The sequence below is a fragment of the Typopeltis vanoorti genome, chromosome 18 (genome assembly GCF_054136105.1).
Source record: "Typopeltis vanoorti isolate ZY-2024b chromosome 18, IOZ_Tvanoo_1.0, whole genome shotgun sequence".
Classification (NCBI taxonomy): Eukaryota; Metazoa; Arthropoda; class Arachnida; order Uropygi; family Thelyphonidae; genus Typopeltis; species Typopeltis vanoorti.
Genome location: NC_143566.1, coordinates 80,815,458 through 80,887,546, shown reverse-complemented (window position 1 = coordinate 80,887,546; position 72,089 = coordinate 80,815,458). Strand labels below are relative to the sequence as shown.

The following is a 72,089-nucleotide window of genomic DNA, read 5'->3' as shown; positions in this document are numbered from 1 at the left end:
CAATCATATTTTGCTACTTTTTATAATAGTTTCAATCGATTACTGTCATAAAAGTAGTGTTCTTCAATATTCCTAGTTATATTAATTGAATAAGCGTGAAGGAATTTTATTTCAGACTGCTAATAGCGTTCAATTGGTAATAGTAGCTTCCTGTACAATTTTCTTGGTGTCGTCACATGTTCATCAGCTGATGTTCTTTACAGAGCCTCCGTAGCTATGTTGGTTAGACGAAGCCCTTTGGTCAGAAAGCCCCTGGCTTCGATTCCATATTGTGAGAATTTTTATATGGTCTCTTTCGACTAAAGGTGAGTTAGCCACTCTCGTACCGAAGTAAAGGGTTTTTCACCCGGAAACTCGGGATTTTCGTCCCTCATAAACGGACAAACCAGCCCGTAAACATACACATATCTATAGCCATGAATACTTACGACAATATAGGGAAGAAATAGGGTCCTTACCACGCGTCGTGTTGACCGGAGTTTATCATAAGTCGCATCATGGTATTCAACTTCCTAGATAGAAGATGGCACTTGAATAGGATGGGGTGTTCTTTACACTCGATTTAGAATAATTCGATCTTTCGCCAATGCAACAATTTCGGATAATGTAATGTCTCCAGCATCCTGTATCATGAGGGAAGAGAACCTCTTTTAATTCACAATTCACATGCGACATTACAAGTACATCGTGAGAGAATTTAAGGAAACTTATGTGATAAAACATAGCCAGTACAAAGTTGCTTTGGGTGGAAGTTTAACTTCAGGTGGTCATGAAGGATAACTATTTCCTCCCCTTCAACACTTATTGAAACACTGTATATTATTCAAAGAAGGAAAGGGGAAGCGCAGGTTAATAAGTAAGAAAGTATAATGCAGAAAGTAGGGTTTGAAAGCCGACAGCTAAAAAAAAATTACTGTAAATCTCACACTATTTTTGGCATAATATATACGTGTTATGATATTAACCACTAGATGGCAGCATTTATCACCTTTCTGGCTATCACTAAAAGCTGAAGTGTATTGACTAGCAGTCCAATGATAATACTAAACTAGCCTGCTATTAATAACGGCTGATAATAATCTTTTGTTTAATAATCGCATTTTATCTATGAATAGGCTGACCATATTTCCTTGAGAGAAAAATGGGACATTGGGATGGCAAAAACGGGACGGGGGTTAAGTAATATTCTGTATTCATGAAAACGTAGGACGGTAAAAAAGTTTTATTGCATAAACATATTGAGCTTACCATTATTCTTTGGTGATAGGACTCATACAAAAATGTAGGTGGATGTGGAGGTGGACTGTATTTCAGGTAAGGAAATAAAGTCCATAATTTTGTCTTGAACACCACAATTTGGCAAAAAAGTGCCGCAAAACTATTAGAAAAAGTTTGCTGTCTTTCTTGTTTGATGCATCTAAACTGACTGTAATGCTTTTTATTTTATTCAAATCCTCTGTTACTTTGCTCCATATGTATGGTTATAAAACGTTGGTAACTATTGCTTCTGATTCGGTATGTTCTGAAGAAAATTTTGGGTCATAAATTTTATTTATCAATGTCGACAAGCAGTCATTTGAGCGAAAACATTGGTCGTGACGCACAGTATGATAAGCAACAAGAACTTCACTTTCTGCAATTTTATCGCTTTTACTATCACCATCACGTCCATCATAAACGAGCTGATGTTTTTAACTGAAGTCTTTTCAGCATCCTTATATTTCTGGCTACATAGATGTTGGTTGATGTCGCTTCTGTCTCTATGAGGAACGAAAAATTAGACATTAAATGTTGGCATACGACTTTTGTTCCATCACTACACACACCCACAGATTGTCCCGTTTAATAAATTTGAATTCTTTGTGGAGATCATCATTAAAACAGCAATTTTACCTCTTTGACATTGCAATGATAGACTTAAAGCTTTAAAAAATATGAAATTTAAACAACCGGCATTGTATAACAAAGCCACCGGTTAGCATACAGGCAAAACAAAAAACTAAAGCGTAGCAAAACAGACGTGGCGTTTGAGACGCGTAAGTGTTGTCAACATGCATTTCCCCCCCTTTTTTATCTCTGAATAAATCACTGCAGATATCGATATTTAGTATCGAACAATGCCACTCCATGGTTGTACAAATTACTGCTTTCCATGATATTGATATACGATTATAGATTATGAATAATAATTTAAGATTGACCAATATTAAAGTATATTTATAGTTTTTTATTAAAAACGGGACAAAACTGACATTTTTATGAAAACGATGGGACGGACGAGAAATACGAAAAAAATAGATACTGTCCCGTTCAAAACGGTACGTATAGTCAGCTTATCTATGAAGTAATTAATTATTCGCAACATTCGCAGAAAGATTTAATTAAGTAAACTATGGTTGGCTTTATGTGTAGCCAAAGATATCCTATAGTATTAATAAGTTATTTTATGAAATATTAAACAGTCACTAGTATTTCTGTAAAATAAGGTACAAAACTAGAATTTTAAATTATTTATTTAAAATTCTTTATTTCTTAAATAATTTTTGCTATTTGATAATTGGAGATAATGGGAGAGATATTCAAACATTTTCGAAAACAAATGTTAGATGAACAACCATGTTTGTGCTGCCATCTATGCCAGAAGAACAATATTGATGACATTTATATGTTAACTATTCCTGCTATTTGGAGTCTACCCTAAACTTTTATCTTTAATTTTGACTCTAGGATTGGTATCCAAGAGATGGAAAGAGAAATACACAAAGACCAAAGAGACTGTGGGAGGTGTCATGTGTGTTCACTTCCTCGTGAACACACATCACAGTCATTACAGTAATGTGTGTTCACGAATTAGTCATGAATATGTTCCCATTATATGCCGGTCAGTTTCTGCTATTTTTGTAGAAAATATATGGAATGGACTTGATCATCATGTTATACAGGCGTTGATTTAAAGTAGGTTTAAGCAGGAAGATGGCTTGATTAAGGTTTAAGTATAATGATTTCCTACATTCGTCATGTTGACAGATTGGTGTTGCTAAATGTTGCGAAGACATAGTCAACCAAAAAATAGGAAAAACAGACTGGGAACACCTGGCATCAGATTCGGTAGATATCTTATACAACAACATTAAACTCACGCTGGAGGAAATATATAAGAAAGCTACAAAAAATGTCAGAATTCGTTAAACACCAACACAAAATCCTTTGATAACACAAAATTTAATTCTAGAAATACACAGAAAGGACGCTGTATGGAAAGAATTAAAGTCTCTGCACAAGTGGTTTACAAACTACTTTCAAAATAGAAAGCATATCACACGTATTGGGTCAAACCGAAGCAGAGAGCTACCAGTAACTTGTGGAGTACCACAGGGAGTTGTACTCTCCCCAACTCTATTCAACATTTACACGCACGATATTAATCTGCTACCACTCAAAAGTAAGATATTCCAATACGCAGACGATATAGCAATAATATCCATCCTCAATAACGCAAGCATAGCCCAAACAAATATGCAACATGATATAAATCTGATCATAGATTGGCTCACGAAAAACTCCATACACCTAAACTCAGAAAAGACAAAACTAATGATATTCAGAAATCCACTGACTCGACCAGTTGATAACAAATATATAACCATCCAACATCCACTCTCCAACATAAAAAACACACAGAACAGCAAAACCATTACAATTACACAGGTTGAAACAATACGATACCTTGGAATTTACTTCGATGCAGATATGAACTGGAATAGCCACATAAACCATGTACACAACAAACTCCGAACAATAAGTGGCAAACTCTACAGGTTAAAAGGCATAGTTCCCATACGCCGAAAAACACTAATATACAAAGCAATATGCTAAAATATAGTAAGATACGCTATAACAACGCATGCTTTCTGTGCACCCTACAAATTAAATAGATTAATGTCGGTACAGTACAAAATGATAAAACTGATCTTTTATAAACAAAGAGAAAATAACGACCTTATATACATTGCAATGTCAGAACACAAAATACTGACAGCAAAACATTTATGTCACTATGCAGCTTTGAAAAAAAAATATTTCGATGCCAAATACTAACCATACAAACTACAAAAGCCTGAAAAGAGCTCTAAGGACATATTATGAACAAGAAACACGCACCCAAAATACCATATAAACTTAATGAAACACAATATATTCGTTCAGGCTTTCAGTTCAGCGACGCATCAATACATTCCAAATTAGTGTGTGTGCGTGCGTGTGTGCGTGTGTGCGTGCGTGCGCGTGTGCGTGCGTGCGCGCGCGCGCGAATTTCTCAATCATAGATTTCGTAGTTTCCCAACACAATGAAAAAACCAATAAATAATAAGCTACTGGTGTAATTCTCAGATAAGCTTACATATAAGCTTTGAGGATGAAAGCAGAGAATTTAGTTCTCATCCAAGATGTATCATATGTAACCAACTGCATGTAATGTACGTATCACATGTAAACCAATGTATGTAATGTATGTATTATATGTAAACAAATGTATGAACTGTAAGTATCATATGTAAACAAATGTAAGTGATGAATCATATGTAATCAAATATATGTAATGTATGTAATAACTGTAACAAAAGTATGCAATATAGAGTGATTATATCCATTGATATCGTATATATAGAGTGTAAAATTGCAAAGAAACATCTGTAAAAATTATCATTATGAATATTATAATAATATACGTTGTAAACAGTTATGTTAGTATTATTATTTAAAAACCTGTATGTACGAGAAAATATTTGCTATGCATAATTGTGTTCATATAATGTATGTAATTTATCTGAGAAATAATAAAATTTTTAAAATAAAAAAAATTATTATTATTAAGGGTGTTTAAATCTTTAATTAGAACACAACTAGTTTCGTCGGAATGTCGAAGTAACTGTACATACTCCCACCAAAAACTGGAAAAGTAGCAACATAAAAAATGAACTTCTCATATTAACAAGTTAGGAACAACAACGGTCAAGTTTGAACTGGCGTCCGCCTGGCAGGTAACGTGAGGCGTTAGTGAGTGTGAACTATCTCGAGAACGCCAAAACTAAATTACTGCGCTGTGTGAATCAGGTAAGCTATACTTTAAAATACTGTTCATGTGTGAAGGGTCGAGAACTATTTATTTTGATTCTAAGATACTTCTTTCTAGTTCATCACGGTATTTATGAATATTTGTTGAAAGATTCCAGTCTATCTGGTGTTGACGCTTTTCTAAATTACAGTTGGCAGAGAAAAGGACATGACTGGAGAGGGCGCTTACACGTTGTAAGAGATATCACATTGATGTTCTTCGAGTCGTAGTGAGATAGACTTATCGGTTTGCCTATATACGACTTCCCGCAACTACAGATGGTTTTATATACTCCTGGGCACTGGAGTTGGTGATGTTTTGGCTTGGGTTGACTCAGGGAAGAACGAAGTTTTTGTAGGGTAGTGAACTAAGTTCTAATATTAAACGTCTTCATAATTTTAGCCAATTTCAGCGATAGAGAACTTATGTAGGGTTATTGAATGTGTGGAATTAGAGTTCCAGTTATGTTGGAGACGTGGTTATATATATATATATATATATATATATATATCCCGAGATCCCTACTTCAGTGTAAATCGTTCTGTATATTCGTAGCTTGTTTTTCATGCCTAGCTGACTGTGTTATCTTTATTTATTTATTTATTATTTGCTTTTGAGCAGTAGTAATCAGAGTACGACGTTTAGCGCTATCGTTAAGTATTTGACGATACTTAACTAGGTGCAGGTGACTGGAGTGTCAAATGTGATGATCTTGCCTTCTTGATGTGCTCGTTTTCTCTTAAAGAGAACATCCACACTCTTCTCTGCGTTGACTTCGATGTGGCATCTCCTGAACCACTACTATAATTCTGAGATAGCTGTCTGCACCCTTTCGTTTACTAATCTCGGTCTTGGTGATCGGTTCAGCCTTGCGGTGTCATACGCGTAGAGCGTCCCTGTTTTTGGTGTCCATGCGGGAAAATATCAATGATATGGATGGCGAAAAGTAAAGATAAACGTAAGGAGCCCTCGAGAACTCCTGTATTCTTATCTTGAGTTCGGATAATCTAATTCCTTATAGTTTCACACAAAGCTTCCAATCCAATGCTGGTCAGGCCTAACAGGAGTAGTTGGCTCTATTGAGGGATTATCGTTCTTCCGGGACCATTGGCCTCTAATAACGGCGTCTGGCTCTGTTCATCTTACGGAGGAGATTCTTGATTTCCTCTGGAAGGCAGTCAGTATTTAAGCATGTCATTGAGCAGAAGCTTGGAATGTTGTTGTTTATCAATTTTTCGAGGTTGTGAATCGAAGTGCTAATCCTCCCTTTAAATTATACAGTTGGGAATACGCCGATGAATTCGAGAAGTGTATTAGGTAGCCTTCTTCCCCAGTCGATTATTGATAGATGGTCAAGAGTATTTTCTTGTCCTAGGCCTAATTGAAGTATTGCTGAGTTGTGGCCGGAACTTAGGTCATTCTCCTCATTCAGCCTGTATTGGCAAGCGGCGTTTTGGAATATGGCGATGCCTAAAACGGTGAGACGTCCTGTCTTATAATGTGTGGGTTCTAGAGTTTCCACTACTGCGATATTCCTTGTAGCGACGAAATCTTTGAGGATTTTATCTTTTCAAATAGGAATTGTGGAACTGCTGTTCCAGGCTCAGTGCTGGAGTTTCAGGTCTCCAGATACCAGAACTGTTTCGTAGGTATCTAATATCTCCATCAAGTCGCTTTGAAGTAGCTGTTGGATGTCAATTTTAACGGTTGAAGGTTTATAGAATTCTCAGTGCTCAATTTTGCTTTCATAAAGATACCCGTGTCACCTCCCCTACCGTTGAGTCTGTCGCCATAATATAAACGTAGCTTCTGAAACTTGGTTTGTCAGCTTGGCGGAGATGTGTCTCAATTAACAGGATTAGGTCGACGTCATTTTTTTTTTAAGTTCATCCATTTGTTTCCTAGGCTGCAGGCATTTCAGAAAACGATCTGAATGGAATAAAAGGTGTTCTACATTCGTAAATATCATTGATTACTGTGAGAGTTGCTTAGCGTTGTCCTACAAACAAGTTTGCGATAATGAGTTGCTGAGGATTTGGTTTTATTGATTTCTAGACATTATCCTTTCTACCTTTGTGGCGTGTGCCTCTGCAGGTTTTGGTATCTTCGACGTTTCTAAGGATGGATGTCATAAGTTTATGATCTGTCGTCGTCAGGACTTTTGGGATAGTTTCTTGGAGATATGATATTCTCTTCATCCTTTGTATGTGGCAGTTCAACCTAATTGGCACATTTTTGCCTGTTCCGTTCTCGATATTGCATGTAGTTGTTGCATAATTTGCCCATGACTTGAAATGAAACGTAACCTTACAGCGGCGCTATGAATAGGAGAAAATTTTGGCAGCATTAGCATTGGACAGTAGATGCTCTTTGGCATAGAGATTCTGGTTTGATAATCTGGTAGTAGGCAGTCGTGAGTCCAAGATCTCGCACTGCTGTTTACTAGTTTTATCAACACGATCGGATTATCCGTTTGTCTGCTCTCAGCGTGCTGCTTATTCTGATGGACTGCAGTCCGCGATTCTGAAGATTGACCGCCACTTCTTTGGTTGTTACTGATTGAGCGATACCAATACCACCTTCAGGTTTTCTTGACTTTTCAAGTCGAATGTTTGGTATGGGACTCTTGTTTGGTCTATGAGATTTGTGACTGCGCTGTAGTTGGTGACTGTCTTTGTTCGAATGCGGACGCCTTGTTCTTTCTTATCTATTGTTAACTATGATAAATTTTGCTATAGATCAAATACTGGCTACAAATGATGGTAGCACTGATGATAAAAAATATGATTTTGTTTTCAGTTTTATATGATATTTTACAAGGTAATTAAAATTATTTATCCCTTTTATTAAACAATTATTTTATCAATGAACAAATCTTATCAATCACATTATTCGTCCAGTTATGAAGACGAAAACTGCTAGAAAATATCACTGAAGAACCAGAGGAGAGATATTAGTGGAGAGTGCACGGCAAGGTGACCAATTAGTTTTACGCCTGTTATGAAGTAGGTAGTCACAAATTATCACTTCCAAAAGAATTAAGAATTATCTACACATGAAAAATATTTTTAATATATTTTGGCAAATATTTCAGTTTGCAAATAACGAACTATCATCAGTGGCTTGACAGGAAACAGTTTTTTACAAGGTAGAATATAAACAATTGATCATTCAAAATTAGAACGAGCCGAGTGATGAAATTACATCGCTAATCACGATATAATTTCACTGAATACAAGTAAACATAAGAGTGTAGAAATAAATTACAGCATACATTTTCAACGTCATATAAAAAACAATTTATAAAATCATATCAAAGATATCATTAGACAGATGTAGTATCTAAAAGATCTTAATTTAAAAAAAATAATGTGTTATTCGGAACAAATTTTCCCATATTTTTTACAAGGACATACAGTTATTATGATTGAAGTTAGGGCGTTTAAAATAAAGCCTCAGCACTCTCCTTGAATACTCGTTCGAATTAATTAGAAACATCTCTGTAGAAGGCAAGTTTTGGATCAGAGAATGTTGTGGTTTGTCTCCATTCCGCGCTGCCCAAACCCAAATTTATCGGATCTGTTATGAAGAATATAAGATTGATTGTTTTGTATTTTTTTTTCTGTAGAGCGTCCGGTTTGTCTGGTAATATGCCTAACGTGTTGATAATTCTCTAGATCCTAACTTGTAAACGTTTAGAAGATTTTTTTCACTATGTTTTTCACTTCTTAGTGATAATGTACAGGGTACGTGAAACTAAATACCAACCATATGAAAAAGCTGGAAAATTTTGAAAATTCGATAATACAGCTTATGAGAATAAAATCCTATGCATTGCAGTACATTAGCTTCACTACGTAAAAGACAAGATTGCACTAGCGTCCGTAGATTTGAATTTTATTATTGCTTTTGATAAAGGTTTCATCAACCTGATATCTCTTCGAACTGGTTGGTTTCTCTTCAGGACCAAGGCAAGAAATTTGAGAGAACAAAATTTAGTACCTTAATCAGTACTAAAGTAATCCAGTAATCCAGAGAGCTGAATATGTCAAGTGAAATATAGGTCGTTGCGTAAGAGTTATTATCAAAGACAGAGCTATGCAGCTTCATTTCAGCATTATAAAATAAATACCCCTTATCCCCTAATATCTCATAATTATATTTATTCTACATTGCCGAAATGAAAGGTAAAATCGAAGTTTAATTTCAATGTCTTCAAACACTATGTGCTCTTTTTCACTCCTAAAAAATACATTTTCCATGTCAGCAAAGGAGATGTCAGTCTTCCTACCATTTGAAATTATACTTTTTACTATTTTATATTTATTTATTTATCAAATGAAATTTTGGATTGATATGTTATTATTACTTATTAGGAAAATCCGTTTAGGCGAAACACAACGTCACATGTACCTTTGCATTGTTTAAAATGGAAAAACGAAGCACGATGAGTGGAATCGGAAAGAATTGAATAATACTTCTTGTCTGAATCGTGGTTAAATATATCCGGATCTAGTGAAATTCCCTTTCATAAAAGTGAAACTAATTTTCCAGAAAGCAGACTCGCGAAAAGATGTTTACAACCATCCATAGTTGAACACCGTGGTTCATTCTGCCAATTAAAAACCATTGAACATGCATCACTTTTCTCACTGATCGAACTATTTGTTTCTGTAAGAGCCAATTTTCTGACAATCCCTTTCAGCAAAAGTATTCTTTCATATTTTCCCATTACATTGTCTTATATCAAAATCTTTCAGGATTAAAATAAATATTATAAAGAATACAGGTACATTACACCTCTCAATTAATTACTTTAGGCAATTTGCTTTTCTTTTTTATATTCTTGTCGATTTTCTAGACTGTGATCGGTACTTATCATGTATTACTCATCAATTGTTGTTTCGTCATCTATTTTATCGACACATCAGTTTCTAATTGTGCATTTCCTGCTTAGTCATACAAATTACTCATTCCACTCGCACTCAATTTACTCTTTGAACTGTGAAAATATAATTAACGTTGCATTTTCAAATCGTCTGGAATTGTATAAAAATTGAAGCTGGTTATTTGTATATCAATAAACCCTACAAACTCAAATAAAATTCTTATAAACAACAACATGAAATAATATGTATACTTATAAGAAGACCAGTTTCATTAATTACATTTTTATGCAGTGATGTCATTCCTTATCACAGCAAAGCAATTTCGAACAATTAGCTCTAAATTTAAGATTAATTATTATATATAATATATAGTAATTAATCTTGTAAAGTTTGTTTACTCCATACTCTGGGGTAAACAAACATGCTAGATCCATACAAGATTGACTGACAAAATTTATATTAAAAAGCCCTTTTAATATTTCCGTGTATGATACGAAGAACGTCTCATACACGGAATTCGAGCTTTTGTGTTTCTAGGCAAAGGTCATCCTCAATATTAACTAAACTGTTCTAGTAATGCTTGCACGGAGAAGAGAATCTTCATACCAGCAATCCGTCAATATTTAATCAGTTCAGATTGTCGCCGTGAGTGCTGAGTGATTCTGTCTATGACAGCTCAGTAAATTGCCTTTCTTAGTCTCCGTTCCACTCCTGATGAATTTGATGTTATACACGTTTAAAAGCTCTGGAAATCTCATGAGCGAATAGCACATGTTTCTTTGAACCTTTCTTAGACATGAGTCTAGTGGTGGGTGATGTGGTTAACAAGTCAGCCAAGGATCTCGATTGGCCGAATCCATGATAACATTACATCTTTATTTTTGAGAAAATGGAGATGAATGGTTGATTGTTAGATGGTAAACTCTTATCTTCCATTTAGGGAATAGACTGAATGCATGCTTGCTTCCACGCATTGCGATTGATACCAATTGTCGAAGATTACAGAGGAAGTAAAAGATAGGAGTTTTCTTTAGAACACATCCTCAGAGTACATTTGGAGAGATGCATTATAATCTCAAGACGTTTTTGTGTTCAAGTTGTTTAGTCTTCTTCTGGTATTTTGGGGAAATAAAGAGCAACACAGATACCAGACTTATTGGCAGGGATTACACGACAGGAATGAGTGATTCCAGCAATTAGCTTCGTTTTAGCTGCTCTAACAGTAGCCAGATCTGTACAGTTGTCTTAGCAAAGGAACAGGAGTTTTCTACTGTTGGTCGTAATGAAATCAGATTTCGATTTGCTGATGGCTGTTTTGAGTGCTGACCGTGTTACAGTAAGCTGCATGAGTTAAACTGAGGTTCTTTTTTTTAACTGTTTAGGTATATTTTCTATTGATCTAACACTTCAAAAGTGGACGACAAATTCTGGTAGAATAAGCGACGACAGCATTCGTGCTGTTAAGAATAATTTCAGTGTTGATCTTAGAGAAGGCGTCAGAAGAACTGAATTAATAATCAGACCTCGGAAAGGAAGACTTCCTACTTGCTAACTTTGTAGTGTTAATGAACAAGACGATGAGAGTGGTTATAGGAATGGTGTTCTGCGAGAGAGGAGACGCACAAAATTGTCATCTGAATTACTAAGAAGAGAAGTAACTCCTATCATGCATATAAAAGGAGAATTGGTGAAAAAGTGATGTACTGAAGAGAGTTATCAGGAACTCGGGTAGCGACATGTGCTTATTTGCTTTTAGTCATTGTTTACACCAAAAGCTGGCGCTTATCGTATAACTTGGTCAGTAGTGTTAGAAAAGTGGTGCCTATTGGGAATTTGGGCGTGAATGACATATTGAAAAATAACATCAATTGTTTGATAGTTGGAATTCAGTTTACTAGTTTATAGGCAGTAAATACAACAAGTTAATGATACTAAATGGGGCTAGTAAACATCGAGCAAGAGGAGATCAAAAGGAGATTAGGATCTCACAAAAGCACTCTTGTCACGGGTGTGGCAAAAGGAATCGTGAAAAATGCAATTTGGACATTGACGATAGACGGAAAATGATGCATTTGCAATTTGGATTTCTGTTAAATACTCTGCTCCGGTTGACTGTATCCGATCATGTAATTCGTTTATGTTGATAAACTCAATGCGAATGAGAGTGTGTGTGTGTGTGTGTGTGTGTGTGTGTGTGTGTGTGTGTGTGTGTGTGTGTGTGTGTGTGTGTGTGTGTGTGTGAGAGAGAGAGAGAGAGAGAGAGAGAGATGGTGAGAGAGAGAGAGAGAGAGAGAGAGAGAGAGACAGCAATTAATCTAAAAAATTGGTCTGTTTTTTAGGTGAGATTAGATATTGAGGGGGATATGTGTAGTCGCATTGTCTTCTTCCGTCTAACCAAAGTTTATGGTTAGACGGCAGGAGAGATTGGGGCATGCAGTGAGGCAATAGACTCTTCAACATGACACCCATACAGGAAGAGAGAGAGAGAGACCAGTATCCATGCTTTCAGGTGGCCTTGACAGCGCCTCCCCGTACTCGTGACCTCTCACCAGGCATTATCTGATAGAAAATACGACTGTGAATGAACTGACCGCAAAAATTGCTGTCTCGTTACTGACGAGTCCGAGCACTTGTGCTACCCGGCGGCCGCACTGCGGAACCACCATTTCGACAGATATACCTTTTACATGGAGGTTTTAGGGCGTTAAGTATGTTTGACTTGCCGCTGAATACATTATTCGCATTACTTGGCGAAGAGAGGAGGCAGAGTAACTACAACCATTTATCTGTAGACCAAATATGGACTTTGCATTTCAGGCCTCCAATAAGCAGGGTTATAGTATTTGGCAGGTCGATGATGATCACCTTCCATACAGTGGGGCTATCTGGCGTTTTCTCCAAGTAGAAGGATGTCTATTTTGTAGCGGATATGCTCGATGGGCACCACGGGGTGGTGGAGTGAACTTCACAGTGTTTGAAATATTATCTTGATGGTTAAGTCATCTCTACTGTTCTACAGATGTTACTACGTTTTCGCTTATCTTTTTTTTTTGTTTTTCTTTTTGTTCACAGCTTCTGGTAACTAAAAGTGGGTGCAACAATGCCTGGACATTCCTGCTAATTATTAATTTCGGAATCATCATCTAATCTCATCCACTTGATAATGGGTTGAGTCCACTAAAAAGAAAGGTTCTCCACTTATCGCTACCTTTAGCCATCTCAATCATGACTCTATAGCTGGGTAGATGTAAATGTTCTTTCAGCAACTTTATCCAAGTACTTCTTGGTCTGCCTCTAGATCTTTTCCTTCCTATGTATCCATTCAGAGCTAAATATGGGAGTCAATGAGGGGCCATTCTCTGAATATGACCAAACCATCTCAGTTGATGCTTAATGATTGTGTCTATTATATTATCTGGGAAGTTTAAATCTGTTCTGACTTGATCATTAGTCTTGTGTTCCATCCAGTGGGTGTTATTAATTTTTCTGAGGCATTTCATTTCAAATGCTTGAAGTTTCTTGATTGATTGTTGAGTTAATATCCAAGCTTCTAAAGCATAAGTAGCCGTTGGGATAATAATTGTTTTATATAATTTTAATTTTAGACTCGTTGGGATTTTTTTATTTTTCCATATTTTGTTTAGTTTATTTATGTTGGTCCAACCTAGGTTTAGCCTGTGTTTTACTGTTTCCATATTATTGAGATTACTAGATATAAGACTGCCAAGATAAACATATTTATTAAATTGTTCCAGCAGGTGATTTTCAAGATTTATAGAAATATTTTCTTCTTCTCTACCTATCGTCATTATTTTTGTTTTATGAAGATTTATTTTCATACCATAAGTTTTACAAGAGTCATTTAAAATATTAATAGTTGTTTCTAGCTGTGGTTTAGAATCTTCTAAAATAATGATATCATCCGCATATTTTATGTCATTAATGTTTGTACCATTGATTTTTACACCTGGTTCATCAGCTATGGTTTTACAGACTTCTTCTAGGAATATGATAAAGAGTTGAGGTGATAGAGGGCATCCCTGCATTACACCTTTCTCGACTCTGAAATCCTCGGTTTTAATGTTGTTCATTTTAAGAAAAGCTTTGGTGTCTCCATAATAATTTGTAATAAATGTTAAAATATCTGAATCCATTTTTATGTTTTTTAGGACAGTGGTCAATTTCTTTCTATTAGCTGAATCAAAGGCTTGCTTAAAATCTATAAAACAACAGTATATGGGTAGGTTGTATTCACAATATTTTTCTGCTATATTATTAATGGTAAAGATACAGTCTATGGTGGATCTATGTGGCCTGAATCCTGCTTGGTTTTCTTCTATGATTTTTTCTGTAAGCACCTGTGTTCTCTTTTGTATAATTCGAATGAACAGTTTATAACTATGCCTTAAGAGTGTTATGGGTCTATAATTTTCATATATTCTTTTGTCTCCTTTTTTGTGAATTGGTATAATAATTCCTGTTTTCCAGGCAGTCGGGATTACTCCAGTATAAAGAATTTGATTAAATAAATTCGTTAAGAAATTAATAGCTTCTTTGCCACCATATTTCCATAGTTCTATAGATATTTCATCGTTACCCGTAGCATTTGATTTCATTTGGTTTATTGCATTTATAATTTCTGCCGGAGGTATGGGTGGTGCCTTTTCATATATCATCTTTTCTGTTATACTTTCCTCCTTCTGTTCTTTTTGAAATAAAGTTTGATAGTAGTCCTTCCAAATTATTTTAATATTTTGTATTGACCCAGTTTCTAGATTGTTTTTATCTTTCATTGTTAATGGTTTATCTTTAATAGATCTTAGTTAATTCTTTGATAATTTTGTATACTGTTTTATTATCATTGCTTTTATTAGCTCCTTCGCACAGTTTTGCTTTTTCCTCCAACCAGTTATTTTTGGCAGTGTACACATTTTATTAATTTTGTTTTTAAGATTCTAATAATGTTGTTAATTTCTTCTGTATTTTTTATATTTAATATATGCTTTGCTGTTCTTTTTTGTTCTAAAGTATTTAGAATTTCAGGGGTTATCCATTCATGATTTGGCCTTGATGTTGTACCGAGTATGTTTCTTGCAGTACTTTTAACACTATTTGTACCATGATTCCATGTATTTTCTATATTGTCATAGGAAAATTTCGGAATATGTTCTGATTAAAAGTTCATTCTAGAATGATAGAATAACAGAATACTGTTTGTCCATGATGATGGTCAAGTTTCTTGACCATCATCATTTTCCGCAACAGTGAAATGATTTTTGTCGGAAATCAGATCCAAACTTTAAATATCATATATTTTATTAAAAACCAAAAGTTACATCTGCAAAGCATTACAATTGCCTCAGTTTTCTTTAAGAATTTACAAATGTTTCGATTTAAATTAGAACAACGATCTCCATGCAGTAATCCTTCGGGAGCTTTCTTTAAACCAGTGGTTCCCAAAGTAGGCGGTACCCTCTGGGGGCGCTGAAATGATCCAGGAGGACGGTAGTGGCCTCATGAGCAAAAGGTAGCGTTGAATTTAAATAATTTAAGAAAGCATAAAGGACAAAAATTGTTGCTGAAAAAATTTATCGTCAAGAATTTGTACGCTACTACTTTTGTATAACGTAACGTTTGCTTTATTTTCCAAGAAAACGTGTAATGCAAGTTAGAGCTGATCGGCGTTGAAGTCCGATGACAGGTCTTAATAAGCAAAGAGTTGGTGGGCAGACACTTTCAAGTAATCGGGATTTTACATGTCCAGTACATATCACCGGGAACATGTGCATGTTATGACTTGTTCACTGTATAATACCATAAATACATGAGACGTATGAAATCAGGCTTGGATTTTTTCTGAATTGTGTGACAAGCAGTTAGCAATTTTATGTAAGGCATACACATTTTAGTGTATAATCCATACTTAAGTGAAACATCAGGTTTCACGTGAGTATTTTTATACATTTTCAAGTAAAAATAATTTGGTTTAGGTACATGATAAATTGCATTCTAGCAGTTTTGCAAATTTAATATTTTTTACAGATAATATCATGGCTGAACCCAAGAAGAAATGTAGACAATATCGTATCGAATATATGAAATACGGCTTTATTCAGTCACCTACAAACAAAACATTACCAATGTGTCCGATTTGCCAAAAGGTATTTTTTAAATGAATCAATGAAGCCCTCAAGACAAGAAGAATATTTGAGAAAAGTTCACGCTGATAAAAAAACAGAAGAATTTATCGTATGTTTAAGCACTTAAGAAACATTTTTGAAACAACCACCATTGGCAGGTATATTTTCAGCAGCATCCAAACTAGATGATGATGGGCTGCGCGCCTCTTTCAGCATTTCCTTACTGATTGCTAAATTGGGAAATCCGCATGAAGAACTAATCCTACCAGCTGTAAGTGAAGTCAGACGGACTTCACTGCACAAGGTAGCCTCTGATATGATCAAGAAAATTCCTTTGAACAATAATACAGTGCAACGAATGGATGAAATGGCCCAGGATGTTGCAGTCTCATTAGGAGAGTATTTATAAACGACCAAACTCTCTTTATATACAACTTGATGAGTCCACTTCAGCAGGAAATGAAGCCTTACTTTTAGCATATATACGATACATAAAAGAAGAAAAAATTTCCAAGAATTATTATTTCCTAAAAATTTGCTAACTAAAGGAGAATCGATATTGTATGCATTGTAAGAGTTTTTTAAAGAAAAAGAAATCCCTGTGAATAATATCTTGTCAGTTGCTACCGATGGAGCTCCAGAAATGGCAGTGCCCTATCGCGGGTTTATGGCATATTACAAAGAGACGGTGCAAAATGTATTCTACACTGTGTGATTCATTGTCAATATTTAGTTGTCAAATACCTGATCATCCAGGCATTTAGCAACACAGGTCATTACATTATGTAATTACAGCAGCCAACAAAATCAGAAGTCATTCATTGAATGACAGATCGTTTTGAACAAATTTGTACTGAAAACGATGAAGAATTCAATCCATTGCTGCTCCATACAGAATTCCGTTGGTTATTCAAGATTGCCTGTTTGAATAGATCTTATAAACTATTTGACTCTGCGCTACAGTTTTTAGAAAACAGAGATGAGTCTTTACAAGCCAACTTGATTAATTTCAAAAGTGACATAGCTTATTTGACCGACTTGTTTAACAAATTTACTGAAACAAATCTACCACTCCAAAGAGATGAGCTAAATTGAATAAAAACAAAAGTTCTTATTTCTGTGTTTGTGTTAAAACTTGTCCTCTACAAACGAAACTTAGGACGAGAAGAATTCAGCCAGTTTCCAAATATGTGAACAGTGGAAAAATTTAATGAAAAAGTGCTCAGCTATTGTCAGCAATTGGAGGCTCTCCATTGTGATTTCAACCAACTATTTAAAGCTATTCTTGAAAGGAAAATACCCGATTGTACAAAATACCCGAAGTACAAACCCTGAAGAATATTTACAATTATAAGAACTCATAAAAGTAGCAACAAATTAGGAATTGAAATTAAAATTCAAAACCGGGCATCAACAGTTCTGGTTGCAATAGCGGATGCCCGCACTTCATCCTGTATTGTGGGCTGCAGTAAAAAGTATTTAATCGCATTTCCATCATCATATTTAGTGGAATGTGGGTACAGTGCGGTTATAAATCTTTTAACTAAAAAAACAAACAAAGCGACTGCACATAGTTGATCGGGGTGATTTAAGAATGCTGCTGACAAATATAGAGCCAAATATTAATAAACTGGTAGCAGGCACACGAGGCTCATCCTTCTCATTAGGATTGTTTTTAATATTACTAATAGTTATTTACTATTTTATGTCCGAGTTTTACATATGCGCAATTTATGTTTGATTTCTTAATTTTAATAGTGTTATGAAATTTTTAGCTTCCACTTGTCCTATGTTTACGTGCAATTTATGTTTCTTTTCTTGATTTCAATAAATAGTTCTTATTAATCTTAATACAAGGTATCTTATTTCCATTTCCAAACTTCAAAAATCTCTACTAGATGCATAATAAAACGCAAATTAGTTTCTGTATCTATCTGTTTGTTTACTTAAAACTCGAGAACTGCTGATCCGATTTTTAAATGATTTTCTTTTATATATATCAGATATAGGGGAGGGTAAGCCAAATAAGTTTGGAAACTGCTTGTACCACACGTTATTAAAAATGGACTGCTAATTGCTAGAAGTTGTTTTAAATATCAACGGTGTTTGTTTACTGATAAATTTCATAACAGTGCATTTTGAATGTGCCTATTTTTTTTTTTTACTTACTTTTATTTACACATTCTCACTACATGTATTATAAGATTATCCAGTGAATACACAGCCATCTGAGAATGAGTCAGCTAATTGTAAAACTCCGACGAAAGGAGCCCTCTAGTGGAGTACGCCATTTGTGAATGATGCTTTACGTAATCATATGCAATGTCATTAAAATTAAATAGCGAGTTTTTATCCAGTTTTGTGTTAAGCTTTTGTGTTAAAATGCACGAAAACCCATGAGATGATACCAGCACATTTATGGTTATGATTGCATATTGTATGCTCGTGTATTTGAGTGGCAATCAGAAGCAGTTCATATATTAGAATTAAATGAGGTTTGAAAAACTATAACCAATGGGAGAAGTTCTTACTACTGATTCTTTGGATGATGCAGAGAATACGATGTGTGCAGCCACTGTACAAAAAGAAGACATTGATTTTTTCTTGCATGACAATCCTCCATGAGGGTAATCGTTATCATCAGAGATTGTTTTAGTCACAAAAAATTCTATATACTGTCTCATCCATGTAAGATCCATTTAAAACTTTTTATTTTGTTTCCTAACTCAAGGTACCACTGAAACGTTGCTAGTTTGTTGAGGTCAAAAATGTTCAAAGACCTGTTATCAAAACTTCGAACACTTTGAGAAGAAATGTAAAATAACAATGATTTCTTTAATAAAATTGAATGCATTTATTTGAGGTAGATACGTGTGCAAAATAAGATATAGGAACAAAAATTGTTATAAATGCCTAAGATTAATGAAGACTGCATTCTCAATTCTCGTATTTGACGTTAATAATTAGTTTAGTTCGTTAAACATCATTCTGCACTGAAAGGTGCAATGAGATAACGAAAACGTATTTAAAAGGTATTTAATTTTTACACGAAGCAAAAATAATCAACAAAAACTGAACTGCCTTTTTTTCAGTGCTCAGGAGCAAACACATGAAACTTGTCATTATATTCATATAAATATTCCGAATAAAGATTGTCAAACTACAGAGGTACTACGTTTATTCTTTTGCAGTATTATCAATCTGAAAATATATTGGAGCCATCTCGTGTGTAATAAAATTTCGGTACAATGGTACATCCATCAAGAAACACGGGTTTGACTAATATCGAATACTCCTCCAAATGGAACTTTTTAGTAAGTTTAAACAAGACATACTTCATATATTTCTGAAAAGGCAAGCAACTTCTTAAGCTGAACATTATGATGATGTTATGAGGTATTAGAGTTGACGAGGTCTGCTTCTTACATAACGGATAGAGTTACACCAATATTGTGACACCTTTGTGGTATTAATTCTTGATGCATTTTAACAACATACAACGTGTACCTATTTTCTACTTATATGAAATAAGAAAGAATTTAAACATTGAGGAGAAATTAGCGATTCTGATGGGGCATAGCCATTAAAGCTATTGTTAGCAGCTTCGGTTTATTTTATTTATTATTTATTGTTGATCGAACACAAATGTTTACAAGACCTGTAACACAGCAGCGTCATGTATAGGTAAGTGATTACTGAGAAAGAAATAATCTACTAATATGTTTGATAAAGATTTGAAGGATGAAACACGGTGGGAAAAACATAATGGAGATTGTTCTTAAGAAGAGAGGTGGATGGAATGAAATTTGGAGTTGGACCGTGTATGCATATTGATTAATGGTTGGTCGAGTTTTCATATAATAAGAAGAAATTGGAATAATAGCAGTGGCCAGTTCGGCGCAGCAATACCCATTTAAATTCCTATAGTTCCTCGTAGATTGGAAACGGCAGGCCTATATTAATTTTTTTTCCATCTTTAGAAACGTAATTGTAAACTAAAATGAAATTTCAGTTTAATTTGATTTTTCTAACTTTGATATCTCCAATGATGATTTTTAAAGAGTATGATTACTAAATGTATAGGAAAAATTTCAAGAACAACCTGAGGTAAATTGATAAATATTTAAAGAATTTCTGATGTGAAAATTCTTTTCCAACGCCTCTCCCTCCGTAATATTCGATAGGGAGGAAACTTGTATATGTATGTCAGAAAATCTGGTGAAGGAAGCATTAGGTCATCGCCATAAGTGGGTTGCGACAACGAGTACCGGTCTTCGCTGTTTCATCATACAGTGACTACCTACGTTACGTAGTGATTTTCGTTCGTCATTTTCAGTGAAAAAAATATAAGATTTTAAAATTCTGAAGGACAAAAATAAAATAAAATAAAGCATAATTTTAGATTACCATGGGGAAAAGGAAAAAAACAGACAATATTGCATGTATTACGTTTTTTTACATAAAGGTTATTAATGTGTGTGCGTGCGCGCGCGCGCGCGCGAGTGTGTGTGTGTGTGTGTGTGTGTGTGTGTGTGTGTGTGTGTGTGTGTGTGTGTGTGTGTGTGTGTGTGTGTGTGCGCGTGTGCATGCGCTCAGGTAATGTGTCATTTTCCCCATTCCCCGCTAATAGCATGGTTAGTTCTAGAAAGATAGAAAGTGTGAGAGTATGTTTAGTTAGAGTCTGCTTTGGATTGTTAGTACAAACTTCATAGTGGTTGATCGTACTACAAGTGTTTTTATAGCTGATTTTGAATATTTTTATGACTTATTCGTATTCTTATTATATATTATATACTTATTCTCTTTCTTAGCCAACTGACACACTCTCTATTTCCTGTTAATCGGGTATGCGTCTTCACCAGCGAACTGCTTTTTTATGCCATCTGCAGTGATTCTACTCTCACTAAAAATTGTTGCGATGTTTTGCTGACATGTGTTGAATTTCTGGAGATTTGATAGTAAATAAAGTTTGGCAGGGTGTTTTGCTGGATTGTCTAAAGAGAGAAATTGCAGTTTGAAACTTTTGTAATAGAATATTTGTGATACATTATGAAAGAACAACGGCAGTTTGCTTTTTTTGGTTTATCTTTATATGCTTTATAGAATATTAGTGTATACGCTAATATTCTTCGTTGCATTCAGAGTGTCCTTCATAAATGTGTTCTCAACTGGGCGAGTTTACTTACTGTAGGGAAGCAGAAGTCTGCATAGGTTTGGACTGATGTTGTCATTTCCGTCGTATCTTACGGAAGTACCTGGCGTGTGGGTGGGTGTGACCATCTTGTAGTAGTGGTGTAGGATAAGCGTTTCTTGTTTTTATTTGTACTTTGTATTTGAATAATTGAACGATTCTAGAATTCTGGCGTTAGTTGTTTTAGTCTGGTTCTGCTTTGGAGCGTTAATAATACGATACCATCTGCCTATTAGTATATTTGATTTTGTGAAGTCATTCTTGTTGATGTAATTTATGTATATGTCGAACAGTGTTGGCGCTAGTGTTGCACCCTTCGGAAATCCGTGTGTTATCTCTTTATCCTGGATATGATTATAGCTGTTTTGTTCTGTCTGACAGATAATTACCAAATCCGGTATGTAGTATTTCTCTTGTTACAGATGAGTATAATTTACCCAGCAGCAGTACTTTATGTGTAAGTTGGTTGGAAGTCTTAAATCAAGAAATATAAGGATAGTGATTTCCTTTTGTTGTCAAAGATTTTGATTATTGTGTTTATAATATCATGTGCTACCATGGGTAAACCATTCTTGTATTTTGCAAGCCGCACTGCTTTCAGAGAGGAGAAACGTTGACTTTCTGTAAGTATTCGTGTGTATTTATTTTATTTCTTTTTTTTTTTCAAGAAAATCCCATAGCTAGGCCTACACTTCTGAATTTTTGAATTCGTTTTAATAGGTATACAGGACAATATGTTTAGCTGTTCGAAGATATGTAATATTTTTATGAGTTTTTTGGAAGGTAATCAAAATATTAAGGAATAAAAAGAGAATAGATAATAGGCAATTATATATCAGATTTATATTAATAAGTGATTGCCTTGGAAGAAATCGATGACTACATGTCTATGATTCTCTCCCAAACTAAACTGTTTCTTAAAAAAAAAAAACCGCTACATCAAATTCGCCGTTTAACTTCCGATGATCGAAAGAACACATGATTGCAATTTCCATCTGTTGTCAGAAAACTTTTATTTTAATCTGGCACGAGCAGAGCTGACATGGCCTTGAAAAGATTTTCTTAGTACATGAACAGTACACAAATCTCCTCTGCCTTATGTTCTCCTCACGGTCGACTTCAACCAATTCTGGACAGTAGCAGTGTTAGTACAATAAAATCTTCTACTAGCAAGTTATTTTTGTTTTGGATTGATGGCCAAAGCAATAGCCATCAGGCTATTGTATTATGTCTATTAATTGCTCGTTTTTAAGACCTGTTTGTATGTTTTTCGGAATAAAAACCTACGTTTCGTGGAGGAAAACTGCTAATTGTAAAGAATGAATTGCACCTTACGAGTAGAACTGAATGAGATCAGAGTCATATGGTGATTATCTATAATCAGTCACTATCAAATTACCTTAAATATGGAAAATAAAACAGCATTTACTCCTTTTTAAACAAAGGCAAGCATGCTCATCTTATTCTTCATGCTCATTCTCAACGCCTTTGAATCACTTCAACAAGCGTTTACTCACAATCTTTCACTGAAAACTTCCAGTTCGTCAAAAAATCTCCATTGTTTTTTGTAAAAACAACAACTACAACAACAGATATCTGTGTATTCCATTCCAAAATTAATTTTTCAGAAATGTTGAGGAAATGAACTAGAATTGTCCTCTGATTTATAGTTATAAGTCTTAGAAATCAGACGAAATCGAACTGTTTGTTTGCATTCTGTACATACATACATTTGCGATGTATGTATGAACCAGCAGCCTGTTGCTTAAAGTGGGAATACCTTAAACACTTGGACAATCAAGTTTACACTGTAATACCTACATTAGGCATATTCGTATGATGTTTTTCCAGCGTACTGTGATTCCAATTTATATAATTATCATGTCATAGAAACTTTCAGGTGAAAATAATAACCTATAAAGTCTGGAAAAATCATAATGCATTTAAAATCATGTGGTGATTTTCAACTGTTTCGTATGTTCCATGTGAAAACACGTTCCATATATATCCAATCATAACTGAATGCATTGAAAATATTCAATCTAATGCAACTGAAAGCGATAACAGCTCAGATACAAACCCTTTTTCGCCGAGTCACTGAACACATACAAAGAAATCCTTTCGGCTGTTAACTTAGTCCTACGTCTTCCGATTGAGAGGTGAATCAAATATCGATGTGGCCCAGAACTAAATTCGATTTATGTCATAAATTTAAGCACATAATTTAAACTTACAGTGCTGTTGCTCGTCTATTGGCAAGAGAAGATGATGTAGATAATCATGTGACACCATCAGAACATTCAACTGTGAATCACTCAGTGGCCAAGGCGTCCGTTGGGTGAAAATATCCGAAACACAATACATGTTTGGGAAGTTCTAACATGCATGATAGATGTGATGAATTTTCTTATCCTACAGGAAACATTTATCCTGAACTGACAACACTTACATAGCCGGATATAACTATCACGAAACAAGAATTTTCTGTGCCCTACTTCCTGCCATTAGCAAATTTAAACAGCCTTCTGACAGATAACAACCGATTGTTGAAATTTTTCAGATAATTAGATTTTATTCACTTCATAATCTAAAACTCACTGTTACTTTTGAGGTAAGGACTTTTTTGTAATTAATTATGGAATATCATTGCTATGTTGCAGGTGATTTCATTTTATATTGCATTAATAATTTAGCATTGTACGCTAATACAGATACGACTTACATAAAGAATAGCTAGTTTACTTACTCTACTGGAAACTATGGGTCACGAAAGCTAAATGCCGGGTCGCTTAAAACACTCGAAAACCTAGGTGTTTGGATTTTGGGTTTTCTTTTTTTCCGAAACTCTAAAATACAAGTAAATAGCGTTTAATCGGAACTAATTAATAAATAGTTTAATTAATACAGACCAAAAACGCACTCCATCCGCGTCCGCGTCGCCATTTCACTGTCTCTTTGTTCGCGGTAAAGTAGCCTAATTAATGGCGAGGCTGAGCGGCGGCAACCGCGCCACAATCCGAATCATTTGGCGGTCTGGCGTTTGTTTTACTCGCCCGCCATGTACTCACTGCGCTTGTTCAGTTTGAGTTAAGCATCGAGAGAGAGCGTATTTTTTTGTATTTACTGATTGCGTGTACTTTGCCCAGTGGGTTCGGCTGAATAACCGTAATTATTATAATTGTTTCTAAATAATTTATTTCATTCTCTCTTCATCTCGCTTGCCATTACCCATTTAACGATGGATAAATGGGTAATAAAACAACAAACAAACAATGTGCCGGTTGCAACCTTTCGATTAGCACTAATGAACAATCGAGTGACGTACAGCCGGGCACGAGTTCTGAGAACAGCGTTAACAAATGGCCGCAAGATGTGTTGTCTACTACTCTTACAAAAAAAAGAAGATATACTGGACCCCACAGTATTCTGAGGGTTACGAACGATTCGGTTTCATCAAGGGGTGCTGATGACAAACCATTATGTGTTATTTGTTGTGTGGCACTTTCAAATGAATCCATGAGACCTTCAAAGTTGAAGCGACATTTAGAATTGAAACATCCCAACTACAGTAATAAGCCAATAGATTTCTTTATAAGTAAAAAAGAGAGAACTAACTAATAGCTACCAACAAGATTAGGTCTTCGAATTTTTCTCAGGGAGCTCAGTCTGAAAACCTTGTAATGGCTTCTTATGAAATATGAAAATTAATTGCTATAACTGGTTGCCGAGAAATTAATAGTTCCAGCAATGAAAATGTTAGCATGTCGACTATGTGATAAAAAACAGAAGAGCCAAGTAAATATGCTGACGCCATCAAAAAACACAGTGAAGCATATAATCATGGAGATGGCAGATAATATCGAAGAAACTGTCATAGGTCACTTAAAAGAGTGTAATCTTATTTCCTTGCAAGTCGATGAAAGTACAGACATATCGGACAATGCCAATTTAATGTGTTTTGTGAGATACGATTGTGACAATACAACTCACACAGAATTTCTTTTTTGTAAACCTCTGACAACAAGAACAGCAGCTGAAGAAATTATTAATTTTATTGCAAATTACATCAATGAAAAGTGCATTGAATGGAAGAAATGTGTGGAACTGAGTAGTGATGGAGCCTAAGAAGTCGCAGGCGCACGTACTGGACTTTTTCCGAAGATCAAAGCCGTAGCACCAGACTGTGTATGGGTGCATTGTAGCATTCACAGAGAAGCATTGGCCATCAAAAAATACCATTGCTTTTAAATACAACTATGCAAGAGTGTACAATTTATAAACTTTATAAAATCTCGTTTATTGAATTCAAGAATTCAATGAATGAAATTCTCTGCGTTATGCAAAGAAATGGGGAGCAAACATGAACATCTTCTTTTACACTGCGAGGCGCGATGGCTATCAAGAAGGAATGTTTTAAGAAGACTTATTGAAATGAAGGATGAAGGTTTAATGTTCTTAGACCAACATCCCCTAACGGCTGGGGATGTAATATTTGAATTCAAAGACAGTTTTGATGATGTCAATTGGTTAATCAAGGTTGTCTACCTTGTGACATTTTTGACTTTTTGAATAATTTAAATCTGACATTACAAGGTAGTAATGTAACTGTATTTAAAGTGCAAGAGAAGGTGGAAGCCGCATCAACAACAAAAAAAAAACTCAATTTGTGGTTACATCGTGTGGAAGCAGGGAATTACAAATCTTTTACAAAGCCAACAGAATTACAAAAAGAGTGTAATATGAGTTCCATGTCTTATGAGATTTCAGCTATTATTAAGGAACGTATGGACTGCAGACAAGTCTGAAGGAATGTTTTTCCCCAATCATCAGCAACAAAGCATGGATAAGTAACTTGAGATAGAATTGCCTGATTCAGATATTGAATCTATAATTGAACTGTCATGTGATTCGGCACTAAAAGACATTTTCAACACAATACCACTGATGGATTTTTGGTTGTCTTGTCGTCAGGAATACCCAGTTTTAGCAGAAAAAGCGATAAAATTTCTAATGCTTTTGTCACAACCTATAAGTATGAAACAAGCTTTTCAATACTGGTTTTCTAAAAAAAAATAAATATAGAAACTGATTGGAAGTCGAACCCGATTTAAGAATAAAGTTATCATCTTTTCCTCCAAACCCAAAGTTTCTAGTTAACAAACAACTGCAGCGCACTACTCATTAAATTACTTGACTTTAGTTTAATTTCTTTATATTTTTGTAAGAGTAAATACTTCTTTAATATAATAATAATAAATGAAAACTTTATGAACATTCAAATCTGTTTCATTTTACCTATTGCCCATAAAAAGTTTAGTGGATCAAGAAGATGAGTACGAAAATAATCGGGCCATGGAAAAAAAGTTTGGAAAACCTTGAACTATATTATTGCATATTTTCCGTAATCATATGAAATATGAAGACTTGGTAGATAGGTGGTAGTCTTGTTATCCGTCTCTAGTACGTTATTGAATTTGTTTTCCCTTATTTTAATAGTTTTTAGTTTTTAGGGCGGTTTTTAGCCTGTTGGGTATATGGGCAGTTTTAAACACTGCATTTAATAATTTTAGTACTATTAGGCCAACGGTAACTGCGTGTTGTTAATATCCTTTTATCTAATGCCGCCATAGATTTGGTGCTTTTGCATGTTTTAATTTGATTACCACAAGAGAAGAGTGTCATCGACTTATGACTGGAAACCACAAGGTTGAATTTACATGTGGCCAAGGGGGGGGGGATCACGGTTTGTGAATGGGAGGATTTAACCGTTTTCATAAGGCCGTCTTTTATCATTTCGAAGGCAGTGGCATTAGGAGTTAAATCAAGCATTTCGTTAAACAGACCACGTTTGTTTTACACCGATTTGTTCTTAATTTTCTCTACAGTAGTTTATTTTACATTCTTATCTAAGTTATAATGTTAGCTTAGCTTCATTTCCTTTTCTATTCAGCTTCTTAAATTTCGTTAATTGGTTGTCGTTTTAATTGTTTCCGTTTATCATTCCTTCCTTGTACTTATAAAATTGTTTTGTGTTATCCAAGGATTTCGTTCGGCTTGTTTTTCGCTTATTTTGTTCCTCGAAGCATTCTTATATATTTCTCCAGTATGATTGAATATAAGGTATCTATTAGAATCCAGTAACAATTTGTTCCCAGTTATTTATTTTATTTCTTGATTAACTACTTTTTATAATTTTTCCTACTGTTTTTTTATATCTAGAATATCTGCAATGACTGTATTGCGTTGTGTAGCTTTATAGCTGTGAAATAATGATCCGTGAGTTTCCATTTTATAATTTCTTTAATCCACAAAACACAATGAAATAAATAAATAAATAAACCTCAGGGTAAAATGTTCTCTCAAAGTGCATTTTATGATTGCTTGTGTGTAGCTTCTTGGTGGTCGTATTGATGTGGTCTATAGAAGAGGCCGTGATAGCGATGATTCCTTGAATTCCTCGGATGTGTCTCGTAATAGTAATCATATATTTCTTCTCTGGTATATGTCAGGTGCCTTTGATGAACTGCATGCATTATTCTAATGCAAATATTTACTACATGTTTAAATTGGTTCTATGAAAATTCGTCGAAAACTGTTTATCGAAAAACAGTTTACCGTTTGACAACAATTCATGGAACGACAACTCATCGAAAAAGCAATTCATCGAATAAATACTTAATCGAACAACAATTTAACGAATGGCAATTCATCGAAAAAGAAATTTATCGAATAAACAATAAGTCGAACGACAGCTAATCGCACGATAATTCGTCATAAATGCAACTGATCGAAAACATTCACCGATAATGTTTCGATGAATTCTTTCATAATCCATCGAAAGTTGAATTTTGATGAAAACTATTGTTTTTAGGTGTCGGCAAGAATAGCTATCGCCGTACGAAATGTGGACAACATAAGCAGGTGGTCATTCAGATCTTATAATTATTTTGTTGTTTTTCACAACATTATTTTGTAAGTGCACCTGCTACTTCATTGTGTGATAATGATTTACCTCCAGACAAAAAAAAAAAAAAAACGTTCGTCCGACCAAATTTTTCACGACACCAAAGATCAGATTGAAATGAAAAAATAATGTATGAATTACATAAAAAATATGTGGTGAGACCACATATTTTTTATGTAATTTTATCACACTTAGTTTAACTCGAGTGTTCAATGGGTTTGGAACTGGAGGATAAGAAACAAGAAATTTATTAACGTGTTCAAATATTAATAATTGTTTACGTTAATTAGGCTTCACTATACAAAATTATACTACCAAAAAAAAAAGAGAAAACAATTTCAGCTGTAACAGGGTCGAATTTTCAGGAACTGTTACAAATATAAAATGAAACTTTGTCTTTCATTATAAAGAAAAAAAACAAAACAAAACATGCACTTAAAACACGAATGAAATCTCCAACGACAGCATTGTTTGTTGTGACGGTTTAAATGTTTGCAGAATGAAAATCCGAGCTGTTTGCCACCTCCCTATGAGCAAAATTATAACGAAATGAATTTTCTTGCAAAATTGACAAAATAAAAAGACAGACAGGAAAGAAAAAGTCTACAGTAATAATCTTTCTTTTAAAAAAGCTAAAATTTATTTCGCATGGTCAAACAAAGTAATATCCAAGCAACCTTCTTTTGCTTCCTGCATATAAACTATTTTCGGGATAGCATCTTTAGATTGTTTCTGCTTTTTGTTTCTTTTAAATGTCTGGTTTCATTCTTCCAGTGTGAAGCATCTTCTAATATTTTTCCTTCCCATATATGCAGTTCTATTTGCTGAATTAAAAGCAAGATTGTAATCTTGATAGAAAAAAAAAAGATTTACCTGCATGAAAGGAAAATTAAGAAAGATTGTAATCCAGCGACAAAAATGTATTATGCAATTACAGGATTTGAACCAATAACGGAGTGTTTTTCAAAAATAGGAACAGAGAAATTATTAGGATGATTCTTGGACCTCTTTTCACTTTTAAGTGAGTATACATCTAAGTTTTTCCCAAGAGTTTCAAACCTGTTCTGATAAACATCACTAACAGATATTAAACAAGATTCACTATAAACAAATGTATCGCTTTCGTTTGACTCAAAAAAAAAAAAATAAAGTCACCCAGTTATGTGTAGTTGGCGCATTTCGCAGTTGACATCACTTAGAGTCACTCACTAGCAAAGCCAGGGAGACCTTAACGAAAAATCATATGCTCCGTCAACTAAAAATAGCGTGGGCAAAGCTGAGTTTATTGTATTACCGTCAATATTATAATTTAGAATAAAACTATTGCACTGAATTAAATAAACATTTATAGACCTCTATGGAAAGATATTTTTTCATTTAATAATTTTTGAATGATACCTATGAAACATCACTAAACAACATGAAACTTTGTAACGCTGAAAGTAAATATTTATTCAATTTTGGATGAAGTTAAAATTTTGAAGCATTACTAAGTGTTCTCTTTTCCAGTTCGTACTTTAGCAGGCCATAAGCGACTAACCGTACCTCATTTACCTCCGAGTAAATCGAACTTTCAAATGAACCACTTAATGCTATTCTCAAATCATTTCTCGCTAAGGAGATGAGTTGAGAATAGCATTAAGTGATTCATTCGCATTGGATATTGAGAAAACAAGCATATTAATAGTTCAATGCATGTCTTTTAGATAACAATAACCTCGGGAAGACGTCATGTCGATGAGGCATCTGCGATAAAATGCCATAATTGAGATGTGAGTTTCTACACCTTGCGTAATCATACATAATCTCATAGCTGCAAAGAAATCAGTAAAAATTTAATTAGTATACACTGCTTGGAAAGAAATCAGCGGACATCCTATCATAGATGAAGCATCTTACATATTTCACTGTCCTCTTTAAAAGAGGTTGAGCTCTTCTAAATAACAATAATCTTGATATAATTGCTTGAATTTGCACCGTGAAAAAGCACAACTTTTACCACTGATCAGAAAATCGTACGTGTTTGATATCCGTTTTGGCAATCATCTACAGATTATGGTGTGCAAGATAGATTGTATTTGATTAGGCACCCATTTTAAGAAAGGTCTATATTTTAAGTATACGGGAGAGTTTGTTGAACAATTTTTGTCATAGATACAGAAAACTTTAAGCTAATTCTTGAATTTATAATTACTTCTTCTTCTGCAGCTTCTCCCACTTAAGTGGGGTCACTGTTGATGATGAGTCTCCTCCATATCCTCCTTCTTGGGCTGTCTCCACATCCACGTTCTTCGTCCTCAAGTCCTCTCCTACCAGCTCCCTTGGGAATTGATGTTTTTCTTTCATGAAAAACCAGAATCAGAGGAAAAACCCCATATAAAGGCAGATTTTGGCTTTTCACATCATCTGTGAAATACCTTTGGAAGTAGGGTTTATTAAATGAGAATGCTAATAATATTAATATAATATAATAGAACTTAATATATTGATCCACATGATGTTATCTGCAGGTAGCCTGATTGGTGGATTGCATCATTTGGTCAATATATTACGTTATATTATACCTAGATTGTTTAGTACTATGAGTTCTCTGATTGACAGCGTTTTAAGAAATCCACAAACTCCATTCGCAAATACGCGTCACCTAGTTATTACTACATAGTAGTTCTATTTCTTTATAGAAAAATAGAGAATTTCTTCTTCTACTATAATGCATGAAACTGAACATCAACCTCAAAAGACATTTAAGCTTGATGTAGCGCAGTTGGCCAGAGGTATTCGAAAGAAGTGTTCCTAAACATTTTCGACTTTGTGCAAACGTACAGACAAGATATTTTAATTTAAATATCAGCAAAATTAATGTTTAAGCGAGTGTAAATTTCTTTCACATCATCCATAATATCGTTTTGAGGGGAATCTGCTTAATTAGACTTTTCTTTCATAGTGTTTACAGTTATTCCGTATAGTGTTTTGCAAGTCCGTAATCTCACGGGATATGAAAATATGAAAGCCTATTTAGAGTAATACTCATGGTAATTAGAAATGGCACTCCAATCCACTCTAATGAGGTAATTCATTTATTTGTTTCCAAAGAGTAGAGATAGATAGATATAGATAGATAGATAGATAGAGAGAGAGAGAGAGAGAGAGAGAGTGAGAGAGAGAGAAAGAGTTTTATTTGACCGGAGGAAAGCAAAATAATTATGTGGATCAAAAATAAATGAAGAGAAAGGCAAATAATACATTTAGTGTAATGCATATCAAGTATATGGAAGGACATCACGCCATACATGAAGCAATTTATTAATAGGATGGAAACACTTCAACCATCTATATATTGACGATGTGCTGTAGTTGTCATTTTTTCAGACGAAGCTTCGATCTCATGGAATCTGGCAGGAAACGTTAGCTGCTCCTGTTGCAACAACACGCCCAAAACATGAGGGTAAGTCGTTTTTAACTATGAACGAAACACAGAATTGAAAATTGTGTATATTTATTTGTATGGGAAAAATTCCTTCACTATTTAAATAACGTTAAGGCCTTCCATTGTAAATTACGACAGTTTACTGCTGATTAGCTAATACCAGGAAGTGAAACAGAATCAGCTCTTGATGCATCTGTGGATACATAAAACGTTTTTCTATGCGAATAACTCTGAACTTTATTAATATAAGCACAATGCGATGAGTTATTTATTACATACATCTATTGCTCATTACTACCGTGGAGGGCCAACCTATTTTTTATTTATTTATTTTTTAATTAATTTTATAATTTTATTATATAATATACGAACGCTACATTGCAACTGTGGAATTTCTTCAAGCCTCTCATAAGCAAGAAAATGTTCTCACTCTTGGCAATGAAATCCATTTCCTGCCTGCAGATAATCACACAGCCTTTACGTTGGAGAATGAATAATCTAACCACGCTACCAAGCAGACCGATAAGTTCGTATTTACAATTGCTAAACAAACTAAAAGCGAAACTAACAGTGAAATCTAATAATATTTTGCAAAGAAATGATGGAGGAATGGTAGAAAAGGAAACCGCTAAACTCCATAATTCTTTGAATAATTCTAGACTCAAAATTAAAGTTGAAAGAGAAGAAAATAGAAAGAACAAAATTCACTCTATATAGAATAGCTGCTCAACTGAGTTTCGATTTTTCCCCCATCTTTCCTTCGTAAAACGCATGTCCCTGTGATCCATCCTGTACATTAGAACAGTTTTTTCCATTTGTAGCATATTTAAAACACAAAATGGATATTTTGTGTTTTGAATATCCTGTTTTTTTGTAAACTTCTAACATTTTTGTGTACTATTTGACTCATTGCATATGCTCCACTTTCTCACACCAAGAGGCAATTGCGCATGCGTCTTTGTTTTGCTTTTATGTGGTGGAAAATTTCATCGCCCGTTTTAAAACCACCGCCTGCTTATTAGAGGACTTCGGTGAATAAAAAACTTTCCATGTTCGAGCTGTAGAGGAGAGTTTGCATTTGCTAACCCTTATTTCTTTTACATTAAAAATGTACTATATGTTTGCAATCTTTCATGATTGGGGTTCACATAAAAATTACTTCATAACACTTGCACTTTCAATTTTCAATTATCAGAGTTGGCAAAATTGTTTTCACATGACGAAGTGGGCACAAAAAAATCTACTGCAGAAAAAAAAGGAAAATAAGTTCAGAAAAATAAATAGATGCTCTCGTCGAAATTAGGGGTTTTAATACTCCCTAAACTGGCTAACTCACTTTTACCCGAAAAGCCCTGATAAAAGTTCTTCGCTTCCTAGCCGAGTTTCGAAATCAAGCATGTTTCTAGTAAAGGGCTTCGTCTAAACCCACTGAGGTACTCTAAATCCACATATTTTTCTGAATTTATTTTCCTTTTTTTTGTAGTTTAAAATCTGTCATACGCACAGGTAAGAAAGTTTTTTTGAAACAAAATATCTAATTCATGCTGGATATAGAGAATACGAGTGGAATCGTGAAATGATAGGCTTTGAAATCTGTGAAATCAGGTCAAATTTTGCATTTTTTGAAAAAACGTTATATCTCAAAAACATAACAAAATTGTTCGTTTCACTCAATTTATGACTAATAGTAGTAGGAATAGGCAAATATTTACATAAAACACATTAAAATATGACGTTAATTTTTTGCAATCTGTAGTAGATTTTTTGTGCCCTGATTTTTTGAGGACAGACAAAACAATTCATTTAATGGTTTGTGCTTTTATTGTTATTTTCATGTATCTCTGTATGGATATTTGTACAAAAAATAAGTTAAATATAATATTTGCCGTTTCCATTTTAATTTTTGAAACAAGAAATATAATTCTTGTTTCAAAGAATTATGTTATGTTTCTTGTTTATAATCTCTTACTTTTGTACAAAAGGTTTCATACAAGCATTCGTGCATCAATACATAAGAGTGCATCTATGTATTGAGGTTTTTAGTACTTTTATTGACAAATATAACATTTTGTGCAAGAAATTACTATTTTTTATCATATATTTATCGCCGTGTTACTAAATTGAAAATCAGAATAAAGTATTGTTACGAGTAATGGATTATTTAAATTTTTATTATGCTGTGAATCTCGCCTCCAAAGTTCGTATGTGTAAGCTATGGATCAGAGAATTCCATAAAAATATTCACAAATAACATAAACTGTTGGTTGGCGAACAGGTTACGCTAAATACTATGTCAATCTGGCTAACTAAATTACATTAGTCGTGAAGATTCTTCGTGAAGAGTTACTTAATTCATTATAAAGGATTAAACCTGTTACCAGTACAATAGAAGTTTCACTCGGATTTACAAGTATTTTATTTCACTTCATACGAGGTAGTTTACTCCTCTGTTATTCTACTAATGCAACAGACATTTCAGCTTTTTAAACAAACTATTTTATGATAATAAATAACATTGTATTAAATTGTCTGTTAAACTTAAAACCCGTATGTTTACTGTTTCAGATAATCTACAGCATAATCTAGTGTTTTTGATGCCATGGGTTACAGGAAAGAGTATGCTAGTGATTTGCTGAAAACATCGATAGTTACCGGGGTGTCTGAGCTTATATCGACCAAGAATATCATACGTAAAGTATTTAAATTGATTGTTTTGTTAGTGTGCGTGGTTGGATTTGTATACCAAACAAGCGATTTTCTATCTATATATTTGCAGTATCCCTGTTATGAGGATAGAAGGAAAGTAATTGTTAATGAGATCGAAGTTCCAGCCATTACAATTTGCAATTCAAACCAGTGAGTAAAAATATCCCAGTACATAAATTTATATTTATATTTGAATAAATGCATGCGTTATTAATGCATTTATTACATTTATGTTAAAATGCTAGTATTTTCCTAAAGATCTTTAATGTACACCTCATATAAGCCTGTGAGAGAAAGACACGCATTGCAGTGAACTGGATTACTGCTATTAAAAATAAACTTTAACAAAAAAGATACCCCCTCCTAGGTCTATATCGCAAAGAACTATTAGGTTATTAATATAGCAATATTAGAATACTAGCGCTTCCAGGAAAGAAATTTTATTTGAAATTGTTCTGCCGTTTTTTTTCTAAACGATGTGATTATATTATTTAGGATCTTACAAAATACTCCAACCCGTGTTTTTCTCCTTACCTGGATTGTAGAATGTTTATGAAAACCATGTTGTTAGTTGTAGACCGAAGCATTTAAATAACAGAAGACAGAGGAGATTTAATTGTAACTTATGAGTTTGTTCAAGATATATAAGAAGTAAATTTGCATAAGTTTCCTCAGCAAATTTCGTTGCAATTAGCTGAACCAAGTCCTACCAGAAGACATAATAAATATAGAGTGAAGAAGAGTTATAAACTGATTTCTACAAATTAAGAAACAGAAAGAAAAGGTAAGCAAACTCAAAAATTGTATGATGAATTTGTTATAGAGTTCAGTGAAAAACGATATCAAATGAAATGTGAAAGAAATACCACAAAAGGTGTAAATAAACAGTTTCATTGAGAGTGTCAAAGTGTCTCAGTAAGGAATGTGGTAACACCTCAGAGCACTACAGCGCTTATAATAATGTTTTTTTTTTTTTTTTTTTTTGTAGGAGCCCAGTTGATAATAACAACCATTACTGCAAAGCATTCCTAAGTCCCTGAAGATTTGGGCAAATGGGGAGAGTTGGGAGATACGTCTACCTAGAGCATCCCAGATATGCTCAACAGGATTAAGTTCAAGAGACCTAGCAGGCAAATTAGTACAGATGATATTCTTCTTGAAGATATTGGTAGAAGGCTTTGCTCGATGAGAACGAGCATTATCGTCTTGTAAAATAAATGACTTTCTAGTCATACTCGCTTACAGACCGACCGACGTAGGTGTCCAGAAACACGTCTCTGTAAGTTGCAGTATTCATGGTTCCCTCTAGAAAGCACACACACACACAGTAATTTCCTTTGCACTGGTTTGCATCTCATTTGGTGCGTCCACCAAATGAGATGCCTCCCCAAACCGTCATACTACATCCGCCATAAATGTTCACTTTCACGGATATTAGAGGAATGATAATGTTGAGAGAATGTCCCTGGTTCTCTTCAGATCATAGCACGCCTGATATTGCTTTGTAGATCAAATAATACCTTGTATGTAAACAACTGATTCTCATTAGTCTTAGTACCAGTTGATATGGGACCTGGTCCATTTTAATTTTTCTCTACTGTGTCTAAGTGATGATACTGGTATGCAGAGTATCTTCGTGAAGCGTTCTACACAGAGTGGAAGCAGATACTGATGTGTCTGCAGTTGACATGAGGTCAGGTCATAGCTAATTCAGGGTGACACTTCTATTTCAACTAGATTATACTCAGAGATATCGGTCACCTACAGAGGTTGTCTCCCTTGTCTTTCCTCCACTGTATCTCCGGGATGGTGTTTGTTACTGTACTGTGTTTGTATTGGAATTGTTCCACAGTCTGTGACCCTCGGAATGACTCATATGCAAATATCTGGCTCTCCTCAAAGAATCCATCGGTTAAATGTCTTGCAGCCATGACCAAGGATTTTGCTATTAGGAAATGTCTTGTTCACATTCCGGACATGAAATAAAAATCAATCCCAAAACGCCCGATTTTATGCCGACTCATTTCTGTATCTCGCCAACAGCGCCACTCATTTGAATTCCATATTACTCAGGGTCACTTTTTTGCAACAACGTTCCTGACTTTCATATGTTTTCCTCTTTTTCTTCCGGATTATTCTCTTTGTTCCTTATTTATGGAAACCTTATTCTACACTGTTAGCGTAAAAATAATGTGGAACAGTGGGTTGTAGAACTAGTGAATGTATCTAATTTTAGATGTAATGACATAGTTTTCCTGTAAATTGGGTTAATTAAATATCTATATAATGATTACCTAAAATGCTAATGTTGAACAATCACTGGTGTTACCTATCGGGTGGTTTAAATATGTATAGGAAAATCAGTAAATACATTAAAAATAAATTACAGACAAATATGAAAAACATTTTACAATCTAACATTCATTAGCTAGATGACAGATGAATACAATACTTAGATAATATTTTAAATAAATATTAAAGTAGTACATGCACTGCTTACTTGAAATGGGGAAAGCATGAAATACTCAAGATTTGTTTCCTCTATAAAATAATTCCATGAATTTCAAACAACTTTGATGATGATCATTAGTTTCCTTTCATCCATACGGATGGTTTCCCCGTTGCCTTCCTTGCCGTACTATATCCGATGGCTGTATCCTATATGTTCACGGGTCCGGTTTGCCTGTTTGTGGGATGAAAAACCCCAGGATAAACTGAAAAAAACCCTGCTGTCCACGCCCAAGACCGACTAACTTGACAATGGCTGAGGAAGATCCTTACGCTCCTCACGGGAATCGAAACTAGGACACTCCTTCCCCAGGCAGATGGTTGCAAAGCGCACAGCCACTAGGCTAACCGCGCAGACAAAACAATTTTACATTAGTCATATTACAGCACAGGTACCCTTACGAAGCCAGTGACTTTTCCTGCATTTATGGTACGCTTCCTTTCATGTAGTTTTGATATTTTAAACGACAATTGTATATATTTTTTTCAAAAATAAATTTTTATTTAATGTTTTTTTTTTAATAATTATAAATATTATCTTAAATTAAATACTTACAATTAAGCGATGCTAATTGTAAAGAGCCATTGCTAATTTATTAACATAATAATTTTAAAAGAGAAAATATATTTATTTTACAAAAATATTGTCAAGGTCCTTCAATGCTTACCAACGATCTCTATTAGCAGAGCAAAGTTAAGAAATATCCAAAAGCTCCCATTTCACTTCCAACATCTAGTCGATACTTGATATATTTTGTGAAAACGATATTTATAAAATAAACAGATCTTTTCGACATTTGATATGGTTTTGTGATAATCTATGCATTTTGAGTCCATTGTTATAGGACTACTCAGTGGTGGCGAACCTTTTTATGTGCGGGTGCCAAAAATTTACCAATTGATTTGCTGGCGTGCCAGGCAGTTTTTAATAGGGGAAAAATTAATAGAAAAATAATATAACTTAATTCATTTATGTATTTATTTATACATTTATAATATATATATATATATTTATTTATAATATTTTATAAATGATTATTTATAATTTTATAAATAATATTTTATTTTATTTACAATATTTATTTATATATAAAATGTATTATTGTATTATTAAATTGATTTTCGTTATGTTGGCTTGAAAAAAAACAGTAGTGAGAAAAATATTTATGCATTATAACTCATCGAAGTTAGCTGAGCAAGGGAAGCAGGAGAAGGATGTCAACTTGTCGGCGAAACGCTTACCATATTTACTTGAAAATAACTCGCCCTGGCGTATAACTGGCAACCCTGATTTTACTTTACGAAAAAATACATTAGAAAGTGTTGCATATGACTCGCACACGAAAAATGTTTAAACATGTTCACATCGAGGCGATAGTAACTCCACCCTGCAGTTAACAACACGTCCTTCCCAACAGCCAGTATACTTCAGATGCAAGAAAAACAAAATCAGAACGATAAACGACCCCGTCGTGAATGTTTTAAAACTACAGATTATATAGTGAATTTTGTTACGACAGTTTCAGATGTTATGGAATTTGGTTGAAGAGAATTAGCATCTCAACTCAACAATTGTAGGTCTCATTTGTCTTTGGGTCGCGCGACCTTTTGTTAATACTTCACCAATCGCATGCACATCGTCATAGCTACTCTCTGCTGTAAAAACAAAATTTAACTTGTACGTATTGTAACAATTAAAAACAAAGGTTGAATAATTTTGAAGCGTACAGGATATCACCTGTAAATCGTTGACGTGGCAGCAAACTTCTCGGATGTGCCACCTCTGGCGCGCGTGGCACAGGTTCGCCATCTATGTATAGGTGATAAGAATGCAGTTTTTCGACAGTTACGTTACTACGTAAATGTTGTTCGACAGTTTCAGATGTTATGGAATTCGGTTGAAGAGATAGCATTTCAACTCAACAACTGTAGGTCTCATTTGTCTTTGGGTCGCGCGACCTTTTGTTAATACTTCACCAATCGCATGCGCATCGTCGTAGCTACTCTCTGCTGCAAAACAAAATTTAACTTGTACGTATTGTAACAATTAAAAAAAAAGGTTGAATAATTTTGAAGCATACAGGATATCACCTGTAAATCGTTGACGTGCCAGCAAACTTCTCGGCCATGCCACCTCTGGCACGCGTGGCACAGGTTCGCCATCTATGTATAGGTGATAAGAATGCAGTTTTTCTTTCATTTAATATAAAACAGAAGCAAATGCATTTCAAAAATTCAAATAACAGATAGTTTTATTTTTAGTTTTCTAGTTTTATTTTTCAGGGTTAACAGAGAGTTATATTGTGAGGAGAACCCAAATGAATGTTCCGTTGTCGAAAACATTACCACCTTTTGTAGACAAAATCCCACGTTTTGCACCAACAGTACTGAAAATGTACATGTAAGTATTATGAAATAAGATCTTGTAGAAATAGTTTATATAATTTTATGGTTTCATATATATATATATATATATTATTGTTCATAATTTTACTCGGTAGAAAATGTATGTAAAAAAGAATTTAAATGACTCTATACCGAGAAAGAAAAGTTGAATGTTAAGATAGGACTAGTTTCGTTGAAAATTCAACTTCTTCGGGTATCACAGGCAAAGAATTAAATACAAAATAACAGAGACATGATAAAATACATTAACAGATCTAGTATAACACACACAAGTACATTTAAAAACAGGAATGCGTGCTTGAGTTCCAAATGAAGTTGACTACGTGCGTGAGCTGACACGAGTGCGCCAGTATTGGACAGTGGCAACGTGTGCGTCAGAGATATTCTAGCTGAGGCTTGTTAATATGAGATGAATCAAGCGATATTTCTCTAGATTCAATTATTTTTCTTTCAAGTTCATCATAGCACACATGGATATTAGAAGTTTGTGGTCAGTCTACGAGGTGTTGGCGGCCTTCATCCGAGTTGATAGAGAAGAGAACGTGGCTAGAGAGAGCGCTGGCTCTGGTTCTGTTGTAGGAAATATCTCTTTTGTGTTCTTCCATGCGTAAAAGGATGGATTTAGCTGTCTGGCCCTAGTATGGTTTGCCACAATCACACAAAATCTTATAGACTCCTGGATACTGAGTAGGAAGATGCTTCATTTTAGGTCTACTTAGTATGGAGAAGTTTAGGAAACGTAGTGAAGTAAGTTCTAATGTTGAATTTCTGAAGCATTTTGGCTAGTTTTAGGGAGAGAGAGAGAAAGAGAGCTGATGTATGGTAACGAAATAAAAGATTTTGGTGGAGACGAATCTTCAAAAGCAGTTGAGCGGTGGACAGAGAGAAATTTATTAATCTTTTTAAGAGAGAAACCATTGTTGACAAAAGTCCTTTTTAGTAAATGGAGTCATTTTCAATTTCTGTTAGTAAAGATCAGGCTTGATGTGCCAGGGTTGAAATAATACCAAATCTGTCTGTGTGAGTGGGTTTTCTAAAAATGGAGATTTTGATATTTTCAGGGCATCTCGTAAGTTTTAAGTCCAGAAAGGGAAGACAGTCGTCGGATTCCAGTTCACATGTGAAATTGATTTTCTGATGAAACTTGTTGTAGTGGTCCAGAAAAAAGTTGACGTTGTCGACACCGTATTCCCAGATGAGAAATACATCGTCAATATAACGGTACCATACTTTAGGTTTAAGAGTCGAGGAATTAATAGCTTTTTCTTCAAAATCCCTAAGAAATATGTCAGCAAGAATCGGAGAGAGTGGACTGCCCATAGCTAAACCAGAGTTTCGTTTATAAATCCGATTATCGTATTTGAAGTATCCTGAATTCATACAGTGAGAAAGTAAGGATAGTTTCTTCTGGAGAAGGTTTAGAACTTTTTCATAGATACATTCGTGAAGAGAGAAACAATATCGAAACTTGCCATTAAATCTGATGTGTTAGGTTTTATGTCTTTTATTTTGGAGACAAAATCAGCTGAAATTTTTACATGAGAAAAGGAAATACCACAAATGTTTTTTAAAACGGATGCGAGGTGTTTGGAAAGGTTGTAAGTAGGGAAGTTTATGCCCTCAACGATTGTTCCTAGTGGAGAGTTTAATTTATGGATCTTAGGGAGTCCACATAACCTAGGGATTAGAGGATGAATCGACCTAAGGGAAAGACGGATGTTTCTTGGTAACATCTCAGCAGCCAATCCAATACTTTATGATTATCGAATTTTGTTATGTATTCTCAAACGGAGCCTCAGTAGCTCTGTCGGTATAGATGAAACACTTTGGAAGGAGAGACGTGGGTTCGATTCTCGTTCCTGACATCAGGAATTTTTATCTGGTCTTTTTTTCGACTAAAGGTGAGTTAGCCGGCCTCATACTGCGATAGGGATTTTTTCACCCTAAAACTCGAGTTTTTCATCCTCAGAACACACACACACACACACACACACGATTTACAGCCATGAATTCTTTAGACAAAATGCGGAAGAGATAGGGTCCTCATCACATGTCATAAGACCATAGTTAACCATGAGTGATATCATGGTAATCAACCTCCTAGATAGGAGATGGCATGGGGGATTCTCAAAATCATATTGAACACTCTTTTCATTTTTTATGGAGGAAACTCCAGATAATGTTGGTAGCAAAAACCATTCTCTTCATGGATATTCATGAATTCAAAAATCATCGATAAAGATTTCAGAGTGAGGAGTACTGGACTCACATATTCTTACCTGTTCGTCTTAACAGAAACATTAATGTTTCGAAATTATCAGAACAAAATTTATAAACTATCTAATAAATTGCAGTAATCGTTGTTTCAACATTTTGTTTTTGTTTTTTCAGTTATTTAAAAGTGATGGTGTGTCCTCTTATGATGCCGTGAATCGCTTCGGTTATGGGACTAACAGAACTGTGTTCGATTGTTATATTATGGATGAAGACATACAAGGTGAAGCGTGCAGGTATTAGTTAGAATAAGTTCTTAAGACATTAATCTGAAAGAAATTCTTAAAATAAGACTTTCGCTCTTTCAATACTGTACGAGGTTAATTCCACACGTAACTCTGAGAAATTTAATAATATATAACAGAGGTAAAATTTACGCATTTTATTTTGTAAACTATATATAAAATGCACGATAAAATTCGCCAATAATCTAATTTTATACAATCACATTTTTTGCGTTCAATTTGCGATGTTAATAATCAGATTATTTTGTTCTAGAAAATACTGGGCGGATTCAACGGCTTCACCTAACGAGTATGGAGCAGTTAGGAAGTGCGCCACAATCTTCTCAAGAAGGTACCCTGGAGTGTCCAAGAAGAAACCTATCAAAATAAAACGAAGTAAGTTATCATGTTTTGTGTGACACTTTTTAAAAGCCCTTATAATGCCAATTTATTATATGGTTTTTAAAATGTTACATTAAAGAAAATACTTCAGACCAAGGTGTAGTAAGACATAGTAAGGCTCTAAAACTGGTGTTTTAGTCTTACTATATCACCAATTTTAGAGTCTTACTCTAAAACTGGTGATTATAAAAATAGCAACTGATCTGGAAAAAAATTTAATATTGTCTAAGAACAGTGAGTAAAATTCATTTTGATGTCTAATCCGGATTCTTAGCTTCCTCGATTATACAAAGTCATATTTATATCTGTATTAGATTTGTATATATTTCCAATTGTAAATGGTCTTTTTGCATTCCGGCGATTTCTTTCTGATAGGTTGAGAATTTATTAACTCATTGGTTTATTTAATTGTGTTAATTTATTTATTTTTTAATTTATCTATTTCGGAAAATTTAATTATCTTTGAAAAATGGTAAGAGTCCAGTTTAGAACTGAATCTACCACCTCGATATTTCTATTATTATTATTATTATTAGCCTTCCATCGGGCATGAGAAGTAGCCATTTTAGTACATTATCAGATAAAATGCCTTAAATTAGCCCTCTTCGTTTGTAAATTTTGAAGCAAGTAGTGCTCGTTTCGAATATTTTGTTTATTTTAGAAAACAATAGACAGATAGTACAGCGCTACCTATCAGATCTCACAAATTATCTCAGTCCAATTTATTTTCTTTCCAATTTGAGTTATCCTGATTTGCAGATGCTAATTTTGAAATTTTGTACCATATGAAAAGGTACAAAAACTCCTGGATGAAAATTCTCCGTAATTTTTATGTTGGTTTATCAACAGTTGAAATATTTTTGTACCATAACAGTTAACATGTTGTAGAGACTAAAGGTTGCACACATATATGAATCTGTCGAAGTATTCGGGCACATATAATTATCTATTGTTTTCTGTACAGCCTAATGTTGCCTAAATCTATGCAGATGGCAGTCCGGCCTTCTATCCCCTTGAAATTAATTTTTGTCTGTGTCTTCGACCTCTTTCTTATATAAATGGTAGCATTACAATATCACATAAAGATAAGGCTGAGCTCGTGGCATCAATCTTCTCATCCAACTCATACATAGATTACGAAGCAAATTCATTCCTTTTTTTCCCTGGAGATTTGCGCATGTCTCCTGTAACCTTCCATCAGAAAGACATCAGAATAATTGTGAAGAATCTGCATACCAACAAGGCTTCTCATCCTCATGAATTCAAACCAGTTGTGCGCAAGTGGAAGTGGTGTGCTTTTGAACTAATACTTATCCTTTATTGTCTATGGGCTATATTATACTCAACTGGCATTCATCCTACCGCATGGAAGCAATCCCATAAACATTTAATTAGAAAAACATTATGCTTAACCTATTGGTCCATAGGTAGATGGTAGGATCTAATCTCAGTATTGTCCAAAGTAATAGAGAAAGTAAATCAACGTTTTCTCTGCTTTACGTTTTCAGCTATTGAACAATCCAATAAATTTCGCCAAACATGATCCACAGTATATATTTTGGCCTACGTCGGATAAAGCTCTGGGCATGTGCCATGGAGTAGTTTGTAGAAACATGTGCTGCTCTATTTCACGTGTAGAATATATATGATAGGATCTGGCATCGGGGCTCTCAGCAGAGTCCGTCTTATGAATTCGTTTCTCTCTTTGTAATTATTATTATTATTATTATTATTATTATTATTATTATTATTATTATTATTATTATTATTATTATTATTATTTCACGACATCTCCATAAAGTCCGGAGACTCATCGTGGGAGACCCAAATCAGCCATCATAAACACAAATCTTATCACACCTCTTCTCGAATCCATCCACCGTCGGGGAACTCACAACCAATTCTGTCAATCTATTCCGTTCACTGGCCACTCTCCACACAAAAAATATGATCTGCACACCCGTACTAACCACACGTTTCCACAACTTCCACTGATGGCTCCTAGTTCTCTCACTATTTTTTATATATTGAAAATTTTCACTTGCAGCAATTTTATAAAACCCCCTTAATATCTTAAAACTTTGTATCATGTCTCCCTCTTTTCCGCCTATCAACTAAACTTTGTATCAACCTATCCTCGTAGGGAGTATTCCACAGATATGTCACCAGCTTGGTTAATTGTCTCTGAATACGTTCGACCACTTCCTGGTACATAAGAAACCCAGTTGACCAAATCTGTGCGCAGTAGTCAAAATTCGATTGACCGGTTTCTCTCTGGTCGTTCACTACGTTCACCATTTTGCGACTTTGTGTACTACACAAAGTCGCAAAATGGTTACTGTTCAGATATTTTGTTAATGCAGGTATTCTTCAGGGTACTGTTATTTCACCTAACCTCTTCCTTATATATTTATATATAAATCGCCTACTCTGTGTGAACTCAAACCCTATTCAGAATTTTGCTGATCATAGCAATCTCCACTAATTCTATCCATACGAAAAACCTTGCAGTATTCAAACATCTTAAAGTTCAAGGTCATCTACGATAAGTGTACCAAACACTGATCTTGACACGAACTATAGGGAGGAATAACGATCATTGTTATCCCTATAGTGGGTTCGTGTGTGGGTAACAACGATCGTTTCCTTCAATACTTGCTAAACAGCTCCGTCTACTTACACTAATAAGACTACCATGTTCAAGTAAACATGGTAGTCTTATTATTATAGATACCTTTTATCTTCTCGGTTCAGCTGCTTTCTCGTTTAATCTCCAATCCTCCCAATCTTACTACCCGGCTCTCATATTTGGTTGACACACATAAGCCGCTAAAACGTTTGATGCAATTAAGAGAAGCACTACAGTTGATTGATAATCCCACTCTTACAGACTCTCTTCAGCCACTCTCTCATAGACTGGAAGATTGTTCATTGCGCCTCGTCATCTTCTATTCCATCTGCCTACTTTCTGGGGAACAGCATTTTCTATAAATTATACAGCAAAGACTACAACCTCCAGCTCTTTAATAAGAGCATTAACAATCGACAAACTTTTACGTTTGATCCCTGATCACCCACTGCATTTATTTGTTATATGACATTGCCGCTTCTGTTGTGTGGGAATGATATTAAAAAAAAAACAAAAATAGGTTTCGAAGTCAATCTACACGAAAAGAAACATTTTTAAGAATGGTTTTTCTTCTGAAAGTGAGTTTGAAGTGCCTTTGGAAGCAGGCATTTTTATTTTGTTTCCGAAAACTTCGACGAATGTTTTATTGAAATCCATTAATCTAAAATGATGATTCTTGCTTCAAAAGACCGATTGCATCTATAATAATAATAATTATTATCATTATTATTTCAACGGCTATTTCTATACATTATCAATTTCCAAAGGTTAATTTCATACTTTGATATTTCAGATAGGCAGAATTTTCTTGGATTAACTATAGAAACTTACCCAACTGAATATATCACCTTGTATAACGAAGTCGGGGTTCATCTTATAGTTCATTCTCCACATTCGAGGCCTGGTTATCCTAATACGAGATACTTTCTTCCTTCACGCAAACGTTACACCATCTATATTGGCGTAGTAAGTTTGATTTTTGATAGAAAATATATACTCTGTTTCATTTTGTTGAAAGCTATGTTTTACATTTCCATTGATTAACACCACTGCGAGATAAATTTCTGTTTTAACAGACGAAAGGCAAACTTCTTCCACCCCCATATGAAACAAACTGTGAGGACTACATTTCTCTGAGAGACACGAAAGATCCCGAAGGACCCCTGACATTTGAGGTAATTTTAAAAGCCTTAAAATCAATTGTAGTTTTAAATACCATAAATCATATAGGTTACTTTAATATCCTTTGATTCCTCCTTTTGAATATTGGAAAAATTTCTCGGCTAGCATATGCCATACATCGGAGTAAACACATTCTTAATTTCGTAGCAATCTCATAAAATACCTAATTATCTAATTATTTTTAATAAGCAAACGATTGGAATATGTAAAATGTATTAATTAAATTTGGTGGCTCTGATATTTTTCTACTCTTCCTAAGTCCATGAATTAAGGTTTATATAGATGTGGCATTCAACACTGACAACAGAAAAGTATTATTATTATTATTATTATTATTATTATTATTATGTTATTATGATCAGGTTTGAGATAAACTCTTCTCAAACCTCATCACAAAGACACAAACACGTCATATCCAAAATCCACCTTCCCACTTGCACAAATATATATATAATATATATATATATATATATAAGTTTCCAAGCACATACATATAAACTGTTAAATCTACACCTGCCTCGCGAGGATATTGAAACAAAACCACGAAACTACCGCCCTCTATTATCTTCCTCACATGAACTCTGCAGAAGCTTCGAGGAAGAAAGAATAAATGCTACCCAAACAAATAAACAAACAAGCAAGTATATCAAAGAGAATATGTTCAGTAACTTGTATACTGAATTTTTGTAGAGAAGTAAAATCTCTATATTAAATAGAGAATCTGAAAAAAAGAGAGAGAAAAATGCAGAAAAAGTATATATATATATATATATATATATATATATAAAATCATTCGATTATATTATTACTATCGAACTGTGAGGCATTGCATGGTGAATTGCATGTACATTCATGCCAGTCCATATGTAAATATGGCGGATTAATATTTAATTAGTTTAAAAAATGTATAATTATATTTATAGAGAATTAATTACTCTGCATTTTACACTGAATCTTTCAACTGTACAGAAAATATGTCTCATATAAATACGTAAATACTCTGTATGATAATAAACCTTGTCATTTTCAAATATTATTATTATTTTTTTTTTATTTACTCCGACCATAAACTGTATGGTTTTTGCGACAGTTTTAAGTTCTAAACAAATATAAAAGAGTATTCAAACTTTCATTATGTCACTTCTCATTATTGATGTTTTAGGACTGTTATTATGACTGTCTGGCACAGAGAAGTTTCGATGATAAGCCAGGGTGCAAATTAAACCAGTTCTATTTTCCATACACAGACAAACGTGGCAATCCAAGAGGTAAGTAACTCCATAGCTTAAACAGATGAAACCTTATGACAATGAGACTGTGTAACTAAAAATATTAAAAAAAAATTTTTTTTAATAACTAGTACTGCTATGTATGGTTCTAAGTAGAAACTGTGCGAAATGAATTGGAAGCAACTATAAAAAAAAAAAAATTATGTAATACACTCATCTGCATGCTACCTGGTCAAGTAACCAATATTTTCGATAGATAGATTTTTCAGCTAGTTCAGTATCGATGATGCTCTTTAATTCGAAAGTCCTGGGTCCCAATCCCATCTGGGATACATTACACCTATATGAGTTTTCAACTGAAGATGAGTCAGCGGTTCTCATACATACTAAAAGGGTATTCCCCCCTGAAAATCGGTATCTTTTATTATCTAGCAAATCAGCAAGCAGAATACTTCAATAAAAAAGCATAATACTCGGAACACATAGCCTTAGTTGCTTCTGCAGCATTTCTAAACAGCAACAACGTACAAAATCATATGCACATAAACACGTGTAAGGAACAGAAAGTATTTAGAGTTGGTAGTTTTATTATGTCGGAAACAATTAAGGTTATGAATCCATTCTACTACATCATCCATGTCAACTCCATACGAGAGATTCTATCTTACCGTTCCATTATAACAGCTCTTATAATAAATGTTTTCTTTCTATACAAAATTTAAGTCCAGCAATTTCAAACAGAACAGAGCATCGAACACGCAATATTGTTTTATTCCTTTGCAAATTGCATAAGGCTAAGATATTTCTAGAATGTGTGGCCTTGAACGGAAGAGTCCATTTTTGTAGCGATTGAGTCCTTCATGGAGTTTAAGTGGATCTGAGATAAATAATGCACCATCATGAAATTATCTTTGAAAAGCATAAGCTTTCGCAACGTTTTTGCCGTGACGATATACTTTGAAAATTCTAACATCAGAGATTACGTTTCCCAAGACTGTTTTCGTGCAGCATGGTTCAAATTGCAGATACTCTTCCTGTCCAGTAGAATTATTGTTGATCCTAAATTCAATGTGGATTTTAAATATTTTTTGGAGATTCATAGCGCTTTTGTTCCAAATATAAAACGGAGTTGTGTATAAAAATATGAAGACGGATCCATCCTTACAGGTACCTATGGCTACAGCTATAGCTTGCAAGTAACCTTGATTTTCTTAACCATAGAAATTAGGATATAGTGGTTAGTCTTATGATTGAAAATATGTATTTTTATATGTAAATTGAGTGTATTCTCCTAAATTTGTTTGGATGTGGGGTGAAAAATCGATTTTCTGAAAACCGATTTTCTGATAGAACAACAAATCTCACTACCTAGGTACGAAACAGACCAGTTACCTTCATTTGAAAATCCATGCTAAAGATTCGTAGACAGTATTCATTCTTCACGTTCTAGAGAGATTCGAACCCATATCTTTCCAACTAAACGGAATCTTCGAAACAGACTGAGCTCTGGAACATCTTGAAGTGGAATATAGTTGCTATTTTATTAGTGATTGAGATAACCTTTTATGATGTCTACGAAAAACGAGCTCTTAGTTTTTCAATGATGCAGACGATCTAAACTAGGACTTATTGACGCTTTGTTGTTTGGGAAAAGTTACTGAAGGCGTTTCTAATATCTTTAATAGTAAGAAAACTAACAAATGGAAGTTTCATCATCTCCACAGCTCAAACTAGCTTCCCCTCCCTAGTTCCAATAAAGATGCAGGCAGAAATGTTTTCTTAATTAGTGTTTGTCTTCGGCAAAAACCTAACACCGACAATCCATCTACTGTATTTACCAAAATACGAGAAAACACTCATTATCACAGTCGTATATTTGACCTCTACTCAAACAAGATCCTATTCCCAATATATTCTTGATATAATGTCTTCTCCTGATAAGCTCAGCTCACAAACCCATCCAACTTTATTTCATACCATGGAACAACCTTCACCCAACGTCTCAGGTTCGTGTCCACTAGCTTTATTTGGTTCGGCTATTGCTTCTGTATTGATAAAAAAAATTCAAACCAAATATTAGAAATAATGTGGAATGATTTTAATGGGATTATATTGATCAAGTGCATATAATAAACAACTGTGTTATACCAACTAGTTTTACCAACTAAGGCTGTTGGCATCTTTAGGGTACAAAAGGCACTAAAAAGTAAAAAATTGTTACAAACTTAAACAACCGATTCCAATTATATTAAACAAAGAACAGAGCGCGTACAATGCACGCATAGAGCATGCTTGATATCACTTGTTGTTATTTAGGAACGTTCTGTAGTTGACACTGTAATTCAGTTCTGGTGATTTGAGAGATCTAATAAGGTCTTCCAGATCACGGGCAAGATTAGACTTTGGTTCCTGTTAAGGTTTTGTATACGGCGGGCAACTGCTGTGGCCTCTTTAAAAATTCGTGAGCGGAAGTCCTCTTCCATGTATACGTAATTGTGCTTATATCCCACTCTGTGGTATGGTTCGTTCTTAAGAAATGTAAAGCTAACCCCGATTTTTCTTCTCTGTTATTGTTGACGTCACTTGTGTGTTCTTTTTGCCTACTTTCAAGGCTCCTTGAAGGTTGGCCGATGTAATTCAAGCCTCACGAGCAGGGTATGTTGTAAACACCAGCATATTTGGAGAAAGGATGACTATCCTTTGGAGATCTTAAGAATTGCCTAATCGTTTCGGTCGGTTTAAAGGCCACTCTTATTTTATGTGGTCAAAGGAGTCTTGCAATCTTATTGGAAACTGTCCCTAAGTAAGAAATGACGATGGTAGAAATATAACGTATATCATCTTGTTGTCTTTGTCTGGGTTCAGAGAAAAGTATCTTGTGGACGAGTCTTCGAGGAAATCCATTCATGGTAAGGTTGGTAGATTACAGCGATAGTTCTTCCTGGAGGTCTTGTTGATCTGTTTATAAGGAGAGAGAGGCATGGTTCTTCAGCATGTGTGCAATAATAAGTTTCTGAGAAATGTTGGGAGGAAGTGAAATGTAAATAACGTCCTGTATTAATAGGTTTGCGGTAAACTGTGAGGTTGATACCATCAATATTCAAGAGAATGTTCCTGTGTTGAGATATAATACCCATCCTTCCTCCTCCTCGTTTTCCCTTTCAGACGTTCCCGACCATAGGTGACTTTGCAGGCATTGCCCATAAAGCATTCCTGGGGAGATTTTCAGGGTAGTTCACCATTGCTTTCCCCAACTCCCCAGTTTTATCCAGGCTCGGCACCAGCATATGGCTGGTACGTATTCATGACTGTAATCCGTGTGTGTGTTCACGGGCTTGTCTCTTCTGGGATACGAAAAACCCGAGTTTCCGGGTGAAAAACGCCGTACCTCCATATGAGACCGGCTAACTCACCTTTATTCAAAAGGGAGCAGATAAAGTTTCCTCAAGTCACTGAGGGGAATCGAGCCCAGGGCTTTCCGACCAAAGTGATTCGTCTATACTGAATGAGCTACATAGGCTCTACCAATCCTTTATTATCTATTTAATGTATTCTATTCAACTGGCTTCTGTCCCGCTGCATAAAACAAGCTAACATTCATCACATTTCAAAGTCACTCAATAAAGTTCCATCCAACTGCGCTCACTTTGGTTCTCTCAAAACCTTGGATAAGGTTGTTAACGGTCAACGTCTTCACCCACCGTAAGCAGGCTAATTGATGACAAGAAATATGGACACGTTTTTGTTCTATGTGTTTCGAAGGCATTTGTCCGGGTCCTGGCATAACGGTTATTAACAATTTATTCTCGTATAGCCTGCTTTCTTCTTTTTGCAATCAGGTAGTCATCTGCACCCCTGCTTGCTCACAACATGTCATAGTAGATAGTTTTTCTCTACTAAGATTTTCCGACTATTGCATATGTGCCAAAGGCCTCTGTATTTTAGCTTACACTTTTCCTCTTGTAAATAAAAATCCTCTTCTCAGTCTTGAAATTCTATTAATAATTTTGTTACTGATGGTAATATAAATCCCTCTTTACATTATTAGATAAATATTTTAGTACATTTCAGAGACCGATTATTAGAATCATGTTCAACCATAACCAAAGTCCTAAAGTCTTATTTCATTTTTAAACAAAAATAGCGAAAAAAAAGTCAAGTTTCTTTTTCGCCAAATCTTGTAATGAAATAATTCTTTAGCCTTGAAAATAGTTGTGAAAGGTTATGGAAACATTACCATGACTCCTTCCTATCGCATCAAAATGCCAAGGTCTACATCATTTATTTTTATTATATCAATCTCTAAATCAACAAATGCTTCGCGTCCGTAGCATTTGTTGATTAAAGATAAGAAACGTCTCTCTACACTTAACAAGAAGCTTTTCAAATCATTTCGGATTCTTTAGTAAGCAGGGAAAATGAATCTTATTTGCTAAATAAAAGCATTGAAACGTCCATTCCACATTGGAATTCGAACGTGCATCCTATAGGATAGAAAGTTTAGAAATTACCACTCGGTTAGAGATTTGGACTTCGTGTTGGTACGTCAACTTCTAGAGAAATTCTTAATATGTTGCATACAGAATAACGATTTAAATCTGACGAGAATCGCGTGCCTTTGGAAAATATTTTTGGTGACGGAAATATAAAGGGTTTGATGGAAAAAATGGTAAAAATGAATAAAGCTTTTAATTTCACTTTTATTGATTCCGGCAGAAATCTTCCCAATTAAAAACAGTCTTTACAAATATGAGCTATTTAATGTTTGTTTTATTTATTTTTCTGCTTCATTATGTATGTCCCCTCATTAAGGGTATCGCAAAATTTTCAAGAATCAAGTTCCTCAGTGAAATTTATTATTGTCATTATTATTAGTAGTATTTGTTGTATTGCTGCACCACTATGGAGTCCACGCGGTTAGCTTAGTCGCTTTTCGCTTCGTAACGATATGGTTGGGAAAGGAGCGTCCTAGGCTAGAATGCCGTCGACGACGTGAGGAGCTTAATGATCTTCCTCAGCCATAGCCAAATTAGCCGGTCTTGGGCGTGGACAGCAGGGTTTTTTCTCCACCATTTTATCTGTTTTTTTTCATTCCGCAAGCAGGCAAACCGGCTTCGTGAACACACACGGATTGCAGTCAGGAATACTGACCCAGCCATAAGCCTGATTCTTCAGCACTGCCGGTTCCGGGCAAATATAAAATTCGGGAGGACCAAGGTAGTGCCATACCTCCCCGTAAAACGGGATTCACGGACGTTGTATAATCATACGAAATTATTACCACTATGGAATCTAAGCACTTGTCCGAAATGAATATTCCAAATACACATCACTAATTTAACTCATGAGGTTCACTTAGTATTAACGTTTTCGTGCATATCACGAATGTGGTTTTAATTTCGTATGTTTCATGACGTGTTTGCCTGTTTTGAGGATGGAAAAACCTCATTTTCCGGGAGGGAGAGAAAGTCTAAATTCTCTTCAATTTAAAATTTCATTTCTAACTCTTTCTTCGCGTCCGAGACAGGAATCGAATGGAAAGGTATTGCCACACCTAAAGTGTATTTATTTTACCTACAGTGTTATCAACTGCTCTAAAGAAAGTCAATTGGCATAAAACAGTTCAAAACTAGTATGTCGTAGTTTGCATCCGTATATTCAATAACACTCTCACACGCGAAATACTGTTAGTGATATGAGGGAAGGGGGCTGAATAGTTCTGATAAACACTTAGGAAAAAAAAACGATATTAAATCAACTGATATAACCACAAGAAAGAGCATATTTTAAAATCTTCAAACCCCATGTTTCCTCAAGTTGTAATAATTTGTTCTTTTTCTTTTAGGATATTTATAAGAAACTGTGCTAAACATTTTGAAGAAATTTGAGAAGCACGAGAACTGTTCAGCACACCTTTGTAGATAGACGAACAAATCTGCTTTATGGATAGTGGATTTGCGAGTAGATGGAGAATTTAGTAGAACAGATGGTGGGTTTTAAGAAGTGGACCACCCTCTCCTAATGAGCCCTTGCAGTAGCCATTCTAATTATTATTGTGACTTCAAATAAGAAGTCACTTCTACCAAAATAAGAATAGCTAAAGAGGGAATAAAACGTTTGTAAGGTTTTCTGCTTATGCTAATGAGGATGAACAGAAGTTTGCCGAATTTAATAATATGTTCGTTGCGTTGTCAAAAACTATATAACATTCATTCGTTTAATGTTATCTGAACTCATCTACAGGAAACAATACAAAAAGCAGTGACGGTAATCTTGCAAGTGACCATACCGTTGATTAAACAAAACGGAATTAGTGAAATTGGTCATTGGAAGGGCATAATCATGTACTGCAGTACATGATTATGCCATTCTAATTTCAGCTTTGACATCTCTCTCTCTCTCTCTCTCTCTTTACAACTGAAACATACTCCTAACCGAGATAACGGAAGAAATTTTCTTCACAATAGGTGCAACGAGCAGCCAGAATATCCCTCGCTTTAGATTTTATACGAAAATTATTGAACATTTTCTTGAACTCTATCTGGTTTTCACCTTTCCCTATTTCTAATCTTTCAGTGTTTTGATATCTTCCGATATATTATATCACCATCGTGATTAACAAGTTGGACTTATATATTCTCTAGATCTTTATATGACATATGTTATATACGCTGCCTGAATAGAAATCAAAGAACAACACCATGGGTGAGGTGCATCGTGTTATGTAACTTGTCACGACCAAGCCAGTATAAATTGGGGGAATATGAAGTTTTCAAGTCAGTCAACTGTATGAGAGTGAAATCGCTGCGAGAAGGGAACTCTGGGGTTTTGAAAGAGGCATTGTAATAGGGTACCGTGTAGCAGCCCTATCTCTTCAGCAAAATGATACAAATTGGGCCATTACAGGTGAACAATCAGTGATACCTCACTGAAATGGAAGCGCAGGGAGTCATCTGCAAGGGCTATCCTAGTAGACAACCCACCACATTCACCGAAAGTGACCTTAGGATGTTGCCAAAGCTAATGCGTAAAAATTGCCATTAGCGTGGCTAGTAGATCAAAGGATCGTAGTTGATTTAGCTGGCTTCGATGCCAGACATGATCACTGTCTTTGGAAATATCAAGAGTGACAGAATAAGTGTCGCTGAACTTTTCCATTGCATATGTGATGGTGATGGGTAATGTAAGATAAGAGATCACCAGCGAATCTTGAAGGGCAGAGTACATACTGGTAGTCGCAGATGAAGTAATAGGACTGTAGGTAGTGAAAAACTTGGTGATTGTGACTTCTCCATATTTTCGATAGGACTGAAGTGATGGCAAGTGGTCGTTAATTTGTAATAGGGTATTAGTGAAATTGGTCATTGTGATTGTGACTTCTCCATATTTTCGATAGGACTGAAGTGATGGCAAGTGGTCGTTAATTTGACGGTAGACATCTGTTTTTCTTTTTTTGAAATAGGCTGGAAATGAGATTACTTCTATATGTTAGCAACTGTGTATAACCGATTGTAGAAACAAAACAGGACGACCGTTAACTCTCTGACGTTCAGGGCATAAAGACTTTTTTGTGACCATATTTAGTAATTTTATGATGTCATTTTGTCGATATGCTTCCTGTAGCTTTTCGACAAAAGGCCATCCGGTAAGGTTGGAAGGCATTTCCCTCCATCAGCTATACTGCCGTATAGCTGATGGAGGGAAATGCCTGTCTCTCTCTCTCTCTCTCTCTCTCTCTCTCTCTCTCTCTCTCTATATATATATATATATATATATATATATATATATATATAGAGAGAGAGAGAGAGAGAGAGAGAGAGAGAGGGGGGGAGAGAGAGAGAGAGACAGAAAAAGAGGGTTGAAGCGCAGGTAATCAAAAGTTACTTCCAACAGCTTTAGCAATGGACAGAAGGCATGGCTTCCATTTCAATGTTTTCAACTTTTGGGTCTTATGAAATCGGATCTGGATCTGATGATGACTATTTCTCATTTGTAGTGTTTTAGAATTTTCTTCATCTGTTCTTCTGATGCACTTTCTTTTGAACCAAGACTTCGAAAACGACGAGAGAGCTGAGTGAGAACTGGGGCAGGAAAAAGGGGTGAGAACTTATTTTCATCTCATTTGGCTTACTTTGCCATCCTTCGATGACGCAATTTCAAAATCACATAACAAAGTAATACGTAAACACTGTACTTAGTACCAGAAATATTCCATCCTACTCTAACAATAATAAATAAAGTTAAAGGTGATAAATATAAGGTTAGGAATAAAGAATGTTTTTTTTTTTTTTTTTTACCGAAATTAGGAAACATTCTGCAGAATAATTATATAAAAGAATCAGTTTGGCTAACTGTACCAAATAGACTGCATAATTATTCAAATATTCTCTACTATATGTAAAAGATAAATAGTGCTCCTTCACAGTTCTCTTGATTTTATGCTAAACCAATATACCTTTTGAATTATTGCCTTTTTATCTGCGTTAATACTGAATTACTGCTAGTAATTTATGCTTTTCTACCTTGGATGAGCAGTTGTTCTTAGGTTACATAGATTACATTTTTAAAAAATTATTTTACTGCAATGAGGAATTAAGAATAAATAGATTGATCAAATTGAAACCAAAAATATTTATTGCAGCAGTGGAATATTGCAGTCCGGAAAAGTATGTTGATTTCTGTTCAGATAATTGCAGACCTGCTTGTGAGTGAGTACTTATTTCTTTTTCAACATATTGAGATATTTCTTGATTACAGCGTTTCAATAGTGTAAGACAGAATTCAACTTTTATACATAAAAATTATATATAATTTGTGTGTGTGTGTGTGTGTGTGTGTGTGTGTGTGTGTGTGTGTGTGTGTGTGTGTGTGTGTGTGTGTGTGTGTGTGTGTGTGTGTGTGTGTGTGTGTGTGTGTGTGTGTGTGATGACCGTCAGAGAAAGATATTACATTCTATATAAATTATTCTCAACCATGTTCTCCTTAATGTAATTCAAGCAGCTTCATGCCTTCAATGAATACATTGGTGGTTTAGTAGTCCTTATTATACTAGTAGGTTAATTTGATCACCTCCAACGCATAACGCAACATCCCAGCCAGGAGCTGCTTGAATTGCATAATGGTGGAGACCGGCTGTCCCTCCAGTTTCCAAGAAACGTTGCCTAGGGCTAAATGTTCTCGATTACTCCCTTTTGGGTTTAAATCTTGTTATAGGATTTATTTATATTTTAAATTTCCCTCTTTTTCTACAAATATATTCTAATATTGTAAGTATGACTTAACACAGATTTGGACTTTATCTAATTCAAAACGTTGCTGATGTATTTCCTTTCTTCTAATTGAATGCCTTTTGTGACTGATTGGACATTATTGGCATAATTGTAAGAGTTATTTAAATAATGAAATGCGATTTGTGTAATCGGGTAGTCAGGTGTGCACATGTATTATATAATCGCTATCGTTTTCTTTATAGCAATTTGGAGTACCGAGTCACTGTTCAATCTTCTGATATGCATCCCTCTACACTATCATATAAGAAGGTAGGATAAAAAAATATTACCATTTAAATTCATTTTCTTTGTACTCGCGATTGGCCTCTTTACCATTTGAAAGACTTTTTTTACTAATCGAAATGAAAATTTCCTTTCATTTTTTCAGGGTCTGATAGTATTGGTAATCTTTTTAGACCGATATGTGGACGAGCACTTTTATAAACCGCAGTATGAAGTAAGTTGCTTTTATTTACATATTTTATATCTCTGATTACAGGGGTAAAAATAAATCCAAGAATACAGCATTATTATTCTGACAGTGTAAGAAAAAAGAACATATTAATAAAATTAAAACTTATTATTATTATTTTTTTAATTTTAAGTCTTCAGCAAGTCTGTCTTTGTGAAAGGAAAGCAGGGTTACGGAAATTGAATTTATAACTGCACCCATACTCGGTTTTTAGCCTCTCGGTAGTTGGTATTTCAACAAGACCCAGAAGTCAGGAGTTATAATTGTATTACCTGACAGTGACTAAATAACCAGATTTAGGGAAAATTAACCAGGAACACTAACTAGTTATATCCTTCAACTAATCTCGGACAGTTTTTAGAGTGTACCTACCAACGATATCCTCGAAACCATGTATGCTATTATCATGTAGGGATTATGGCAATATTCCATAACATTATTGTACCATAAAAGAAGGTAGAATCTTTACTCATTTTGAGAGTGGCCTGTTGTAAAATGAACATACATTTTCCCATATTTGAATTGTAGAATAACAGGTGTATTACGGAATCAGGTTCCATATACAGTGTATGTACCCTTTGCTGTAAACCATACAAAAGGAAGTTCAGAAAACCAGTGCAGAAATCAGTATGCCTGGTTTCTTCTTGCAACATCTTCCTATTCCACAGGCTGAGAAGCGCGCGCGCACACAGACACACACACAATGTTGACAAAAATATTTGGACACCTTACGTGATATGCAAATTTCCGATTCTACTATAATAAATATTCAAGAGAAGCGTCTGAGTAAGTCTGATAATAAAAGCTGGAATATACTGCATATTTTGCATTGTACTCGATGTCAAGATGCCACGTTGAGCTGAAATGACATACTTGCAACTTACAATGGTAGTTAAGAGTGACAACAGTAGTTTTCTGTGCGTGAAATTACTACCCATCTCAGGATACCAAAATCTACCTTTGCTTATATCATTCGTATATGAAACATCGATTGTACTACCACAGCAGTAAAACGACCCGGGAGACCAGTGACATTCACTCACTGAGAATGAATTCAAGGCCCTAATGTTCGAGCATCGTACACGTAATCAGCTGTTAAGCTGAACGTGCTGACTCTGCAGCAGAACTGTCCTCAGAGAGTTGAATGCCTTAAGTTGCCACGACATTTCTTTTGCAAACAATCCACGCATCACTCCTCTTAACGGCAAAAGGCATTTGGACTGATGTCTTTTGACATCAGTCCAAATGTCTTTTGCCGTTAAGTCTTTCACACCATTCTTCGACCGTCATTGATTGCAAGAAGGTTCTGTGTAGCAACCTTTTTCCGATGATTGTGTTTGAATCTGGAGATTATCTGGGGAAAGGTTCCTTCAAAACTGTATCATTACAACTAGTGAGGTGGAGTTTGTATGGGGAATGGGGGTGTTTCGGTTGGGTGGTGCTTGATTCATTGATGAACACACCCAAAATCATGACATTTGATGGTTACCTGGAAAACTTCACGCTTCCCACGCTGTGGAAGCGCTGCGAGAATGACCCTTGCATGCTTCTTCAGCATGACAATTATCCATGCTATACTGCACTGCGCGAAGATTGGTTTCCACGAAACCACTTTGAAATGCTTGACGAGCCTGCTTTAAGTCCAGAATTCTATTCCATCGAATATCTTTAGGACGAATTAGAATGCCGAATTTACCCCAGACTGTGGCAGGCCTCATCATCAGCAGAAATCATTGGGGAGATTTGCGCGAGGAATTGAAGACTATTCCTGTTTCCAGGTTTCAGAAAGTTACGATCTTAGGAGCGAAGATACTGCAGGCAAGGTTGAGATGGTTTGGTCACGTGATGAGGAGGGAGGACGAGTGTGTGAGAAGAAAATTCATGCTGATGAATGTGCAGAGGAGGTGGAAGCGCGGGCACCAAACATGAGATGGAGGGAGCTGGTGGAGGACTTGAGGATTAAGAACTTGGATGTGGTTACAGCTCAAAGCAGGAGCTGTAACAACTCCAAGGGGGATGTGGAGGAGAATCCCTATAAGCAGCGAACCTTCTTAAGTGGGACAAGCTGCAGAAGAAGAAGAAGAAGAAGAGGAAGAAAGGTAGTTGTTGTCACTCAAGACAAAGTTGTTCCCATTCGGCACAAGGAATAAAAGAATAATTAAACCACACCTGGATGTCGAAATACCTCTATCACAACATTGTTGTGTGTGTGTGTTCTGCTTTAATTTTCCTTCGACAGAAAGTTAATAAAAAAGAAAAAGTGTGAATATTATAAATCAACCAACATTCATGTGTTTTGAATGAAGGAGAGAGAAGTGAAAATTTTGGCTTTCAATTTAAAAATCTAAAAAGAATATTCATTCTGGTTAATTAAAGGATATGCGTAATGATTTCTGTTTCCCTTTTTAGACGGTAGAGTTGTTCAGCTACATTGGCGGATACATCGGAATATGGCTCGGAGTGTCGCTGGTGGCCGTGTTCGACCTTCTGGAAAGTTTGTTTTTGATAGCTACGGTCTCGTGGTGTCCTTTTGGACGTGTAATTGAAATCGGTCGAAGTCTTTGAATGCTTTGTTAAGTGCATCTAGTAACGAATAATATCTTTTGATTACTTCGAGATAATTATAAGAATTTTTTCTTTGTGAAACCAAAAAAGAAAATTATCTTTGAATTTCTATTTCCTTACTTAATTTTTCATTATAATATACTTGCACCAAATAAAGTAGAGAAGGTATTAGTGTCCAATTTGAAGAAAACGCAGTTAGGATGTGGGATGAGCAACTTTCTTTTATTACTTAGAACACAGTAATATATTTTTTGCAAAATGTTTTGAGTCATTTATTATCTGAAGAGTGAATAACGAATATGTATTACGTGTCGTGACATTTTGTAAATGGATCTTCTTGTAATGAGAATTTTTACTGTAGACATATCTACTGAAACAACATTTTGTTAAATAAATAAAAACTGAAACATCGATTAAATACTATAGCTCGCTATACATATTGCATTTTCAAACAAAATAATCAGTCTTAATTTGTTATTATTCGCTTATGTTATTAAATTAATTTTTCTTGTACTGGTGTCCAAGACAAACAATCTTAGTCAATAATTCTCTTTATCTTTCCATATAGTAACCTATCATACCTAACCTACAACGTATACCGCTAATGAAGCTATGTTATTTGCAGTCAATCTGTTACTGATTGACTGCAAAGTTACTTCTAATTCTTCTGAAATAATGTTCAGTGCTTATCATTATTTCGGTTTGTCTAATTAGGTTAGATTTTTTCTTTTATTATTACCCGCGATAGACATCTTTTTCATGTGTGTGTTCAGTGCTATTAATTCCTTGTATCATTTAAATTAGGTGTAGTTAAAAATGTTCTTGTAATCGTGTATGACGTTATGTCATTTAAAATACTTGGAAAGGGAGGAAATACTAGTAGGAATTAAAGATGATAAAGGTAAATTAAAATTGCGAATCAGGGTATTCTATATAGAGAGATTATACGAGTATCATCCATAGAAATATAAAATAAGAAATGCATCTGGAGCAGACAATATTCGAGCATAAATGTTAACACGGAGGCATAAAAGTTTTACAATAGCTGCTGCATAGTGCAGAATTACAAAGATGACCAGGTAAGATTTCTGCAAACATATTTCAAAAGACGCTAAGAAAAAGTTTAGAAGAGACACTTGCGGAATAATAAACTGGATTTGAGCCAACAACGAGTTCTCGGAATTAGATTTTCACATTGAGTTGCGAAAAGATAAGAATATAACAAGAATCTGTATTTCAGTTAACAGAAAATGTATCCATGTAAGGTATACAATAAGCTTCCAAGAAAAAAGTTATTTTAAACGTTATATAGTTATATAGTGTAAATGGACATTTTATCCAGAATACACAGTCTTCATATATTACATTTAAATTCTCTTTCAGCAGGTAGAATTGAGGGATGTTCCGAGGGATGGTTTATCGTAAAATTAAATGTAAGAAATTCGGCTGTTTACTTAATGCTGATGGCGCTATCCTTCTAAATAAATTAAATCAAGAAGGCATTCATTAGCTAAATGATGTAATAAATGTCCGCGCGGTTAGCCTAGTGGCTTTGCGCTGCGCAACCATATGCCTGGGGAAGGAGTATCCCAGGTTCGATTCCCGTCGAAGACGGGAGGAATTTGAGGATCTTCCTCAGCCATAGCCAAGTTAGCTGCTCTTGGGCGTGGACATCAGGATTTTTCCCCCCAGTTTATCTGGGGTTTTTAATCCCGCAAGCAGACAAACCGGCCCCGTGAACAATCAGGGATAAAGCCATTAAATACTGGTCATTTCCATCCAATAGGTTCCATCCAATAGGAGTGACCATCCATTCCTCGTAATTCGGTTCCGAAATCTAATCATGCTTGGAAGGTTGTGGGCCTTAAAGGCCTGTGAAAGCAATTGGGATAGAATAGGATAGTAATAAATGTAATAAATTTATATTAAAATCAGCAATGAAAATTGACAATTAAATATAGGAATTAACGTGGAAACATTAAATGTTTCAAAGCAGCAGAACATTTAGAATAGATTACAATCTTTCAAATATTACAAAAATAATAGTTTTGATGTTAAATTATATATCAGAATAAATAATAGAGCAAAGATATGATGCGGAGGGAGCTGAATAAATGAATATGGAAAAATAGAGAAATTATACAAGCCTAGTTAGCTAACATGTAACTAGCAGAATACAGAGAGTGTATTCTGCTGTTATTTGAGTGAGAGATAAAACAGATGTTTCAAGAATAGAGACAACATTTGTGATGAAATTCAGTCACTGAAAACGGTGAAGTAGACAAAACAGGAAAATCTTTTTTTCATTACTATAAAAAACATAATGGATTGTATTTGGAAATACAGACTTTTATTAATGACAAATCCGGAATTAATTGTCACTTTAAAAAAATAGGGAGACTGTTTATGAAACTAGGGAGAAATATAATTTGCAGAAAGAGCGGATTTGAAGAGTGTGGGGATATGAATGTTGTCGGAATGGAAGATAACGTTTTGAGCAAAAATCATGAGTGAATGAAGAAATAAAGAATGTTTCATATTAGCAGAATGCAATAGGATTCCTTGCGGAGAATGTTTTTGAACTATTTTACACCAGCAGTAACATTTGCTAGTAGGGAAAGGAAAAGGGCATTATTAATGCGAAAGGCACACAGTCGCTATGAATACGAGGAGAGATTTCAAAGCTCGTTCATTAATTCGAGCGGAATAATTTTGAACAAAGGAGAGGTATTTCGTGCATTATTAATGCATATTTCTAGTATCTGCTATCGTAGCTGAAACGTTATCGAGAGAGAGAGAGAGAGAGTGTGTGTGTGAAAATTGAGTCAATTTTCTAGAAAACAAATATATATAAGAGGAACATTGAAAAAAACGGAACAGCTTGGTGAATAGGGATAATAGTATAGAATACGTCAATTGAGGGAGCTTTCAGGATAACTTTATGAGATATTTCTCATTGTGTGGCAGGAATGGAAAGAATAAAATGTTGACCTTAGAATTTTAGGATGACTTTATTTGGTATGACAATAAGAGGGAGGTTTTTCTCATGCAGTGAATGCGTTTGCCAGAGTAGATAGCGAATGCACTTAAAGGTGAAGATTGCAAGGTATCGTTTAACAGACATTGAAAGAAATAGAATGAAAATCTCTCTAGACGATCTGAAAGGCCCTTGTTCATATACACAAGAAACATTTTCGGTATTCTACTTATTTTAATTTGCTTATTGCCCTACCCACAGAAGTTAGCAAACCTATTGTACATTAAAGCAACTGGACAGACTCGGTTACTAATTGGAAAGCTCTACTCAGCAGACCAAACTTGAAGCTGTTTTTTTCAAGCTACTTCTAGTATTTAGTCAAGCGAATGGTGATCTCACACGGCCTAATGAAAATAGTCTATTTTGTCACCTAAACAGATTCACAAACGTCAGCACTCTGATTCAATATATCTTATGCACGATTTATCGTGTGCCTTTAATTTACTATCTAACCAGACATAATTAATCTATATCATATGATTTATTAATAAACTAATTCACTTTAGGAATTATACAATTTGAAAGATCAGGTGTAAGGTTGATATCTCGAGTAGGATAATCCCGATTATGTAATCCACAGCCTAAGGTACTGTTATTAACTAATTTTAATACTAATGCTCGGCTGAGATATGTATTAAATTTTGCAAAGTTTAATGAAATTAATTTTAAACAAATGATTTTTGATTATTCTTTTGCTAAAAAACGTATTGTGAAGAGATTGTGAATAATTATGTCTTAATAAAAATGTAATTGTTTGTTAGCGATGATTCAACAAAAGTCATTTTTGTTTTCATTCCATAAAAAGTAAATATTTGCTTATTTGTTTAGCAGCATTTAATAAATAAAACATCTATTTCATTTTAGGTGGTTTTTTCTTCTTCATTTTATTGAATAATACCTTAACCCCACATAACAATCTATTGCAGGAAAACATAAAACAAATAAACGTGTAAATAACTAATTAACAATCCCATGTTTTCTATAATTATTTTAGTTTTTTTTTTTTTTATAATTTCGGAAAGGATTGGATCAAATGGTTAGTAAAACCTTTCTTATTATAGCTGTTAGTGTTTCTCTGTTTAACCAGAAGGTTTAAATTACTTGTTTTATTGGCTTATCGGCAGGTGGCTGAAAGGAAGCTAACAAAAAACAGCGTTATAAAGTCAGAACAACAAGAACATGGTCTTATCTTCACCTTATGCAACATCATGACTTCATCTTTGCTTTTAAAAGTCTGAAGACTTGAAATAAAAATGATTTGTAAACAAGAAATAATATCTCTTTCTCCTGACTATCTTTCACCGTCTGCTACGGAAATCTCTGACAATCTTTGCATCCTAGTAGATAAAATAAACATTAATGAAAATTAGCGTAAAAAGAGATTATTATTACCAACTAACAGTCAATTATGCGCCTATGAACTTCCAATTATTCTTGGATTTCGTTATTACCGCAATTCGAGGAAAAGGTGGTTAGCGCTATACCTATAAGTATTATTTTGCCTGTAAAACTGCGTGTGTTCTACTAGCCGGTTTGCCTAGTTGCGAGTTGAAAACTCTCCAAGTGGCAGAGTTCTCTTAGTTTCAGGTAGGAGAACCATTACAAAGTTCATTGAAAGGTAATGTATTAATAGTAGGAATTACTGAAGGATGATACAAAGCACAAAACCCTACTATCCTAGTAAACCTAGTAAACGTGGATTATTTATAAATATTGTTCTGAAAGTTCGTGAACTACGAACTTTCAGACTCACCGATAATGTATTCATCAGGGAAAACACAGTTTTTTCGACAGTATGTCTTACGAACTTATAGGATGTTTTCAAAATTTCATAGTTTATTATAAATGACACCGGAAGTAACTAGGATCAATAATGAGTGAGAGGACGTTAATAAGATATTCGAATGAATCTAAAGTACAATACAACACTGTTTCTGCTGATATTGTATGGAAGGAAGACAACATATATGAATTAATTATGCTGTTTTATTATGCAATGATGTTTTAATGATTTCAATTTTGGAAGTATCAGCTAGGATTATTCTTCATAAATACAGTGGAAAAATTTAACATATACAAAACACCACATAATTAAGTGGAAAACTGATTATGTGCTGATTACATTTAAAACCAAAAAGGGAACCGCTTACCTTTCTCCAATATAATCTTTTATTACTGTCTTCATTCCATTAAACTCCCGAAATTAGTTTCTGTTAGTAAAATCAGATATATGACATATTCAGGAGAGTGCGAGGTGTTTTGGAATATGCCTATAAATGCATTACTGGGTGATTATAAAATAAAGTCAAGGGTTCAGAGCCCTCTAGCGAGTAATGTATTGAACGAAACACACCAATATTCGGTAGACATACACGGTGGAACATGTGGATTCGATTTAACGAAAATAAAGTACCAAAAGTCGCCAACAGGGGAACTTTTGGCGCTGTCAAATTAATTTTAGTATGTGTGACTAATGAATGACTAAATGCCAAATGAGAGACAGCACACATCAATTTCATGACTTTTATTTTTAATTAAAAATGAGGTTCAATATGACCACCATTCTGATGTTCCAGGAACTGCATACGGTGTACGCCATTTTCCACATTGGCTCGCAACATATCGGAATTGATTTGTCTCACGTGTAACGTTATGCGATCTTTGAAAGTTGGAATATCGGGTACATGTCCTTGATACACAATGCTTTTAAGAAATCCCCACAGCCAAAAGTCACAAGGATTGAGATCAGGCGATCTCGGTGGCCATGGCGTGGGAAATACACGACTAATGATTCTTCTGTCAGAGAAATGTCGCAAAACACGCTGTACCTGAAGTCCGATGTGGGGTGGTGCACCATCCTGCATGAAGATGGTCGAATCGAGACATCCTTTTTGCTGCAGTTGTGGAACCACAAAGTTCTGTAGCATATTGGCACACCTGTTAGCATTGACGGAACAGGTCACTGGTGTCCATGGCGATTTTCCTCGTAAAAGTATGGGCCGATGATAAAAGATGCCGTAAATCCACACCACACCACACTGTGACTTTGTGCGAGTGGATAGGCATCTGCAGACACACGTGCGGATTAGTTGCAGCCCAAATGCGACAGTTGCGTGTGTTAATATCGCCGTTCAAATAAAAGTGCGCTTCGTCACTCCATAAAATCTGCCATGGCCATGTATCATCCACTTCCATGAGAGCTGAGAGAATCTCAAAGATAAGTCGATTCGTGTGGTCCCATCACCAGGGCCCAATTCTTGAACATGACTGATTTTATAGGGGTAAAACTTCAACGTCTGATGTAGGATTTTCCACACCGTTGTGTATGCGATATCCGTTTGCCGGGATATTGCTCGTGCACTACTGGTACCCTGCACATTTATCATCTCCTGTTCCACAATAGCAGTTGCAACTTGTTCAACTTGTTGGTGATTGATTGGTTTGCATCCCCTGCCTACCTGCACTGCTAGAGTTCCAGTAGTTTCAAATCGCCGAATCAGTTTTCGTAAGTTTGTTACACTAATCGGTCCTTTTCATAAATTTTTCATACGCTGAAAATCACGAAGACAAGCACTGGCATTATTGTTCCGCTGATAATAGAGTCTGACTAACAAAGCACGCTCACGTAAGGTGAGAGGCATCGAAAAGCAGTTCGTCTACGAATGATAAGAAATCTCCCAGGCTTTCCTTTTATTGCATGATCGCTCACAAGAAACGCGATAATGCAAATTAATGCATTTTACTCGATAAACAGCGCCAAAATTTCTCCTGTTGCCGACTTTTGGTACTATTTTGTTTTCGTTAAATCGAATCCCCATGTTCCACTGTGTACCTCTACCGAATATTAGTGTGTTCGTACAATACATTACTCGCTAGAGGACTCTGAACACTTGACTTTATTTTATAATCATCCGCTATATGCATTCCAAAGAATCACAGTAAGAGAATAACTCTCGATGACTTAAAGTAATATACAAGCTACTTTCGTTTATACACTTCCAAGAGAACACTACATTCCTTCCTCTCGTTTTTTATATGACACCAAATAAAAATTGTTATAAACGAACAATATATTACTACAGTGGGTGAGTAAGGAGTTTTTATTTCGTTTTTTTTTTTTTAATTTTATTTTCTTGTTTTTGTATGTTGAGGAAACTTACTCCTAGAGCCCAAAGACAGATCATTTTTTCAAGCTACTTCAGAGTGATCCAAGAAGAGTGGAGGTGGTCTTACCTCGGGCAATGAAATTCATCTCCCACCTTGGGAACAGCATTTTACAGTAGAATTTTCTGAATACACAAATGAAAAAGAAGACAAACTTGTAAAAGAAAAATTTTTATCCATAGAATGCTAAGAAACCGAGGATGATCTTGTAAGAATAATAATCCCAAAACACATCAAATAATCAGGAAATTTACAAAACCTATCGCTGATAACAGCTGCATGTTTGAGAATTGAAGAATTATCCTGACGAAATATTCACGATATAAAATATTCAATGATTATTCAAATACGATGAGAGTTTTGATTAACAAAATTTAAAGGTAATTTTTTAATAACAGAAAATTGTGATTATGTATACTTAGAAAAAAAATAGAAAGCGCTGTTCAAGACCAAAAACGGGAAAAGCAGCAGGCATTGAAAATATCCCATCAGAATTGATTAAAAGAAGGGTGGATTATTGGTGCCCTTTACTATATTTACCAGCAGGTTTAGAACACTCTTGATACTACAAGACAACTTGTAGTATCAAGATTGGTTTTAGGGTTTCTGTATATCACGTTACAGAGAAAAATTATTAATACAAAATTTACTTCGAAATTTGAATTCAATTTTGATTTTAGAGATTAAAATCTTGAAATTTTCTTTATTATCGTATTTCATTTCTTCAGTTCTGGGTGCTTCTGAGTTCCTTAGGCATAATGTCTTGTATAATGTATTACATTTCATGTATATCATTAAGATTTAATGGTTCTGCACCACCAAGTGTTTGGAATATCATTTGGCTCTTATATGACAGCAGCATCTGTCAAGGTAAATTTCACTTGAAGTGCCTATTACAACTTTACAATTACTAAGTAAAGTATAGGAAACAAAGTGCTGGTTTTTATATAATAAATCTCATCTGATTTAAAACTAAATAAACTAATTGAAAATTTGTGTCCAAATTCCTCTCTTTAGTAACTTTCATATATAAGATTAACTAAAGGTTTTTTTTTTAATTTTTAATTTGTAACACTCTAAATTCTGTGATTAATTAAATGCTTTCAGAAGTAAGAGCATTTTAGCAAGTCATTTAAAAACATTCGTTTTATTTTCTTATAGAAATCAATACCAAATTCTTACGGTTATGTTTCGTTATGTGACAATGTCTTGGTTATTGTTCACACTGGTTGTTAGTTCAGCATACCGTGGAGCTATTCTATCCTTTCGTACTCTACCTGAATTTGAGAAGCGAATAGAAACACTAGGTGAGCTGTCCAAAGCTATCCAAGAGAAGAAAATATCATGTGGTACACAGATGAACAGCGCATGTCAGCGCACGATTATGGAAAGAGCAAATAAAGTAAATTATAGAAATGCCAAATTCTTTTGTAGCATATTTTAGTCAAGTTTCATTCATAAAAAAAAAGAAAATAAATAAGTAGATACCTAGTGTATCTACTTATAGATCATACTTAGTTCTTTCTCCACCGTTGCTCGATTCATCAGTTCCGTCAGCTGTTCAGCCTACAAATATACCACAAAAGGGCAATTCTCTTTAGTAACATTATGGATGCAACATATACCACATGCAATAAGAAACATCCTCATGTTTTCCAGAGAATCTGCAGGATTTGTGATGAGAGTGGGTTGCCGTTTAATGAATATGTATATTTCTTTTATCATATTTTAGTCTTACGAAAGTGAATATTCTGCTTTAGCGTATTAGCTTCTTTTATTAATATCTCTTCTTTAAATACTTTTGAAATTATATTAAATATCATTAATGTTAAACATTTCCATATGCGGCAGAAAGAGGTGCCCTGAGAGTTATAGGAGACTAGCTGAATACGAAGAGACTGACCTATGATGTGGATGAAGGATTAAAAAGAGTCTTTCAAGAACGATATTGCTATATATATATATACAGCACCAGCGTAATTACCACCACGTATCATCAAACTTGGAATAAAAACCTTTCATTTTGGAAAAGAGCCGTTCTTTCCGACGCGGGGTACATTGTATATCCAACATAATCACCCATGACTAGGAGAACTCACTACTCTGTAAGCACCGAATTAATTCATCCATTTATTGATCAACAATCCGAATTTTTGTTATTAGTAATTTTAATATACCATTCAGATATTTTAGACGGGATCATTATATATTTGGGGTGGAAAATCTGAGGATAAACGAAAAGTGGTCGTAAAATGCGTTAGTCACAATTGAAGAAATGGATGATAGTGCGTCCGAAATGAATGTCAATAAAACACATGTTAACATTTAATAAAAGAAGCGTGTTAGCATTTGTTCAGAATAGGAATAATGCTAGATTAAGTTAACACATTTTGAAACGCTCGCACAAAATATTGATTTATGGCACACTTCACCATCTTTCACCTGCTCTGGAAAATAAGAAACCAGTGAATCCTAACAATAAAAAAAACTATTCTGGGATTTATTAAAAAAGTATTTAAAAATCGAAGTTAATTGTATTATATTTTATTGAATTACATTGCATTTTTATTGTATTAAAAAGAATAGGCGTATGTTATTTGTTGATTGAATATTTGAATCTACGTAATAACCATTTAATCACAAAATAAAGGAACTTCGGAAAAAAGTTTCGAAATTTTGAGTTGGGAGAAAGATTTGTTTAATAAATCTGATGTTGTTCGAATTTTCTTGCCAAAATGTCTTTGAAATCCTCGCTATAACTGTATCGGTTTTATTTCAAGTAAAACATATTTCTTCATAATTGAATGGATACATTTCTTACTCTGCGAGCACAGCACTATCAAGCGGATCATTCGTAATGCCTAATGGTCATGTGAAATAGTGCTAAATAGTAAACAGTCATTTACACAGTTTTTAATTTACAAATGCATTACATTAATCGTGATTATTAATAATTATTAAATTATTAATTATTAATAATTATTTAATAATTTAATAATTATTAATAATTATTAAATTATTAATAATTAATAATTGAATAATTTTAGGACTATATTTACACGTTTCCGCCCAGCAAGTGGCTTTTTTTTTTTTTCATGCACTGATTAAATATCACTTTTGAGAAACCAATGAATTATTCTGTTTTCAAGTTCTCTGCGCCAGTCCGATGGGCAACAACTAGAAGCCTTTTATCGAGCCCTAAAAGATTCTTCGTTTATCCCATCGTGATCAACACTATTAATGATTACAGAATGGCTTATGAAAAGAAAATATGGAATAATGAAAATGAAAAGTGAAAAAAAAATAAAACAAACTAACCCAATGGAAGAAAAAAATTAGAGATATAATGAATAAACATTGAAAAAAAATTAAAAAAATACTTCAACAATAAAAATTATGAACACAGTTTCATATATTTCCTAAACGACAAAGGAAATTCTAGAAAACAATGAACTTATTAAATTAATCTGCGAGGATATAGTTCAACAAACCCCTCCCAGTCTTAAGCATATTATGAAGAATGTTAGAAAATGGAATGGAGACAAAAGGTTAACTGCATAGTTCGCTAATTAGTTTTTCCCTGTCAGGGAAAGCATTATAAAGAATGTTAAATCCACGTTTGTCAATTTGTCAGTGTTGGTAACAAAGTAAGAGTCACGATAAAGAGACATAACTATTTGTATGGATTCATAAATTTAAATATGATAAAAATGTTATATTGTGGATGGATTTAAACCAACTACAATGTGACATTTTAAGTTTGGTAGAAATCTACAGTAAAACCTCTAGTCTCGAAACGGAATAAAGAAATTCAAATCTTATCTTGAAACAAATTCAAGGATAGTGCATTGGCAATAAGCACACTGTGGTAATCACAGTAACTTTTATGTATTCAAAAGTTTATATGTTATTGCTATTCATAAACATATAAACGACAAAGAACACTGACATATCAAACAACATGTTTTCTTTAGTAGTAACCATCAGGACATAAAATATATAGTTCGTAAACAAAATAAAAAATAATACATATGTTACTGGAATTCATAAAAAAACGATAATAATTACTTAAAATTAAACAAATTCCTTCTTACACACGAAGGCAAAAATATATTTTTCATAGGTAAAGAATAAACAACACACAAAGGGTATATATATTTAGAGCAAAAATATTCAATACACAGCCTTTAAAACCACCCTATCGGCCATTATAGATCAAATACGCATCCTCATACGCTTCGTATCCATCATATATTTCAATGTAATATCAATGGTATTACGATTTTATTATGCACTTCGCATCCACGAAAACGTTGACGTCTATAGACGTCTTGGCCGGTAGCGTGGTTACTAATAAGATGTAAAAATAATCCAAACGAATACAAACTCTAATAAAAGAATATTTTCTACGGAACTGAGTAACTTCTCTTCAAAATAATAAATTGTGAGTTTAGGTAATGGTTTATTGCACATTTTTATTCAAGGATTCTATTTCATATGTAAAATGTAAAATGAAAATGTTGTTTATTACTTTAATTTATGTTGTTGTGAAATCTAATTAATTTCGTCTCAGTACTTCCTTCAGTTCTTTCAGAGCTGTTGAATAAACTGCTGCTGTAACAGTTTCACCTTGTTTAAGGTACTTGGAAATCATTACACAGTCCATATCCCAAAAGACAATGGCAACAACCTTCCCTGCTGACTTTTGGGTTCGCAACTTCTTTGGCCATGGAGAATGTTTGTGTCTTCACTTCACTGACTGATTTGCTTTGGCTCTGGGTCATAGTTATGAAGTCATGTGTCACCAGCAGTCACAGTACGAGCGAAAAGGTTTGATATGATTTCTCAAAATAGACAAAATTCCTTGAGATGACACCACACGTTCTCTCTTTTGGAAGGCATTCAAACATTTGGGGACTCACTTCTCTGAGAGCTTCTGCACAACCAGATTTTAGTGATAGTGACCTGGACTTGTTCCCTGTATACCATCAGAGTCAATGCAATGCAGGCGCTGCATGGATGTTTTCTGATGTGATCGCTGAGGAAGTTCTTCCTGCCCAGTTTCAAACTTGGCCACCCATCTGACAACTCTTGGATATGCTGGGAAATAGTCCCATAAAGTTTCACACAAAGTTTGTCGAATTTCAGTAGCGGACATTTCTTGCAGCACGAAAAATTTGATGACGACCGCACTTCTGTGTCTTCGAATTTCTTCAGAAACTCTGACATTTTATATATGTCTTTTATAAAGCAAATGAACAAATTATTAAAATTTAACGAAACATGCAGGTTGAAGGG

General features: G+C 34.6%; 1 protein-coding gene across 3 annotated transcripts; it reads left to right on the top strand.

Annotated features, from left to right (window-relative positions):
• Positions 1-21,526: 21,526 nt before the first annotated feature.
• LOC150096843 (acid-sensing ion channel 1A-like) lies at positions 21,527-63,485 on the top strand. 3 transcript variants are annotated; one of them, XM_090408150.1, is made up of 12 exons: positions 21,527-21,730; positions 34,290-34,580; positions 39,222-39,339; positions 41,736-41,854; positions 42,117-42,238; positions 45,667-45,839; positions 45,950-46,048; positions 47,218-47,323; positions 55,926-55,992; positions 56,757-56,823; positions 56,942-57,010; positions 59,435-63,485. In XM_090408150.1, the coding sequence occupies exons 2-12, from the start codon at positions 34,324-34,326 to the stop codon at positions 59,588-59,590; spliced, it is 1,353 nt and encodes a 450-aa protein (XP_090264276.1). In that variant the 5' UTR covers positions 21,527-21,730; positions 34,290-34,323; the 3' UTR covers positions 59,591-63,485. The 3 variants fall into 3 exon arrangements, with proteins under 3 accessions (XP_090264276.1, XP_090264275.1, XP_090264278.1); XM_090408149.1 differs by having other exon boundaries at positions 21,527-21,956; XM_090408152.1 differs by lacking the exon at positions 21,527-21,730 and adding an exon at positions 31,669-31,742.
• The last annotated feature ends 8,604 nt before the right edge of the window (positions 63,486-72,089 follow it).

Excerpts from the sequence above, each read along its gene's own strand:
- LOC150096843 (XM_090408150.1), top strand. The coding sequence starts at position 34,324 with ATGGGTTACAGGAAAGAGTATGCTAGTGATTTGCTGAAAACATCGATA. Across the intron at positions 34,581-39,221 it reads ACAATTTGCAATTCAAACCA|GGTTAACAGAGAGTTATATT; the intron begins GTGAGTAAAAAT and ends TTTATTTTTCAG. Across the intron at positions 39,340-41,735 it reads ACAGTACTGAAAATGTACAT|TTATTTAAAAGTGATGGTGT; the intron begins GTAAGTATTATG and ends TTGTTTTTTCAG.